At 38.1% G+C, this 72,089-nt stretch overlaps 1 protein-coding gene across 1 annotated transcript; it reads right to left on the bottom strand.

Annotated features, from left to right (window-relative positions):
- Window positions 1–13,808: 13,808 nt before the first annotated feature.
- Window positions 13,809–39,330, bottom strand: LOC101891125 (uncharacterized). The gene is made up of 6 exons (XM_005185760.4): window positions 39,266–39,330; window positions 20,068–21,304; window positions 15,034–15,248; window positions 14,630–14,817; window positions 14,276–14,552; window positions 13,809–14,207 (listed from the first exon to the last, which is right to left on the bottom strand). Exons 1-6 carry the CDS (start codon window positions 39,300–39,302, stop codon window positions 13,930–13,932), a joined length of 2,232 nt encoding a protein of 743 aa, XP_005185817.2. The 5' UTR covers window positions 39,303–39,330; the 3' UTR covers window positions 13,809–13,929.
- Window positions 39,331–72,089: the final 32,759 nt, after the last annotated feature.

The raw sequence follows: 72,089 nt of genomic DNA, 5'->3' as shown, positions 1-72,089 counted from the left end.
CAACTTCAGACTGCTGTCATTTCTAAGCCACTCGTACGACAGCTGTTAAAATTGTTCTAGTGACAGCTCATTATATTGTTTACAAGCGTTCAAAAGCATTTTGGTTAGAATTTTCCAGAAAAAAATTATTCGTGATGGAATTCAAGCGCGATAGTGTGATTTCTTTATATTTGGCTGGAAAATCACAAGTAGCCAACGTAGTGCACTCCAGCATTTAAATGTGAATAAATCTTTTGTGTCTCGTACCATCGCTCGTTACCGTGATACTGGTGGCGTAGCCCGACGTCAATGAAGTGGACGGAAGAAAACAGCAACATTAGCAGAAATGGTTAGAAAAGTAAAGAAGCGACTTGAGCGAAACCCGCGTCGCAGTGGCCGAAAAATGACCGGTGAGCTGAACACATCGCAATATTCAATTTGCTTCTCTTTGCCGAATATGGGTTTCTCCGATGAGAAAACATTCGTAGTTCTGCAGTTTGTAAACAAACAAAATTATCGTGTTTACTTGCCAAAGAGGTCAGGTGAAAATGTGCACCTTCGGTTGGCAACCAGAACTGATGCACCGGCCATGGTGAAGGTGTGGGCCGCCATAGCAGCCGATGGTCGTTCTCTGTCTGCATTAATCGACCGTGGCATGAGAATAAATTCCGAATATTATCGCGAAAATATTCTGGAGGGTGTATTAAAGCCTTGGGCACGCAAACATTTTGGCCGCAGACCTTGGACATTCCAACAGGACGCGCCACCCAAGAATGGTTACAAAATGAGGTTCCTCGCTCCATTTCCAGCGCACAATGGCCACCAAAATCTCCGGATGCCAATCCGTTGGACTATTGTGTCTGGTGAATTTTGGAAAGCAAGATTGGCACTAAAAAAATACAAAAATGTCGATCACCTCAAGCAAGCGCTTCGCCGGGAATGGGCCAAAATACCGCAGAACAACATTCGGGCAGCGTGTGACGCTTTCATTGGCCATTTGAAGGCCATAATTCGTGCCATCGCACTCAGCACGCGCCACCCAAGAATGGTTGCAAAATGAGGTTCCTCGCTTCATTTTCAGCGCACAATGGCCACCAAAATCTCCGGATACCAATCCAATTGTGTTCGGATTATTTTGGGAAGCAAGGTTGGCATTATAAAATATCAAAGTGTCGAATACCTCAAACAAGCGATTCGCCGGGAATGGGCCAAAATACCGCAGAGCAACATCCGGGCAGCGTGTGATTGCTTCATTGGCCGTTTGAAGGTCATAATTAGTGCCAAAGGTGACCAATTCGAAGAAATCTAAACTTATTCTAAATTTTGATGCTATTTCCGACTTTTTTTTGCATTCATTCAATAAAATAAAAAAATGTTAAAATTATGGCGTTTGACTTTTTTACATTTTTTATCTCGCCCTGTACACTTTGTTGGGTCTACGACGAATATTTAGGGATGTTACAAACGGAATGACAAATTTAATATACGCAATTTCTCGATAAAAAAAGTATGTCTTCGGCCAACTTTACAAGAGCCCATTAAGCAAAAATTCTGACTTGCTCTTGTTCGCTCGGCTTCAATTCTTGAACGAACTGAATTTTTAAGGTTTTACACCTAAATCCTTCCACAGTATTTCCCACATTGTTGAGTAACAGAAGCCTAATTGCTGAGAACGGCAATGAATCGATCATTGATGGCCATTCTTAACACTGGCCGATATAGTTGGGATATGTTCTGCAGTTCGCAATTTACGTAAGCGTGTTGGTGGTTTAATGTCCAATTGTGTAATTTTGTTGTAAAATTTAGCCACAATACCTCTTATAGCCGTTTCAGCGGATTGATTTAACTGACCATAAGCCGGAAGAGCCTCGCGATTAATTTTCTCAAGAGAGCAAGCTTTTTGATAGCAAAGTTCAATGATTTGCAATAGTTATTTAACGGAACTGAAGGTGATTGATAGTGATACAAAACACGAAACGTGCGTGAACTGTTTAAACCAGTGTTGCCAACAATAATAGCGAAAAGAATCACCTATTATTTTTTATACATATAAATAACCTATTATTTTTTATACATATAAGAGGTCCCCTATAGAAAATATACATTTTAATGATTGTTTAGAGATTCTGATAGAATATCTTCTACAAGTGCTATATGAGTGGATGACATGCTACCGAGGAGCGTTTGCCTCTTGGATTTTGGCAGTACAGAACGAGACATAATCAATTTCACTTTCAATTTCAAATGCGGATTTTAAATGTAAATTTTATGCAAAACAAATAATGACCTTGTAATTTCGCCTTCAACCCTCTGTGAGTCACTTCCCAAAAAAGTTATAAAATCAGGACTACCGCATAAATTGACAATAATTGACATCAATAAAAAGACAATAACCATAACTCAACTAAAAACCACGTGTTTCCTTTCAGAGACTGGAAAAGGGACACCACAGTTCTATTGTACACAAGGCCCAGAATATTTTAAGAATTTACATCCCCTGTGTGGACCGATATCACACTGCAGTGACATTTCCGTCAAGTCTTTGAATTTTTTCGGGGGATGAATTAGCACACACTGACTAAAGTGATGTCCTTGCGGAGTCATTTGTCTAACCAAACAAAGAGAATAACACAACCATACGTCAGCAGCCTAACAAAATGGTAATTAATTACAAACTCACACACATACATGTCCATATACTTGGTTTTACTCTGTACGGTCCTCTGTCGCACAAACGAAACAATAACAAGTCTTGTTAAAAAACGGGATGCAAAAAAGGATACAAAAAAGTATTCCAAGGCGTCACAGTGGGAGTGGATCTTCACTCAACAAAGAATGTACTCATTCATCACTTGACACGCAAAACTATAACAAAAATGCATTACGAATAGCTTAAAAGAAAGCAACATAAAATGTGCGGAATTAAAACAGCAACAATTGTTATTTTTTTGTTTGCACAATAATTGAATGTAAATGTAATTAGTGTGCTTTTCAAAGGATCAACGTTTGTCGGAATGTTGAGCAATAATTAGTAGTATAATATTGTGGTAAGATACGCTCTTAAACAAGGCTCTTGGCCTTTTGTTGTTGAAGAGATAAAAACAAAGAAAATGTTAAGTACCATTAATTGTGGTCAGTTGCGAATGAAAATAAAAACATATGAAATTTACATGGGACTGAGACGCAAGGATATGTGCAAAATATGTAGAAGGTTGTAACATAATGAAATATTTTGTTCAGAATCTTTGATCTTTTGAAAAAGATAAACTGGTCTTCGATGGAACACGAAATTCCAATAGGCTTTCAAATAAAAGACCAGAGGCTGGATTATTGTTCAATAAAAATATGAAATTAGGTCTTTTCAGAGAAGACCTTGAGGTAAAAGACCATGAGGAGAGCTTGAGGGCCTTGAGGTCTCTAGAAGAGCTTGAGGTCTTCTCATTGAAGAGCTTGGGGTCTTCTCATAGAAGAGCTTGAGGTCTTCTCATAGAAGAGCTTGGGGTCTTCTCATAGAAGAGCTTGAGGTCTTCTCATAGAAGAGCTTGAGGTCTTCTCATAGAAGAGCTTGAGGTCTTCTCATAGAAGAGCTTGAGGTCTTCTCATAGAAGAGCTTGAGGTCTTCTCATAGAAGAGCTTGAGGTCTTCTCATAGAAGAGCTTGAGGTCTTCTCATAGAAGAGCTTGAGGTCTTCTCATAGAAGAGCTTGAGGTTTTCTCATAGAAGAGCTTGAGGTCTTCTCATAGAAGAGCTTGAGGTCTTCTCATAGAAGACCATGAGGTCTTCTCATAGAAGACCATGAGGTCTTCTCATAGAAGACCATGAGGTCTTCTCATAGAAGACCATGAAGTTTTCTCACAAAAGACCACGAAGTCTTCTCATAGAAGACCATGAGGTCTTCTCATAGAAGATCATGAGGTCTTCTCACAGAAGACCACGAAGGCTTCTCAGAGAAGACCTTCAGGTTTTCTCACAAAAGACCATGAGGTCTTCTCATAGAAGACCATGAGGTCTTCTCATAGAAGACCATGAGGTCTTCTCATAGAAGACCATGAGGTCTTCTCATAGGAGCCATTGAGGTTTTCTCATAGGAGCCCATGTGAATTTCTCATAGGAGACCATGAGGTTTTCTCATAGGAGACCATGAGATCTTCTATGAGAAGACCCATGGTTCTTCTAGGAGACCATGAGGTCTTCCCATAGAATACCATGAGGCCTTCTCATAGAAGACCATGAGGTGTTCTCATAGAAAATCTTGAGGTCTTCACATAGAAGAGCTTGAGGTCTTCTCATAGAAGAGCTTGAGGTCTTCCCATAGAATACCATGAGGCCTTCTCATAGAAGACCATGAGGTGTTCTCATAGAAAATCTTGAGGTCTTCACATAGAAGAGCTTGAGGTCTTCTCATAGAAGAGCTTGAGGTCTTCTAATAGAAGACCATGAGGTCTTCTCATAGAAGACCATGAGGTCTTCTCATAGAAGACCATGAGGTCTTCTCATAGAAGACCATGAGGTCTTCTCATAGAAGACCATGAGGTCTTCTCATAGAAGACCATGAGGTCTTCTCATAGAAGACCATGAGGTCTTCTCATAGAAGACCATGAGGTCTTCTCATAGAAGACCATGAGGTCTTCTCATAGAAGACCATGAGGTCTTCTCATAGGAGCCAATGAGGTTTTCTCATAGGAGCCCATGTGAATTTCTCATAGGAGACCATGAGGTTTTCTCATAGGAGACCATGAGATCTTCTATGAGAAGACCCATGGTTCTTCTAGGAGACCATGAGGTCTTCCCATAGAATACCATGAGGCCTTCTCATAGAAGACCATGAGGTGTTCTCATAGAAAATCTTGAGGTCTTCACATAGAAGACCTCGAGGTCTTTACAAAAATGATCTTAAGGTCTTCACAAAGAAGACTTCGAGGTCTTCACATAGAAGACCTTGAGGCCTTCACATAGAAGACCCTGAGGTCTTCACATAGAAGTCCCTGAGGTCTTCACATAGAAGTCCCTGAGGTCTTCACATAGAAGACCCTGAGGTCTTCACATAGAAGACCCTGAGGTCTTCTCATAGAAGACCTTGAGATCTTCACAAAGAAGACCTTGAGGTCTTCACAAAGAAGACCTTGAGGTTTTCACAAAGAAGACCTTGAGGTCTTCACAAAGAAGACCTTGAGGTCTTCACAAAGAAGACCTTGACCTCAAAGTCTTTACATAGAAGACTTTAAGGTCTTCACATAGAAGACCCTGAGGTCTTCTCATAGAAGACCAGAAGGTCTTCTCATATAAGACCTCGTCTATGATGTCTATGAGGTCTTCTCATAGAAGACCATGATGTCTTCCCATAGAAAATCTTGACCTCTTCTGAAAGAAGACGCAGTCGCGGTCAATATTTCATACAAATAAAGATTTCATACACTTTCCTTCATACATCTGGGGTTGATAGAAATATTGGGATATGCGAAATTTGTATTACCTTTCATATTTGATAAGAGTTACGATTAATAAAAATATTAGACCCTTTGTTTGGGAGGTACCAGAAGGTGTGGTCCTGTCTATCCCGTCTGCATATCGGACCTTTAGTTCATAGAAATATTAGGATGTGCAACCTGTGGATGCAATCGGACCCGTATTTCAAATTTCATGTGGAGAATTATCAAAAGAAGCCGATATTGCCTATCTATGAACTTGGACGAGGTCTTTCTGGACGAAATCTATGAGGATACATACCCTCTGTAGCCAAATGGCTGAGGATGTAAAAACAACGTTTGATGTTCAGAGAGAAGATCCACGTTCATGGCACTAATAGCAATGGGAAATAAATAAAGATGGCATTTATAGCCCAGATAGTTCTTAATAAAATATTCGCATTTCAGGCTTCGGCAGTACTTTAATATATGTTTTTGATATAATCGTGAATATTTCATAAAACATATTCATCAATCACTAGTCTTTAATGACTTTTAAATCTGAGAAAAATATTTTTTTTAAATCTAGTTAAACGGTCTAACAAAAGCCTGATTCTCATAAAGGCCAATAGATGTCACAATAGAATATTAAATCATCTCTCTTCCTCTTAAAACCGAAGGTCTTTTTACGGAAGGCCTAAAACTTCCTTCCAATAGAATTCCTCTCCTCAAACTGCTTGAAATGTAGTTAGAAACAAAACATCCCCACCATCGCCCTCCTGGACCTCTTAATGTCTTTAACAAATCAGTATTTATTTCAATTTTCTTCAGTCTCCAGCTATCCGTCCAGTACAGCCCAAGTGTTAAGTTTCGTGTCATTCATTCAGCCAGCCACTAGGGCGGGGGCGACGCCTTATAATACCGTTAAGAATTGCACAATTGCTGTAGCTAATGTGACACATATTGTGACAAATCACCCTTGGTAAATTTTTGAAAATTGTTTTTGTTGCCTGCACTGTTTGAGGGGTGGCTAAACATGTGTCGTGACAAGGTTGTTTTGAATGGCCAAAATCACGGAGGGTGGGGGACGGGGGAGAAGAATTGTTATGTTAGGGCAGTATTTATGTTTGTTTGTTGTTGAGAGCAATAAAACAAGTGAAAGTTAAGGGGAAAAACGTGTAAAAGTTTAAAGTTACGTAAAGGTTAGTGGGATATATTAAGCATTTATTTTATTTTTACGGTAAATATGTCCTTTAATTTTGGATTTTGGTAACCCCAAAAAATTCCGAGGACATTAGAAACGTTTCAATACAAATTCGGAGGATGTTCCGAAACAAGGTTTGTTGGGGAAATATATATACAGGGTGAGATGAGAAAACTGCAACCAACTTTAGACTGCTGTCATTCCTATGCCACTCGTCCGACAGCTGTTAAAATTATTCCAGTGACAGCTTGTTATATTGTAAACAAGCGTACAAAAGCATTTTTGTGAGAATTTTCCAAAAAAAAAAAATTATTCGTAATGGAATTCAATCGTGATAGTGTGATTTCTTTGTATTTGGCTGGAAAACCACAAGTGGCTATGGTTAGAGCACTCCAGTATTTTAATGTGAACAAATCTTTTGTGTCTGTATTTCTGAGCTGTATTTGATATATTTCCCCAAATATTGTTGTTACAGAGTACATAATACGGCTGACGGCGGAGGACAAAAATAACAAATCGGATGAACAAAATATATGGGAGCTATAGCTATATCTGAACCGATTTCGATCAAATTTGGCATACTTATTTTCAGGTCCAATCCGATCGTACGAGCAAAATTCCAAACTATTCGGACTGATATTACACGTTTGGTGCACAATAAAAGGCAAATCGAACGAAGATATATATGGGAGCTATATCTAAATTTTAACCGATTATCTCCAATATCAATAGGGTTTGTGCTTGGGCCAAAGAAATGATCTGTGCAAAATTTCATCTGTATAGGGCAATAAATGCGAACTGTACTTTGTTTACAAAAATACATAGACAGACGGACAGACGGACGGACGGACAGACGGACGAACGGACGGACATACGGACATGTATAAATCGACTCAGAAAGTGATTCTATGCAGATCATCAAAAGGAACTATGGGTCTATCTCGTTTCCTTTTGCCTGTTACAAACAAATGCACAAAGACATAATACCCTGACCACCTTGTGGCGTAGGGTATAATGATCGTATTTTCATTCCAAAGAGGTCAGTTGAAAATGTGCACCTTCGGTTGTCCAACAGAACTCAAGCGCCGGTCATGGGATGGTATGGACCGCTCTCCGCTCGTATTAATCGACCGTGGCATCAGCATTAATGCCGAATATCATCGCGAAAATATTCTGGAGGGTGTATTAAAGCCTTGGGCAAACATTTTGTCTGCAGACCTTGGACATTCCAAAAGGAGTCAGCACCATCGCACTCAGCACGCGCCACCCAAGAACGGTTACAAAATGAGGTTCCGTTGGACTATTGTGTCTGGAGTATTTTGGAAATCAAGGTTGGCACTAAAAAATACCAAAGTGTCCATCACCTCAAGCAAGTGCTTTGCCGGGAATGGGCCAAAATACCGCAGAGCAACATTGGGGCAGCGTGTGACGGTTTCATTGGCCGTTTGAAGGCCATAATTCGTGCCAAGGGTGACCAATTTGAACAAATCTGAACTTATTCTAAAATTTGATTTTATTTCCGAAATTTTTTGCTTTCTTTCAAAAAAATTAAAAAAAAAAAAATTATAAATTATGGCGTTTGGCTTTGTTGCAGCTTTTTTTATCTCGCCCTGTATAGATGTGCCTAAGGAAACTGTAATTTTCTTCTTCAATTTTTGTTCTTCTCAATTTCCAGGGCCTGCAAGAGTCCATTTATTTTTGTAACTTCTACCATTTATATCCTTTTATTTTTGTTTTTTTTTTCAATTTTTTTCACAATATTTGCAAGAATATATTTAAAAATCGTATCGCGGATTTTTTGTCATATGTATTTTTTGATATCATACAACAAAATCATTCTTGATGGTACGATTTCAGTTTAATAATTATATTTGAAAATTTCAACATATCTAAATAATCAATCTTCTCCATTGGTTTTGCCAACATTTTGCTTCGAGTGTATTTCCATTCCCAACTACAACCTGCTTCGCGTTGCAAGTGACGCAAGTGTTGCTTATGTTACTTCAAAGCTTTTTATTTCGCATACAGTTCCACAGATACAGCAACAATTCGACACCTTCCATCACGACATTGTCCTGCCAACAACAACAACACAAACACAAAGGACAATTGACGCAAGGGCCAACCGACTCCATCTATCGAACAATGCATGACGAAATACGATTTTACGGATTTTTAAGTAAAACGTTTTATGCCTTTTTTCGACAAAGTTTTCCGTTTTGAGTTTTTGCGTGAAAATATGTTTCAGCCAGTCAGTCAGCCAACGAGTGGTTGTTAAGGTTTAGCCAAGTTATTTCTTGGTTGGAGAGGGGAGGGATAGGACAAAACACCTATAAAGCCACCCTGGGTGACATTGCATAGCATCCAGTCTAGCTACACATAGAAACACGTAACAGGACGATTAGGCAAATGATTTCTAATTTTATGTCATCTCGCATTGTTGTTGTGTGTGTGTTTGTATTCCAACTGGAACTGATGCTGTTTAACACAGCATGGATAAGAAGAACAACAAAAACAGCGACGATAATCCGAATTGCGATGTGTGACACGAAGATGACGTGGAAAATATTTGCCCTTGTTTATGTCAACTGAGTGGAACAAATTTTCCTTTGACTGCACCTGCAAACTTGTTTTCCAACAAATTTTGTGGAGAGTGTTTGTTCCATTTGTTGTTGTTTTGGCCGAAACTTGAATTTTGGTAAGAGGGTTGGTGGGAGATTGTAGGTAGTATTTTCTTGAGCTGCATGAAATTCAATACCAATATGGAGAATAGAGAACGTGGTGTTCACTGAAATTTTGTATTAGTGAATTAAAGTAAAAAATTAAATAAAACTTTTAAAAAGTATACAATTTCCCATTTGCAGAAATGTTATGGCTCTTTATTTGACGATTTCAATTCGATTTGTTCCAAATACGAGTAAAATGTGCAAATTATTTACAATAAATATATTTTACAAAAGAAAAATACATTAAAAATAACGGTTGATTGGAATAAATGGAAAAATTGATTGGTTCTTGAAAAAAAATAGGATTTTTAGTTGAGAGGTTCTCGGGAAAAGTCCAAGGTATTTTTAAATACAATTTATGGAGAAAATGCTTATGTTTTATTCTACCTCCCTGTGGCCCTGTAATAACGTTGATTTTTTTTTAAAAGCAGTCCTTAAAAAATGTTTTTAAAATTCCCTAGGCCATAGAAAAAATATGTAATAATTTACGACTCTTGGTTCAGGATCACAAATTTTTAAAGAAATGTCCTTTGGAGTTAGAAAATCATTGAAAAATCATCAATCCATATACTATTTAAAATACAAGGAGACCTTGCAATATTGTTAAACGTTCATGATTTTCGGTAAGATGGTATCTAAAAAAAGTTTTCCCAAAAATAAACGATTTTCGGTTAGAAAATGCTAGAAAATAATCTTAAAAATCACGATTTTTGTAGATCCTTGAATTCCTTAAAATTTATAAAAATTCCGCGTTTATGGGACATGGGGTACTTGAAAAAAAAATTAAAAATTAAGGATGAGCTTGAAAAAAAGTGAAAAAAGTTTCAAAAAAATCATTCTTTTTGGACAGTGGAATCTGAATTTTTTGTAGAAAATGTCCTATTGCGGTCCGAATATCATTGAATAATCCAAGATTTCTATAAGAAAATCCTTAAAAAATTCATAAATTGTTTAAATAATTTTCAATAAGGAGACCTTACAATATTATTAAATATCCACGATTTTAGGTAAGGAGGTTTTCTTAAAAATACCCAAAAAATCAGAAGGAGCTGGAAAAATTAAAAAAAATGAAGATTTTTGTAGATCCTTGAATAAATAATTCGTAAAACAAATTCTTATCCATCCATGATTTTAATGAAAGAGGACGATTTTTGGTCAGAAGATCAGAAAAACACTTTTATAAAAATCCGCGGTTTTCGGACAGGATTCCCGACAAAACCGGTAGTCGGTTTTCGATAGTCTATGAAAGAAAGTTTTCTGGAAAATACCCGATTCTTGGTCAGAGGGTGCTGGAAAAAATCTAAAAAAATCATGGTTTTCGTAGATTTTAGAATAAATAATTCTTAACCCATCAATGATTATTTGTCAGAAGGACAATTTTTGGTCAGAAGATGAGAAAAATATTTTATTAAAATCCATGGTTTTCTGTCAGTGTATTTCCTTTCCTCGGTCGATTGGTCCTTGCCTTTTTCTGTAAGGAAATGCTTGAAAATGTCCTCATAAAATTGAAATTATTGGTCTGGGGTATTTGGAAATAATTTCTAAACACACAAAGACATTTCTTAAGGAGGCGCTTGAAAATTTTTTTCAAACAGAATTCATTCGTTTGGACAGAAGATTCTCAATATTTTGCTTCTTATACTTCGTATTTTAAGGCAAATGGTTCCTAAAAAAATAATAAATAAATAAAGTATCTATGTTTTTTGTCTGAAGTCCATTAAAAAAACAAGAAATGAAAACTGTCTAAATTTTGTTTCGGGGTATTTGAATGTATTTCCTTAAAAAAGTTCTTTCAAAGTTGATATATTTTTTCTGTCAAAAGACTATGAAAAGTACCTACATATATATTTTCCGATCACAAAACCTTAATTTTTTTCTTAAAAACTGTCAACTTTTTATATTCTACAACACATAGTGTTAAGGTATTATATCTCTGTGCGTTTATAACAGGGAGAGGAAAGCGGGATAGACCCATAGTTACTTCTGAGGATAAAAAAAAACTTTCTGAGATTTATACATATCAGTCCGTCATTTATGCATATCAGTCCGTCCATCTGTCAGATTTAGATAAAACTCCCATATATCTTAAACCGATTTTGGGTTAATTGTGAACCAAATGGCCAATATCAGTCCAAATTACCTGAATTTTGACACATCCAGCCGAATCCAGTCTAGAAGCAAGTACATCAAATTTTGAAAAAAAATCAGTTCAGATATAGCTATAGCTCCCATATACAGGGATATATAAAAATACAATAAATTCAATAATTTTTCCATTTTTTTAATATTATTGAATGAAAGCAAAAATAATCGGAAATAGCATCAAATTTAAGAATAAGTTTAGATTTGTTCGAATTGGTCACCTTTTGGCACGAATTATGGCCTTCAAACTGCCAATGAAACCGTCACACTCTGCCCGAATGTTGCACTGCTGTATTTTGGCCCATTCCCGGCGAAGCGCTTGCTTGAGGTGATCGACACTTTGGTATTTTTTAGTGCCAACCTTGCTTTCTAAAATACTCCAAACACAATAGTCCAACGGATTGTTATCCGGAGATTTTGGCGGCCATTGTGCGCTGGAAACGGTACGAGGAACCTCATTTTGTAACCATTTTTGGGTGGCGCGTGCTGAGTGCGATGGTGTTGAGTCCTGTTGGAATATCCAAGGTCTGCGGCCAAAATGTTTGCGTGCCCCAAGCTTTAATACACCCTGAAGAATATTTTCGCGATAATATTCGGCATTTATTCGGATGCCACAGTCAATTAATCCGAGCGGAGAGCGACCATCGGCTGTTATGACGGTTTGGTTTGTTTACAAACTTCAGGACAACGAATGTTTTCATCGGAGACAAAGAAAACCAAATTCGGCAGTTCACCACTTTCGCCTAAGCGAAGCAACTTTTAAGCTCTTTTGAGTCTATTTTCTTTCTGTTGCTGTTAAAGTTCTTGAACTTTTTGGAATTTCAATGGTTTTACCCCGAGCTCATTTTTCAGTATTTGCCGAATGGAATATTGCGATGTGTTCAGCTCACGAGCCATTTTTCGGCCACTGCGACGTGGGTTTCGATCAAGTCGGTTCTTTACTTTTCGAACCATTTCTGCTGATGTTGCTGATTCTTCCGTCCATTTCCTTGGCGTCGGGCTACGCTACCAGTATCACGGTAACGAACGATGGTACGAGACACAAAAGATTTATAAATGCTAGAGTGCTCTAACGATAGCCACTTGTGGTTTTCCAGCCAAATATAAAGAAATCACACTATCACGCTTGAATTCCATGACGAATAACTGTTTTTATGGATAGTTCTCACCAAAATGTAAACAATATAATGAGCTGTCACTAGAATGATTTTAACAGCTGTCGGACGAGTGGCTTAGAAATGATAGCAGTCTGAACTTGGTTGGAGTATAGTCATCTCACCCTGTACAAGGAATCAAGATCAGCTCCTTGCATGAAAGACATTTAAAACGTATTCTGTCTCTAAATGACTCAAAAAGAAATTCTCTATATAATATTCTCAAAATTTCTTTGTCTGTAGAAGATCTTGGGTTTACAAATGATCCTTATAAGACCTTCTTTCATTAGAGAACTTTTCTCTATATTGAAGACTTCAGGCTTCTCCTCTTTAATAATCTTCTCTATATTCAAGCCTTCAGAAGGTCTTTTCTCTATAAAACACCTATGACAATTTTCTGTCATGGGCTGAAGTATCCATTACGAACTTCACATGCGAAATTTGAAACAATCCCGGTAAATAATGCCGCTAAAATCATCAAAATACCGAATATCGGGGGGTACGGTATATTAGGGCTATATGAAGACGTTGACCTATATGGCCCATTTTCTGTTTTCTGCTGCAGTATCTATTACGAACTTCAAATACCAAATTTGGAACGGTTCCGTTAAATAATGTCGCTAAAATCATCAAAATACCCAATATCGGGGGGTACCGTTATATGGGGGCTACACGAAGACGTGGACCTGCACAGATAGTTTTCTGTCTTAGGCTGTAGTATCCATTACTAACTTCAAATGCCAAATTTGAAACAATTCCGGTGATTAATGTCGCTAAAATCATCAAAATACCGAATATCGGGAGGTACCGTTATATGGGGGCTCTATGATAACATGGACCTACATGGTAAATTTTCGAACTTAACCTGCCTACTGGCAAAATATACATGTTTGCAAAATTTTAGCCTTCTATCTCAATTTGTTCGAAAGATAGCGTGATTACAACAGACAGACACACAGACGGACATGGCTAAATCGTCTTAGAATTTTACGCTGATCAAGCATATGTATTCTTTGTTGGGTCTGACATGAGATTTCGAGGAGTTACAAACGGAATGACAAAATTAATATACCCTCCATAGTATGGTGGATAGTATAAAAATGCTTAAAAAAATATGTTTATATCAATATTTCTTTTATTTTCAATTTATATTTTCTAAATTTTCAACATTTAAATTTTATTGCCAACATAAAATTATTTTCATTATTTTTTTTACAAATTTTAGATTTTTATGTCTATTCTTATATTTTTTTACCACACATTTTCTTTAAGATAATCTTAAAAAGCTACTTAAAATCTACATAATATAAAAATCTCATTTAATCACTAATATCTTTTTGACCTAGACTACTACTCATGGCCATGGGGTTCGGCCCATTGCCGACACCACCCCCACCGCCACCACTCAATGGTCCAGCACTTGGCTCGCCATAACCCAGCTCATCTGGACGAAAATAGGAATTCTGCATGCTGTACAAACGATCTATGGGATTAATCATAGATGTCTGTGTAAAAGGCCCCATTAATTGTTGGAATGTGGAATAGCTCAAACCCAGTATTGTATTGAGGATGGGTTCGTTGGTTTTATTGCAATTTTCTGCAAAAGAATTTTTTTATTTATTTATTAATCTCATATTTTGTTGCGAACAAACATTTTCAATTTACCTTTATTGGTTTCTATACAACTGAAGGGTGTGCCATCGTTCTCATCCTTGATGCATGACCTCAGCTTGGCCATGGCCTCTGATGATGATGCCGTGCCATAAGGAGCATCCATTAGCGATTCTGTGTCGCTGTGTGCCTCATCTTTGATTTTGGTCATATTGCTATTATCCGACTCTTGTGAATCTGGAGAGTCACTGTTGCCCTTGGCATGGCTGCCATCCAATTTGGCTTTCTTTTGAATCTTCTTTACCTTGGCTCGTTGATTTTGAAACCATACCTGGAGAGCCAAAGGAAAAATTAAAATAATTCGATTAATCAAATTTTGTTATTAAACTCCAGCGGCACTGTGGTTACCTGTACAATCCTTAAACTTAAGCCTGTCTCCTTGGCCAGATTCTCGCGCACTTTACGGCAGGGTTTGGGTGATACTTCAAAGGACGCCTTAAAGGCTCTTCGTTGTTGGGTATTGAGTATGGTGCGTGGCCTCTTGGGGCCGCGTCGACCATCCAGCTTTGGGGCAAACAAGTCATCGCCATAGAAATCTGTTCGCAAAAACACAAGAGAATAAAATTTAAAATATTCTTTTTTTCTCTGAGATTTCTGCTCTACAAGCAACAGCAACAAATAAATTACTTTCCATATCGCATTCCTCAAGTGAATGTATTCTGTTTTTTGTTAGCTTTTAACATTTTGCTGATTTATTTATTGTGGCTTGTATTGGCTTTGCTTGGCAGCTGGCTAACATCTTCCATACTCACCGTATCCTTGTAGCATTTCCACTTCCTTTTCGTAGTCGAAACGACAAAACAATTGGCCCTGTTTCACGACATACTGCTCACCCTTCTTGAGAATGGCACCGCATACCACACAGGCGAAGCACTTCAAATGGAAAACATTTTCGAGTGTCCTCATCACCAGTTCATCGGCGGCAATTTTGTGACCGCATCCAAGGCAACGATTACGCAGAAAAAGTCTGGGTGTGGGTGTGTGGGAGGAGTAAATATATTAATTTAAATTGAGATTATTCCGTTTATTATAATAAATAAATGTTTAAAGAAAATTGTATTTATCCCAATGCATTGGGGTGAAAGATGGAGAAGAAGTAAAAATGTAGATCTAGGTATTAACGAGTATTGAATGCAAAAATAGACATTTTAGATCCATTAACGGCAAAAACTTTACATTTTGCAAAAATATTGTTAATGTCGAACCATCATAGTTTGGGGATTCGAAAGATCAGGAAGACCTTTTATCAGTGGGATAGATGAGGTTTCGTGAAATCGATGCATAAAGGTGTAGTAACTTTAAAAATAACTGACATATGTTAGTCCCGCCGTATTGAAACAACTGGAAGAGGATCTAATAATTTTGCAAAATTCTAAATTTTACCTTGAGATTCTTTGTTATCCTGTTAAAACTCTGGCCTTTTAATTGGTTGGACCCTTAAATTTACATGAAGTGAATTTATCCGCATGCGCGAATATCGACCATCTTTGGGATTTTACTTTGCTGACCTTTTACTCACACTCACCCGTTGTATGGTTATATAAGGAGAAGTGTATATTCAAAATACTACATTCAAAAAATTTGGGAGGAAAATGTGTATCTTTGACAATTCCTTATAGCGGATATAAATATTAAAATTGCTTCGTGTTTGGCGATTTGGAAGAAATTATATACCGATAATGATTTAATAAATTCCCGTAGAGAGTTATCGTTTGTTGAAGATAGCTGGATTCTAGATTCTACTCACATCCGAGTTCTTCCAAGAAGACATACTTTCTGCAAGTCACCCTTGGAGAAAAAACGTTTTAGCTTAGAACCTTCTGGAGATTTTCTATGGATTCACTACACTCTATTATTTTTTTTTGAAAGAAATTATACCTACTGTAGTTAAATATACCTTTAAGGGGCTCTTTGAAAATAATATCTTCTAGAGATACCAGGCTCTTAAAAAGTCTTCTATATGCAGAATACCACCTGAGTCTTCCAAAAAAAGTAAACTTTTCTAATGTATGAAGAGCTTCCTGAGGTTTTCTTTTGTCAGACGTGTCCTAGAGGTCCTTAATATACCTTTCAGAGGTCTTGCAAATACTTTTTTAGATGTTTTTAATGACAGAAAATTTTTCCAGAAAAAAGTTATTCGTGATGGAATTCAAGCGTGATAGTGTGATTTCTTTACATTTGGCTGGAATACCACCGTGATACTCGTAGCGTAGTCAAGGAAGTGGACGGAAGAAAACAGCAACATCAGCAGAAATGGTTTGCAAAGTAAAGAAGCGACTGGATCGAAACCCGCGTGGCAGTGGCCGAAAAATAGCTCGTGAGCTGAATATATCGCAATGTTCCAATCGGCAAATATTGAAAAATGAGCTAGGGGTAAAGTCATTGAAATTCCAAAAAGTGTAAGAACTTATACCGAAACAGAAAGAAAATATACTCAAAACTAGTGAACTACCGAATTTGGTTTTCTCCGATGAGAAAACATTCTTTGTCCAGCAGTTTGTAAACAAACAAAATGATCGTGTTTACTTGCCAAAGAGGTAAGCGGAAAATGTGCACTTTCGGTTGCGAAAATATTCTGGAGGTTGTATTAAAGCCTTGGGCACGCAAACGGCACCTTCGCTCTCAGCACGCGCCACCCAAAAATGGTTACTAAATGAGGTTCCTCGCTTCATTTCCAGCGCACAATAGCCACCAAAATCTCCGGATACCAATCCGTTGGATTATTGTGTCTGGAGTATTTTGGAATGCAGGGTTGGCATTAAAAAATACCGAAGTGTCGTGTCGATCACCTCAAGCAAGCGCTTCGCCGGGAATGATCCAAAATACCTCAGAGCAGGGAATGATCCAAAATACCTCAGGGCAAAAATTTAAAAATTATTTTGTTTGATTTTGTTGCAGTTTTTTTCTCATCCTGTGTGCAGTAGCAATTCTAGAAGTCTTTCATAGACATCAAATCATTAAGACCTTTAAAAGAGGTGGAGGTTTTTTCCTTAGAAATCCTTAAAGATTTTTTCTACCTCCAGAAGACAAAAAAATGGTCTTTAATCCTGAGTATAGTTTAAGACAGTCTTCTGTTCGATGAAGATTTTCTATCGATGGAAGGCTTTAAGTAGTTATTCTCTTGATGGTAGACCTAAACCAGGCTTCTTCCAATAGAGGGAGACCTTGAAAGGGTTGTCTTTCCTGGGGGTATCTTCGATAATCTTTTTCCTTTGAAGACCCTAATAAGGTCTTTTCGTCATCGAATAAAGTAAAATGGATTCTTATCCACAGAAACATTGAGGGCGTTTTCCATTCGTAGATGGCCTTGATAAGGTTTTTTCTCCTCAGAAAACAGCTTACAATCTTCTGTGAATCTTGAGAAGGTCTCCTATCACAATATATGACACAGAAGTGTTTCAATTCATAGAAGATCTTCAGAAGGCCTTCCATCAGTGAAGTGGAAGACTTTGTAGAGGTGTTTTCTATATAGAAGACCTTACGAAGTAGTTTATCGTCTTCCAGAGAAACATTGAGAAAGTGTACTATCTATAAAGCAAATACTTTTCTTTTGTCCATGGAAGACCCTGAGAAAGCATTCGGTTGATAGATAATTTATAAATATTTTTCATAAAAATGCTTAAGAATGTCATTTATCAACAAAAACCCATGGTTGGTCCTTCAAACATAGAAAACCTCGAGAAGACCTTGAATCTATAGAAGAGCTTAAGTAGATATTTTGTCCACAGGTGGACCTAATCAATATATAATTCGATCCATCGAAGACCATAGAGACGATTTTCCACCTAACAGAATATCTTTAAAGGGACTTCTGTCCTTCTCAAGTTTTTTCATCGATATACATAGAAAACCTCGAGAAGACCTTGAATCTATAGAAGAGCTTAAGTAGATATTTTGTCCACAGGTGGACCTAATCAATATATAATTCGATCCATCGAAGACCATAGAGACGATTTTCCACCTAACAGAATATCTTTAAAGGGACTTCTGTCCTTCTCAAGTTTCAACACATTTTTAGGATGGAAGAACATCTTAAGATACTCATCTGCTACTCGAACCCTTCTGAGACTCAATTCCTTCTCATTTATACCAAGACTATTCTTTGGCCAGACGAGATACAACTACAACAACCGGATATCATTTATTTGATCACAAAACTGGCGCCCGGACATAATCCCCATTGCAATTATGGGGATTATGAATGGTTTTTTTCGGTCATAACAATAAAGTTGGGATTATGTCCGTTGTGGAAGAGGACATGGGGAGTACGACCGTTTGCTGTGGGGACTACTTAAAAAATTATTAAATGTAGTACACTTAGGTTCGTGTTAGCTGATGCGGTACATACTCAGAGGAGAAAACCTCAATCCCTGGCCGAAGGTCTCCTATTTACAAAAAATGTAAAATTTAGAAAGTTTTGGTTTGCGTTAGCCGGTGCCGGACATACCCAGACAAGGAAATCTCAATTTTTTCGCCCACCCGTTTTTGTCCGATTATTGTAATGGGGATTATAAACCGTCCATTAAACTGCGAGACAAAATACAACGCAAAGTTACCTAAATAGATCGGACAAATTCCATTCCGCGATATAGCGTTTTCAACAATTTTATTAATAAAAATACGAGGATTATTTGGTTGAAAATTTTAACTCTCAAAAACAACCTTTTGTGATTCTCTTAAGGGTTAAAACTGCGCGTACTGATATTCCAAATTTTAAAGATTTCAATAAATCTTAATCCGAAAATTTATAAAAAAGCTTTAAAGAGTGGTGAATTTGTCCCCTCTCATACGATAAGCTCTATTATTAGCTCTACTTTCATAATTTCCTGTAATTCTTGAAAAAAATAATAATTTTGTCGCACAGTGTTACTAAGACGAGAACATGAAACCGAGAGTAATAGAACCAACCGCTAGGGTCATCTACATTGGCGTGAACACTATACAGTCGACTGCTATAGCACTAACGCCATTCCCAGGACATCTAAAAGGTTACACAAAAAATGGAAATTTTACACCTCCCATTAAGGTTTGTTGACCGTGAATTGGCCCTGGCTGACCCAGGGCTTACTTGAGCCTAAGATAAAACCACTCGTGATTCCTTTATAAGAACGTTTCTGCGCAGAATATCCTGGATTAGACCTTCAATCTATAGAACAATTTTAGAAGTTTTAATATGCATATAAGTTTTCTTTTATTATTTCGGGACCTCCTTAAGGCTCATAGAGTACCTTTGAAAGATCTTCAATGTTTAGAAGACCTTTGGAGGTCGCTCAGATGATCTTCTAGCTATTAAACACCCTTTAATCAAAAAGGTTATTAAATTAAGCTATTAAATAGCTGTAGAAGTTCTTTTAGCTTTATAACCTATTTTCTCATTCCTGGTCTAATAGACACTTCATTTTATGAGAAAAAAAAACTTTTGTTTTCCTTTTTATCCAAAATGCACTATTTTAGATTTTATGACACCTAGCTCAATACACGATTTAAATTTAAACTTCAAATCCAAAATTTGTTTCGAACAAAGAGTTTTACAAAACTCCACTGCATTAGCAGATGTCAATGGCCTTAGCATTTCACGGTAATATCTAAAGAATCCTTTTGCAATGGAATTTCAGTTCAATGTATCCAAGAGGCATCTTCAACAATTTGCAAAGGACATTCATTCATTTGTGTGGGTGAGAGAGTGTGTGTGTGTATGTATGTATGAATGTATTTCGCCCATGGGCATGGGCAACATACATTCCTATTTTACAAATTCATTCATTCATTGGTTCGTTCGTTCATACCTTTCATAGTCGATGCGACAGTAGAGTTTGCCCTCGCGACTGTAACAGGAATGCACCAAATGCAGCGAGCATGTTGCACATTTAAGGCAGCTTTCGTGGAATGAAGTGTCGACGACACGCATTATGTAACGATCACAAATTGGTTGGCAACAATAGCCGCAGGCCAGAGGCGACAATGAATTGGAATTCGGGGTAGAGCACGAGACGGTTGCCGAGGAGGAGGCATTTGACGAGAGCAATGGCAAGGATACGGCCGGACACAGGGCATCAATTACGCTCAAAGCCGAGGAGGTGGAAGAGGAGGAGCAGGAATGGTTTAATGGGCCACCATTGTTCAATTGATGTTGATGCTGATGATGGTGCTGGTGATGCTGTAACAAGTGCTGTTGTAGAGCGAGAGCCGTTTCAATGTTGTTGTGATTGCTGTTACAATGCATGGTGTTGTTGTGATTGTTGCTGTTGAGACTATTCAAATTGCATTCGCTTAATGTTAAACGGTTGGCTGAACACTGAAGAATATTTAAGGCCTGTTGGTGTTGTTGCTGCTGCTGCTGTTGCAAGGATAGCTGCTGTAGCTGCTGTTGTATGGCTGGTGGTCCTGGGCCACAGGGATTTGTTGAGGATTTGTTATCATTTGTCCGTGCATGGCCATTGATGTTTGTCGTTGTTGCTGATGTTTGACAAGTACCAACATTGCCATTGTGGTTGCTACAACTTCCGTTGACAAGTGTGGAACACGATGTCATTGTCTGCTGTTCAAGCGTCGCATCCCCACAGTTTGTTGTACCACTTGTTGTTGCTGTAGGATTGCTGCCATTGTCGTTGTTACTATTTGTCATGTTGTCATTAAGTGTTTCCTGGCCGCCGATACTGTTGCCGTTGTGACCACAACCTCCTCCTCCGCCACCATTTTGTAGCTGTGCACCCGAAGATGAGGAGATGGAGGACGTTGCGGAGCAGGAGGAGGCACATTGTTGATGGCGTTGATGATGAGACGAAGAATTCCCAGTTGTTGGTGCCGAATTTGCTGGTGAGGCGGAAGTATTTGCTGTTACTGTTGTTGTTAACATTCTTTCATTTCCGTTCATGGCCATTAAAGAGTTGCTGAGCTGTTGAGGATTTTGCGAATGACTCGGGTGTTGTTGCTGTTGGGTCTGAGTATGCTGGCCATTTGCTTGTAGCAATAGTTGATGCTGTGTGATTGCTGCCGCCTGACATGGTTTAATATCCAATGGAACTGCAATGGAATGAGAGAGAAGGAGAGAAAGAGATAGATAGAGAGGGAGAAAAAGAACACAAAGACACAAATCAAATGCCGGAATAAAAGTTTTTGAACAATTTCGGGATTATTTTTGTTTGTAGTGACACTATTTACAAGTTTTGCCCCTGCACAGTGGGATGAATGTACACAAATTATTATAATTTAGTTTTTAAACATTAAATATTTTATAAACAACAGAAAAATAAAAAAGAGGTCTTTAGGCCCTGGAATAAATTTTCCAAGTCTTTGCGGTATGGACTAATTTTGAATAGACCTTTTGGTAGAGATTTTTAATTCTTTCAATCGAATTCCAGCGAATGTAAAGAATGCTACAGAATGCGTTTTTAATAACCTCGGTCTGCATAAGGTTTTTTTAAGGGGTTATATTATATAAAGTACTCTAGAGACTTCGAGATTTCTTCAGGGTTCGTTCTATAGCAATGTTTTTGAGGGTCCTCAGTATAAAAAAGACTTTCTGAAGGTATTCGGCGTTCAGAAGCCATTTTTATAGCCTATAGAAGATCTCCTACCTTTAAAAGATTCTTTAAAGGTGTCTCTCCAGAGGTGAGCGTTGGAAGATATCACTTTTATTGCATTCTGAGACCTATAGAAGAATTTTGCTACAAAATATTTAATAGAATAATTTGACTTGCTTCGATCCCGTCTAAAGGGTGTTCTTGACCATATTTTGTAAAGTAGTATTTGTTATATTACCGAAAACACTATATACCTAAAATACAAGAGTTCCAATGAATCTTTATCCGAAATTGTCAATTAATTATGAGGGGGAGAGGGGAGGACTTACCCCATATTTAGAATATATTTGAAGATTTTCTGTCTAAATAACATATGTTCTTCTTACATTAGACCGCCTGCTTCTGGAAATATTCCGTTGGTCTCTTGTCTATGGAAGACCTTTAGGGGCATTCAAGGTATGGACCTTTTCTAAAGGGGTTTCTATCCAAAAATGGCCAATTTAGGTCTTCTGCTTAAACAACGTCGATAAAGGTCCTCTGTTTGTAGAGACTGTAGAATACCCTTTGATGATCTTTGGTCTATAGAAGAAGAAACGTCATCGATCTATAGAAGGGTTTCTGTCTACAGACGACCTTTTGAAGATATTCACCAAAAAAACACCTTCCAAAGTCTTCGGTTAATTGAAAGCCTTTGGTCTATAGCAAACCTTGTGAATGTCTTCCGTCTAAAAAAGATTGTTTTGCGTTTACAGAGAACCTTTTGAAGGCCTTCCGCCTATAGAGACCCACGAAAGAACCAATGAAAGTCTTCGGTTAAAAATTCTTTGAATTTCCCTTTTGCTCGTCTATGGTAGGAGATACTCCCTTCTGTTCGTCTTTGGAGGACAGACTCCCTTCTGCTCGTTCTTCGAAGTCAGGCTCCATTCTGCTCGTCTATGAAAGGAGAGACTTCCTTTCACTCGTCTATGGAAGGAGAAATTCCCATCTGCTCATCTTTGGTAGGATAGACTTCCCTCTATTCGTCTATGGAAGGATAAACTTCCATTTGCTCCCTATTTTAGGCTCTTCTATGGTAGGAGAGACTTCCTTCTGTTCGTCTGTGATAGAAGATGCTCCCTTCTACTCGACTATGGAAAAAGAGACTCCCTTCTGCTCGTCTTTGGAGGACAGACTCCATTCTGCTCATCTATGAAAGGAAAGACGTCCTTCTACCTGGTGTTTTCTATCTATAGAAACTCGTTTGAAGGAAGGAATACCTTTTAAAGTCTTGGGTTTATAAAATATCCATTGCAAGCTGTTAATCTATGGAGAACCTTGTGAATGTCTTCCGCCAAGAGACCCACCTCAACCCTTATGAAAGTCATCTGTTAAAAATCCTTTGAATATCTTTGATTTATAAAACTCCTCATAAGGGTAAGTATCAATAGAAGATCCTATCGCCTGAAGGTCATCTTTCTTGGGAAGGTCTTCTTTACTTTTAAAATCTCTTTAGAAGATCTGTGGAGGTATTCTACATATAAAATATCTTGTGACCTTTCTACATATAGGGGACCCTGCAAATATTGTCTGTATTTAGAAGTCCTTGTGAAGGATGTGTCTTTAAAAAAGATCATATGCATGTCTTCTGATATCTTTTGAAGGTCCTCGGTTTTCAGAAGACTTTGTGTAGGGATTCTGTCTAAAAAACACCTACCGTCTCTAAAAGATTTTTGATTTTGTGAAGGTAGTCTCTTTTTAGAAGATCATGTGAATGTCTTTTGATATCATGTCTATAGAAGACTTGTTTTCGGATTCTGTTTAAAAAATACGTACCGTCTTTAAAATATATTTGATAGGCCTTCGACAGTGCAACCTATCAAAATAACCAGAAAAAGGTCTTTTTGCCCATATAAAACCCCTATGCGGCCTTTTCTTGTAGATGTCTTTTAGATAAGCTTCTGTCTAGAGAGTACCTTTGAAATGTTCTCTTGATATAGAAGACCTTTTGGAGGCCTTTTGCCATAAAAGAAAGTCTTTTCTTAGCAAAAGACCTTTTTTCCGGGACCAGTCATTTAAAGAAGACCTTACAAATATCTACTGTCTATATAAAGCATTTTGAAGGTAGTTTTCTAAACTTTTTCTAAATTACACTTCAATTTTTGAACACCTTATTTCCATAAGAGGATTTCGGAAGGTCTTATCTGTCTTTGAAGAAGTTTTAAATGTCCTGTTTATAAAATACGTTGTGTATTTCAAGTTGTCTTTTGTATAGATCCCGTTTTTCTATGTATATATCTATATAAGTCCTTCTGAGGGGTCTTATTTCTAAATTCTTTTCCACTTTTGGAAGGTTTTTTTGCTATAGAATATATTTTGAAGGTCCTTTGCCTTCATTTAAACCTTTCGAAGGGGTCTGTATGCCAAAAATAATTTTTAAAGTTCATAAAAAAATCATTTGTGGCATTATATGTCTGTAAGCTCTAAAGACGGTCCTATGTGGACAGAACCAATCCCAACAATTTTTTCACTCATCCTACTGTATTCATTGAAAATTGTCTCATTCTCTCCCCCCCTTTGAACCTCCGGTTGTAATAAAGTTTTATGCAATTCTGTTTGTTTGCGGTTTCGAACAGGATTTGTTTTTGTGGCATTGTTATTATATTTTGTTCGTCCTTTGATTTACAACAAATGGTCGCTGTTACCGTTACTCCAACCACTGCTCTTCGTGGAGTAGTAGTTGGCTAGTTGGCAATGTTGTTGTTGTCGTTGTCGTTGTCGATGTTGTTGGAAAGTCCAATGGTCAGTGGTTGGCAGTTGTTATTGGTCGGACAGTTGCCTGTTTGACTGGTCGGTCGGTTGATACTTTAGTAAATTTGTGGTTTTGTAATTATTGAAATAACTGTTGAAAACGAATACACAAACACAACCAGCTGTCTGTTTTTTTTCTTTTGGATAGTGTCATGAAATTTGTGTAAGTGTGTTGGATTTGTATATGACGAGCCAATCTTTTTATGGGGAATGGAATCAAAAGTGGGGATTTGAATAAAAATTTAATGAAGTTTATAGAATATTTAGAAACAACATTTTCCAAATGCTCAACTCAAATGGCAATGTGACAATTGTTGCAGTTTTCATCGATAGAGGAAGGATATTAATGGAAACGCTGTAGGGATTTACCGTAGGATTGCCGATGGATGGATGACTGTGGGTGTATAGAAAATGAGAATTTATTTACATATTTCTTAACAGGAAGACCTTTAACAACATCATTATCACATTTTTGTGACAGTAAAAAAGACCTCTTTAAAAACTCTTTAAAATCCACGATTTTTCAGGAAGTCCATAATAATCGAAATCCACGATTTTTTATGCTTTTTAAAAAATCATGACTTTTTTAACCTGGAAGTACTTGAAATAAAACGAACTTTTTTTTAACAATAATGGGTATGATATTTTTTGAAAGTTTTGCATTTTTGGTGAACGAATTGCAAAGAGGGGTGAATCGATATATGATGACAGTTTCAATAACTTATATGACACTTTTTTGTATATGTGAACATTTTGTGGGGGATATAACAAAAGTTGTTTATAGGTATTAGTCCGTCCAAAATTAAACAGAAATTCCAAGGACCAAATCTTATATTCTAATCTAGAGTGATATTGAATTGTTCCAAATTGAAAGTGTTCCAAAACAGGATATAGATGAGAAAACCTTTTTACAGCATTAAATGGTATATACCATTTTAAACCATAAGGCTCATACAAGTTTTGAAGCGTGATAGAGGACGAACCTGCCAATTGGAGTCATTTTTGAAACAATTCCGACTACGGAGCTACTTTTGGAAAGTATCTGTAGTTGAGTTCCTATCCATGAAATAGAAACACACTATTTCCCTTCATAACTACTCATTCTGGTCGTAATTTTTTTGTTCGTCTATGAGAACATCTTTCTGATAGTTTGTGTTCTACGCCTACGAGAGTATTCTACTAAGAATCAGTGGTCGTCTGTGTGATCGTCTACAATTAGACCAATCGCAATATTCCATTCGGCAAATGTTGAAAAAATTCCAAAAAGTGCAAGAACTTACACCGCAATAGAAAGAAAATAGGCTCAAAAGAGCTAAAGAGTTGCTGCGCTTTGTCGAAAGTGGTGAACTGCCGAATTTAGAATTTGGTTTTCTCCAATGAGAAAACAGTCATTGTCCAGCAGTTTGTAAACAAACAAAAAATCGTAGTCAGCTGAAAATGTGCACCTTCGGTTGGCCACCAGAAATAACTCAAGCGCCGGCCATGGTGATGGTGTGGGCCGCCTTTACAGCCGATGGTCACTCTCCGCTCGTATAAATCTACCGAATGCCGAATATTATCGCGAAAATATTCTGGAGGGTGTATTAAAGCTTTGGGCACTTAAACATTTTGTCGGCAGATCTTGGACATTCCAACAGGACTCAGCACCATCGCACTTAGCACGCGCCAACCAAGAACGGTTACAAAATGAGGTTCCTCGCTTCAATTTCAGCGCACAATGGCCACCAAAATCTCCGGATACCAATCCATGGGACTATTGTGTCTGGAGTATTTTGAAAAGCAAGGTTGGCACTAAAAAATACCAAAGTGTCGATCACCTCAAGCAAGCGCTACGCCGGGAATGGGCCAAAATACCGCAGAGCAACATTCGGGCAGCGGTTGATGGTTTCATTGGCCGTTTGAAGGCCATGATTCGTGCCAAAGGTGACCAATTCGAACAAATCTAAACTTATTTTAAAATTTAATGGTATTTCCGACCTTTTTTGCTTTCATTCAATAAAATTAAAAAAAGTGAAAATTATGGCGTTTGACTTTGTTGCAGTTTTTTAATCTCACCCTGTACATAGAGATTTATTCATCTCTGCTATTCAATAGCTTTCTTCATGAAGGAGAGGCTCCCTTCTGCTCGTCTATGGTAGAAGAGACTTCCATCTGCTCATCTATGGAGAGTGACTGCCTTCTGTCGTCTATAGAAATATAGGCTTCCTTCTGCTTGTATATAGAGAGGTACATTCGTTTCCGCTCCTCTACAGCTTTGCTTATCTATAGAGACACCATTGAGGGATTCCCTTATGTTCGTCCATAGAGGGACTCCTTTAAGTTCGTCTATAGAGAGACTCCCTTATGTTTGTCTATAGAGAGACTCCCTTAAGTTTGTCTATAGAGAGACTCCCTTAAGTTCGTCTATAAAGAGACTCCCTTACGTTATATGAGTATCTTTTCCCTTTTGCCTGTCTTTAGAGACACTCATCTGCTCATCTATGGAGAGACTCCGTTCTAGTTTCTGTAGGTGTATGAGTCTCCCCTCAGCTTCTACTAAGACAACCTTTATAATTTTACGATTTGAGAAACCCACAGTAACACTAAGATTTCATGATTTTCGTCAATCTTTCACGAGATCTAACTTGAAGAAAACAATGTTACTAAAAGAACCGACCCCACCTGTTTCTTTTAAGGCCATATAAGATTATTTCACCAACTTTTAATATTGGATATAGAAAATATTGATAATAATGGGAATAGGTATATTTAAAAAAATATATTAATTTTTCTGAAATTTAAGTTAAATTTTCTTAACCCCGAAACCAGTAAAATTCCCGGCATTCATTTCCGGTTTCGTGGCCCTGAATGAAATACCACATAATGGACATCTATTGATAAAAGATTTCTAAACATCGAAGAAAGAGGAAGATTGAAGGACCTTCAGTTGATGACAACCCACCCAAGAATCTTCTAGAGAGAAAATTACTTTTCAATGTTTTTTATAGGTCTTCATATAGGGAAGCCCATTAAAAAATATCGAAACACTACACCTCTACACTTTCCCCTATTTTATATAGAATATCTTAGGAAAAACCTGTTGGAAATTGTATACAGCTTTTATTTATTTTATCTCTGTTCATTGAACATTCATCGTATTTGCCATCCACAGACTTACCAGCTGGTATACAGATAGGTATATAGACCCGTTCATTTTTATGGTCTACATGAAAAAAAAGCACCCACAACTTGGACCCCACAGAATTGTCCTCCTTATGACCACTACAGTACATGTCGGTGTAGCTCTCATGTTGTTTGTGGTGGTAAAGAGTGGTTTTCAGTTTATGTATGTATATGTGTGCAATGACATTATTATCCTTTGTACATGAATGTGTGCGTATGTGCACAGTTGCTGGTGTGGATAATGTTGTCTCAATTTATTGGTTAAAACGAAATAATTTAACCACATTTTCATGGTGTTTTGCAAGAATTTGTTGTTACATTTGTTGCTGTTTTCGCTTTGGTTTCCATCGTTTTTTGTTGCTGGTTTTGCATGAAATCAAATGCTCCTCGGATAGCCAACAAATATTTTTTGTACGCAAATATTTAAAGAGTTACAGACATTGTTGCATATTTGCTTTTACATACATTTATATGTACATACATATATAATTTTATATATAAAATATTAATGTAGGTTTTACATTTTATTTAATTTTTTTTTATTTAAACATTACAGCGAATATAGGTTTCAACTTTTATCGCTGAGTTTGATCATTTAACACATTAAATGAAAACTTAGAACATAGTCAGATTAGTCTGGAACAATACGAAATTGATTGAACATAGATTTTTTTCTAAGAATAAAATCACTCATTTCAAAAGTATATATTTGAGGCAAAGACAAATACGAAATTTAAAATTATTTCTTTGTTTTTTATCAAATATTTTTTCAATATTTTTAGTTTTGTAGTGACTTGATCCACTGTAAATAATACTGTTATTTATTTTAATATATTTACAGATTGTGTGTGTTTTCGATATATTATCATGTGGTAATTCGAAATATGCAACGTTGGCCATAAATATCATCGACAGCATCAATCAGGTATGTGAAATATTTCAATGATAATTTCAATTATTTTAAAACGGATTTTTCGTTGTTAATGCGGTCAAAATATGATGTGAAATGTGTGTGAGAAGAATTAATGCGGTAATGGGACGGTACAATTGGAGCAAATATACTCAGCTCTTAAAATTGATAATTTTGGTAAATTTTGTCATTGACCCAACTAGGAGGAAGGGTGAGATATTCTATAAATAAAACACAAAAACCTTTTCTTCCTTAAAGGTGACACTTGGGAGAGGTTATACACACAGATGACTTTTAAGAAGAGTTGTAAGACATACAAATCCTTTAAAAGGCCTTATTTATTCTTAAAATGCCTTTTTATACTCTACACCACAAAGTGATCAGGGTATTATGTCTTTGTGCATTTGTTTGTAACAGGCAAAAGGAAACGAGATAGATCCATAGTTCCTTTTGAATCACTTTCTGAGTTGATTTATGCATATCAGTCCTTCTGTCCGTCCGTCCGTCTGTCCATATATTCTTGTGAACAAAATGCAGGTCGCATTTATTATCGGATTGAGATGAAATTTTCCATACAACATTTGTTTGGCCCAAGGACGAACCATATTGAAATTGGAGATAATCGATAAAAAATTAGATATAGCTCCCATATATATCTTCGTCCGATTTGCTTTTTATTGTGCACCAAACGTGTAGTATCAGCCCGAATAGTATGGAATTTTGCACATACAACCAAATTAGGCCTAAAAATAAGTATGCCAAATTTGATCGAAATCGGTTCAGCTATATCTTAACTCCCAAATATATTGTTCATCCGATTTGTTATTTTTGTCCTCCGCAGCCGTAATATGCACTCTGTAACAACAATATTTGAGGAAATATATCAAATACAGCTCAGAAAAACATTTGCTAAATTTTATCGAGATCGATTCGGATTTGGATAAATCTCCCATATATAACTTCGTCCGATTTACCTTTTATTGTGCACCAAACGTCTAATATTTGTACAAATGGGATAGAATTTGGCACTTACGACCGAATTGAAGCTAGTATGTCAAATTTGGTGAAGATCGGTTCAGATATAGCTAGAGATCCCATATATATTGTTTATCCGATTTGTTATATTTGTTACCCACAACCGTAATATGCACTCCGTAACAACGATATTCAGGGAAATATATGAAATACAGTTCAGAAATATCCTTGCCAAATTTTATCGAGATCGGTTCAGATTTGGATATATCTCCCATATATATCTTTATCCGATTTCAAATTAATTGTGCACCAAATGGGCAATACAAGTACGAATTTAAAAGATACAAATGCTTCGGCATAATTAGTCCTTTGAACTTTAAATTATAATTACAATCATAGCGTATATTGTTGAATTCTCCCATAAAATCTTTTAATTGTTATGTGGAGCTCTACTAAATTAGCAAAGTAGTGTAGGGTATCATAAAGTCGGCCCCGCCCGACTTTAAGACTTTCTTTACTGGTTTACATATGTTTTTTTTAATAGATTTTCAAGGACTAATATTTTATTTTTTTTGCCAAGATAAGTCCAAGTTGGGCGCTCGTCTACGATCTTAAGGTAAGAATACATAAAACGCTTTTTTTGGCTGGCTTTTTCTGAAAAGAACAAAGGAGCGTATGACCAAAATCGAACTGAGTCAACCTAAAACTCCTGTACGATGAAGTCATCCGATGTCTAAAACCAGTTAAAAACGCTTTTATGTACTCTCACACATTTAACATTTATGGAAATAACGTTGATTTTCTTCGGATATTGTTAATATAGAGAGTATGTATCTGCCGTTATTCTTAGGATGCTATCGATTGCCGTTGCAAGTAATGATGAATTTTAGCAGTATATTGCGCCCATACTTCTGACGATATTGCGGTTATTTGACCAGATTTTTGCAAATTATTTTTTTCTTTGATTTACCCTGTAGTAAAATTCGTCAAACTAACGGGAGGACACACAAGGTAATTTTGAAGGGATTTCCCTATGGAAAACCAAAATTCACTCGTAGCGACATATCTACCAAACCTTTTTTGAAAAGACGAACAAATTGGTCGACTTCGTTACGTTTCATTCCCACAAAGGGTTAAAATAGGTCAATTTTTAATATAGAATTCAAATTCCTTTCCACAAATTGTTATGGTATATGAATTATTATACCTTATACATGCCAAAAAATCACCGAAAATGACTGATGCGGTCAAGAAATAATGTTGTTTGTTAAAAATCATTTCTATATACATACATATCCACAGTAATATCCACAGTCTGTATATACTAATGACCAGCGAAAAATTCTTTTATCGAATTAGTCATATCCGTCTGTTCACCTGTTTTTCGGACATTGATGCCAAATCCTCAATACGTTTGCTTCCGCGTTATGTATAATCTGTATATAATTCCACCTTCTGCTTTTCGTTATTTTTAAAGTTTAGGTCCTAATTTCCAACAAATTCGCTACGATTTGACATTTCGGAATCTCAATTTTCATACAGCCCTTGCATAACAATACCTTTTGATTTGAGGTATGAGATATTATCTGATATTTCGGACACTTTACGGTTAGGTTAACTCTTCTCAAAAAAAAGTAAAAAAAAAACAGAAAGTTCAGCCGGGCCGAACTTTGAATACCCTCCACCATTTAGAACGAATTTGAAAATTTTCGAAAAAGATAACATTCGCCAAAAAATTCCGTTATATTAGGGTCTGTACGACGTTCACCTACATAGGCATTGTTTGTCACAAGCCATTACCATATTCAAATTCGAAACTTGAAATAAACGGTGAATAATGTAGTCAAAATCATCAAAATACCGTACTTAGGGAGGTACCGTTATATATAAGTTATACGAAGACCTGGACCTGCATAGACAATTTTCTGTCACAGGCTGTAGCTTCCATTACGAACTTCAAATACAACATGGTGGAGGGTATAAAAACACTTAGTTCATTAAGCGATATAGGAAATCGTGCACCTAAATAGTCAATGTTCTGCCGCCGGAGCCAGAACCCATTATGAACTACAAATACCAATTTTAGATAAATCCGTGGAAAAATGTGGCAAAAACTATCGAAATACCGAATATCGGGTGTACTGTTATATGGCTATACAAAAACATGGACCTGTGCATAGAATGTTGAGCCACCGGAGCTAGAACCCATTATGACCTACAAATACCATTTGATAGACACATCTGTGAAAAAGTGTGGCCAAAATCATCAAAATAGCGAATATCGGTAGGTACCGTTATCGGTGGCTATACCAAAATGTGGACCCATATATATTTCATTTTCTATACCAACCATCTGAATATAATGAAGCTTTACGTCAAATAATGTAGGCTGTATCGTGATTTCAACAGACAGACGGACAGATAGATAGACGTACATCGTTAAATCAACTTAGAATTTATGGGGTCTACGACGAATATTAAGGGATGTTCCAAACGGAATGACAAAGTTAATATACCCTCCTTTTCAAGGTAGAGGGTATAAAAATACCTAACATAGAGAGTTATCATTACATTGGGGTCTATACGAAGACGTCGCAAAATCATCAAACGAATAGGAATGAGGAAGTGCAGTTATATGGGGCTATACGTAGACGTGGACCTGCATACGAAATTTTCTGTCACAGGCCGTAGTACCTGTTACGGCCTGGAATTACGAAATTTGAAACAATTCCTGTTAATAATGTTGCAAAAATTATCAAAATGCCGAATATAGGGAAGTGCCGTTATACGTATGGCTGCTATTCGATGGATGGACCAGTATAGACAATTTTTAGAGAAAAACCAACATTTAGAGAAAAATCAAATAGTTTGTCAGAGAAATGAACTATCAAATGTAGATATCAAAGGATTTTTATCAATCCAATATCAAAGGATTTTTGTCGAATCTCAATTCCATTTCCCAACACCAATTTTTTGTTTTTTTAAAGACTTTCTGACAAGAGTCTTTAATTTTTATACAATCTACCTTAAAAAGGAGGGTTTATTAACTTTGTCTTAATGTTTGTAACATCCCTAAATATTCGTCGTGGATCCAATAAAGTTAAATATTCATAATCAGCATAAAATTCGATTTAAGTCGATTTAGCTATGTCCGTCTGTCTGTTGACATCACGATACAGCCCACATTATTTGACGTAGAGCTTCAAAATTTGGCACAATATTTTTGTATTTTGTCTAGGGCGGTTAGTATTGAAAATGAGATATATCGGTCCATGTTTTGGTATAGCCGCCTTATATCTGTACCTCCCAATTTGTCAAAAAGTGGCATTTGGTTCTAGCTATATGTCCTCTTTTTCGTATAGCTCCCATATAATGGTACCCACTGATTTTGCGAATTATAATAATCCAATTTTCTGTCACAGACTGTACCTAAAACGAACTGTAAATACGAAATTTGAAACAGTTCCTGTTAAAAATGGGCAAAAATTTTAAAAATATCGAATATATGATAATAACGGTGATACCGTTATATGGGTGCTATACCAAATGTCTGAGTAACATTTTATCAACCTGCTTCCACTTGTTCGGAAGCTAGAGTGATTTCACCAGACGGACGGATATCGTTAAATCGACTTTGGGTTTAAAATTTATATTTCGAGGTGTAACAATCTGAAGGACAAACTTAATAAATCCTCCATACTATGGTGAAAGGTATAAAAACTATTCATAATTTCACTTTCAGAGGACTTCCAATTCATAAATCAACTTATGGTAGCTTTTACTTATTTTTGTTTTATTTGAAATTGGCTCTCTATAAAAAAATCTTTAGAAGAAATTGCTTTTCAAATACTGATCCTAAATGCGAAAAATGCCCAACTCTTGGTAAATCACTTACATTGTCAGGACTCAACATTTACATCAAGTAGGTCACTCTCCACAACTATTTTTCCACAAAATTTGACCATATTGCCTAATTTGTTTATCAACAACAAATCCCATTGATTCCATTGACTTTTCAGAGGATTTATGTCCAAATCTTGATGCCATAGTTTTTGGTGTTGCTGTTGTTGTTGCTCCTGTCAGCGTTGTTGTTATGAAATAAATCCGATTAAAGTGAAATCGATATGACAACACACGTCAGACACTACTGACGCACAGTTAGTGCTGGAACGAAGCTACGAACAATGTGAATGCACAATGAATTCCAACTCACAACTCAAAATTCTGTTCTTTTCAAATCCAACAAAATCTGGCGGCATATGTTTTTGTTGTTGTTATGTATTTTTTCGTTTCCTTAAACATTGGCTCTTTGGCATTTCAAGCATCCCCTTTTAGCCAGCCGTAAAGGAAAGGCGAATGGAAGAGGGTTTGCCCGACTAAATCATTCAATGATTTAATTTTATTTCAATCGAGCATTGAATTCAATTCAACGCTCAAACAGAATTGTTGGTAATTTGCCATTAAGTGGAAGGGATGATGATGATGAGGATATTTCCATATGGGAAAATCTCCCCTATTCACCCCCTTGTCCTTTGGCATGCTTGGAAGAGCACATTTCGGTTGCTTGCGCGTTTGCCATGCCAGACGTTTATTGTCCGTCCTTCGGGCGTTCATTTCTTCGTTCATTCATCCCATATCATTTGATTTGGATCGTTGTTGTATTTGTATTCGTCTGCCCTTGGCACATTAGTTTCTAATTAGTAAACAAAACGTTTTATCATTATCCTCGTGGCATAGAAGAAACGGAGAGAGAGAAAAAAGGCAGCAACAGCATTAATGTTTGGTCTTTCGCATGTGGTTGTCCGTCCTAACAAGGGTGGCCTTTGTGAGTTCCTTTTTATGGCGTTTAAAATATATTTCGTTTTTTTTTTCTGTTGTTGCATTGAACAAGTGTAAATCTTTGCTTATCATGCAAAGTCATGTTTTAAAGGCATATGCGGAATTTCTCTGGTCATGCTATGCCATACATACGGAAGAAGGGCATAACTGCCGTCCATGGTGGCAGCGTAACAGGTGTACTATCCGTGTGATTGCCAACTCTAATCAGATTAGAGAGTAGCCGGGGATATAAAATCAAATCACCGAACAATGACTCTGCGTGACATTTTAGAGCAGCTTAATGTATTATTTCATTGTCTGGCAAAAAAATATTTTGGAGCTATTGAAGGATTGACTTCTGTTTAGATTTTTGTTGGCTCGTCCTTTGTTGGAAAAGTGATGAAAGTAACACCTTCTAATAAAAAAGAGCTCTGCCTTACAAAAATGTCCTAGCAACAGAATTTTAATAAAGAAAATTATTTTTGCTTTGTTGAACATATGTTATATTAATAATCCTAGTTGTATGGGGAAAAACGCTTGAAACCGATCTACCGTTGTCTGACCATCTGCGTTTTGATAGATGGGCATGATATCTCTCGAAGGGTGTATGAGATCATCAGTCTCTCGAAGAGTGTATGAGATCATCAGTCCTTTGTCTGCTTGGGCGTACGAAAAAGTTGAACATTTAACAAGTAAATAAGCAACTAAAATCGGCCGGGCCGAACATTTTATACCCTCCACTATTTGGAAGGAAGTTGCAAAATGTTAAGAAAATTTCGACGAAAAATACCGTTTAAATGAAAAAAAAAAAAATGACTATGCGAAGACGACCACCTGCATTCGCATTTTTTTATCATAGGCTGTAGTACCCATTAGGACCTTCAAATACGAAATTTAAAAACAATGCCGACGAATAATGTCGTTAAATCATAAAAATACCGAATATCGAGAAGTACCGTTATGTATGGACCTGCACGTACAATTTTCTGTCATAGATTGAGGTATCCATTGCAAAGTTCAAATATGAAGTTTGAAACGGTGAATTTAAAATCATTATCGTCATATACATAGGCTTTAGTACGCATTTCGAATTATTAAATACGAAATTTGAAACAATTCCACTCTATAATGTCTCTAATACCATAAAAATACCGAATATTGAGAGGTAAGAAAATCGAAACAATTTCAATCTTTAATGTCGCTAAAATCATCAAAACACCGAATGTTGAGAGGTACCGTTATATGGAGTCTATACCAAAACGTTGACCCGACATGACCCATTTTCGGAAAATTTGTGTGCAAGATTTAAGCCTTCTATCTCAATTCTTTCGAAAGATGACGTGATTACAACAGATAGACGAACATCGCTAAATCGACTTAGAAATTTACGAAAATTATTAAAGACGAGAAATTTACGTTGTGCCTGACATGAGAATTTCGAGGAGTTACAAACCGAATGACGAAGTTAATATACCCTCCATAGTACGGAGTACATAGTACATTTTCGCCAATATTACATCTTGTGTCCACTCTCCCCAGTATTTTCCTCAAAAATTGATTAAAGTTCAAAAAATTAATTTGTCACAATAAATAAAGTCACATAAATCAAGACCATGAAGAAGGGTTAGATGAGAAAATCAAAATGTCGTCCAATAAGAATAAAACTTAAAATACGTGAAATCAGTCTCTGAGTTTCTTCAACTTCGTGCATGCAAATATTTTTGCACACATTTGAGTAAGTGTGAAAACTATCCACTTTATTTTATTCCTTCACACAAATAGCCAACATTTCGAATATCAGAAGATTTCTATCAAATCTCCATTCCATTTTCTAACCCAAAATTTCTTTTTTTTTTGTAATATTTTGTATTTTTGTAATATTATTAAAAGGCTTTCTACGTGGTCAAAAGTATTGGATTTTATTAATTTTTTACAGGGTATTGCTGACCATTTTTTTTTTTTTGAAAATGTTATTAAATAGCTTTCTGAAAAATAATAATGGGGTTTCAAAAATAAAAAAAATTAAAGTTTTTTGAGAAACTATGATGTTTAAATAAATGTTGTAAAAGAGCACCTGAAAGAGTGTCCGGTGTTTTTTTAATAAATTTTACAATTTCCTAGCCGAAAAGAAAAAAAAAAATAGAATAATTTGTAAGGTATTTTCTGATGAAAAATAATAGATTTTTTTGTAATATATTTTCATTGAATTCTCTGCAAAATATCGTAGAGTTCAAATTATTCTCGTGAATTGTAAAGAGACTTTTCACTCCTTCTGTTAAGTGTCCCACAAAGGACCAAAATTGTTTTTATTCATAACTCTCATAAAATGCAAATTTATTCTCTGGCAGTTCCACACAGCATTATATCTATAAACATTCGATCTAGTATAAAGAGGGAATGTGGAGAGGGAATGAGAGATTCATGGTACGTCCCCCAAAAAAGGTTTATATTAATATATGGACACATGCTGAGGATATATATCTTTCGGAAAACGGGCTGAAACTTTTAAACTTATTACTAAGTAAATGCAACTGATATGTTGATTTTTAGGATATCCATCTAGTTTTGAAATTTTGTCTTTGTGGAAAAAGCTGTTCTCTCAGAGCGAATTTAGAAATGCAATCTTTTACTTTTCCTTACAAAAATATGGGACTATACACAATATTTTTTATATCCTCAGCAATATGACTACAACCATATGTCATATGGCATTTCATGCGTGCATGGTCTTTTTAGACCAAATCCGTTTCAGGACATTTGGATTCGATCTAGGGGTGTCTCTCCGTCCGAGGAGCGTCTATCTCGAATCCGATTTGGTCCTTAGTTGGCACATCGTAATATTATTACCAAACTTAGATCGAGTTCGGTGATGGGCAATAGCGTTCCACTCCATTTGGAATGAAGATTCTGTCAATTTTTTTTTTCGAATATTAAAATCGTCACTTCTTGGCCGAGTGCTAATATTTTTAAGATTGTATTTCAAAACAATTCTGGCTAACAAAGGTGGATTTTCAAATACCTTTTTGGCCAGAATTGTATAGAATATTGTTAACAAAGTTATACCCTCTGCATTTTGGCTGCCATGCCTTATCGAAATAACGGGTTTACACCCAAGTTCTCTTTGGGCAAAATCCATTCCAGGATATGAAATGAAGTCGATCTAGCGATGTCCGTCCCTCCATCTGTCTGTGTGTCTGGCTGGTACGCACGATAACTCTCGAAGGAAGCAACCGATTTGGTCCAAACTTCGTACATGGAAATTTTAGTAATATCGTTCTACTGTCAATTTTTTTTTCGAATATTAAAATCTTTGAAACATCTTCATCGGGTGCTATATAGAGGATTTTTAAAGCCAGTATTGTATAGAATATAATTAACAAGGTCTTCATGGATTTTTATACCCTAAGTCACATGGCTACAGAGGGTATATATCATTTGATAGGTCCAAGACACGCCTTATAGAAATAACGGTTTTATGCCCCTGGTATCTTTGGACCAAATCCGATATTCGTCCCTACTAATGTTTGCGCACGATAACTCTCCAAGGGAGTATCCAATTTCGTAATTTATTTTTATTAGCATATTATTGTCAATCTTAGTTCGACTTCGGAGATGGACAAACCACCCCCATAAAAGGTCAACATTTTTAAAGAGAATAATGTACTTCAAGAAAGAGAAAGGATCATTACATTTTGTTTAAACTTTGCATATCCTAATATTTTATCTGTTCTAGGTCCGGTGTGAAACGAAATTTTGAATAACCAAAACCAAAGTAAACATTCGATTCTTTCTATTTCTACCAATACAAGATCTAGTGTAAGGATGGGGGATAGGTCGGATCAAGTGCTATCATTTTAAATATAGCTTCTTAAAATCTTTTTGTCCAAAAATTATGGATTTTTTGAATCCGTCATTGTCAGTTTTGGGTAGAATTTTTCTAGCAAAATCTATATGAACAAAAATTGTGGATTTTTTGAAAATTTAGAATTTCATCAAGGACTTCTTTTCAAAAATATTTTTAAGGTTCTTTATCCAAAAATTAAGTTAAGGCTGTTTACGGGTTTAGAAAGATTTCTTCACAACATTTAGAATATTTTTTATTGAACTCCTTCTCAAAAATCGGGGATTTAAAAACAAATTTTCAATGGCTTCATAAGAATATTTTTTAAATAATTTTTGCAGAAGTTTTCTTAAAAAGCAAAGGCCTCTCCTAAAAAATTGTTAATTTGGCACATGAAGTTATTGAGAGAGTGTTTTTCCAAAATAATTTTTTTTTTGGTATGAAACCATTGAAATGTCTTTAAAATCCAAAATTTTTGAAATGAGTCCATAAACAATTTTCTTTAAAATCTTTGTTTATTTATGGGGAATAATAATACAAATCCACAGTTTTTCGTCGAATATCTTTAATATAAATAAACGTATGTGAATATTGGCGACAAAACGACTGATACTTTCTAAGATCAAGAAAGCAGCCTCAGAAATAGACTTTAAAAGAAGCATTTATAGTCTGTCCAGAGAACTTTTGTTCATGTCAAACAAGCAATTGCTACCCAGACAATTAAGTTTTTATTTGATTTAATTTACATTTTTTTTACAAAAACAAAAAAATTGACTTGCAAAATAAGTTTGTTGAACAGGTTCTTAATGTTGAAAGGACCGCCGGCGTGGGCATAAACTTAGCCGTCGGAATTCATGTATATATAATTTTTGTGTAAGAAGTTTAGCATTCCGACGGTTAAGTTCAAATATTCTCGGTGACAAAAAAGGACTGTGGCGTTTCAAACACAATTTTTATGACATACTTACACATTCCCATTTGCATGGGATGGTGTTCCTCAATCATGATTACGGTTGGCGAACTCTTTAATGTATTCCAAATTCAATAGTTAATGCTGTTATTTATGATCTGGTGACACTCATTTTTTAAAGATAATATTTTTGGGGTCTGCTCTCAAAAGTCCTTCAAGTGTTTGAATTTTTCAGAAATATTTATTGCAGTTTTTGAAGGCGTTTATTTTTTTTGTGTCCAATTACTTAAATGTTGTTAAACCCACGCACACATCCACATCAATCGCAATCTTATCAGGATTTTACAAAAAAGGTTTTTATAAGAAGTTCATTAAAGCTTTAATTGCTGGTTATGTAGCTTTCACTATTAAACACTTCGGCTGGTTGGTTGATTGTTCGGCAAGGATTTTCTGGTCGATTTCTTAAGGTTTTAAATAAACCGTCCATTGTTTTTCCAACCACCTAAACACATAGACACCACGAACTCACACACAGACACACACGCAAACACATATACACTCAGAAATACACTCTTATGCCTCGGAACGGTTCACAAAGGACAATTGTAGAACGTGCGTTGTAAAAATGGCGTTTTGTGGCGTGTTTGGACGCAACGCAATGCTTGAATGATTACAGACCTCTGGCATTAATAAAATTTGTAAAGTTCAGCTATTCCTCGGAGTTGGAAATTGAGACAGAAAGGATATTTGTATAGACCACGGCGACGCACAGACAAACACACCAGGAAACAATGAGGGGAAATCCTGTTGAAAATATTTTTGATAATTGGCCGATATGGGAAAAAAAAGAGGAAAAGCCAAACGAAGAGTTGGTGAAATCATTTCCCGTGGGGCCATGTTGGCTTTGTGTGCTTTCCTACGCCATGGCATTTGGAAGAGAAAACAGATAACTTCCCCTGTTTTTGGGCCATTGAGTGAAATTTCGAAATGGGGAGTTTCCTTTGCCGCCGCCAAACACACACACGAACTGTGGATTATTCAATCAAAAAAGGGCACATGCGCAGTATTTACTTTGAAAAACAGAAGTAAAATAAGGGAGCTTTTTTTTGGACTCCCCGAATATTTTTGTTTATTTGTCAATGGAGTGAAAACAACAAAAACAAAGAGTAAAAAAACAACGAATCTTTACAAAAGATTTTACATTGAAAGGAAACGCGAAGTGGTATTCTATTTCACATTGGTTGTCTATTAAATTCCAAAACAAATTTAGATAAATTTTAAATTTCCGTTTAAAAGGAGAATATACGTTCTTTTTCCTCTTTACAAAATAAAAATAAACATGTTCAATCATGTTAGGGCACATGTAACTGACATAATTTACTGGCTGTAGACATCTACCAAAGATTTCGTTGTCGTTGTAGTAGAGCAAATGAATTCTTTTAATCCTTTATTTTATTTACACGTTCCTGTGGTCCGGATTGTGTTTGTCTGCCATGCCAGCAATACCATGCCGTTTCCGTTTCCCCTTTTAAATTTCTGACAACAAAAATATAACTCACGTATTTATTTAAAAGAACAGCTGATAATAGTCTTCGCCTTTTGCCAGCAAATGTGTGTTGGATATTTGTGTGTGTGTGTGTGGTTGTCTATAGGTGGGTGAGTGTGTGTGTAGTAAATGTTAATGACTTCGTTGAAACACGTTTTACAACACGTTTTCTCATCGTCGCCGCCCGGAAAACCCCTTTAATGTTCCTCTTCCGCCTTGGCCTGAAAAGTGCTGCAAAGTCCTTGTTTCGGATTCTCTGCGTATCTCCTTCTCGAGGCAGTCATCGTTTTTTATTTAATATTTATTTATATGAATGTCTTTAAAGCTTCATTTGTTATCAATTTAATTTCACCTCCCTCCCTCCCTCCCTTATAATTGTCACATTAAAGTTTTATGGCAGAGAGATGGGGCTAGAAAAAAAGGGAAATTCTTTTAAAGTGATTTTTTTCGCAAGAACAGTGGTTTGAGTGGGATAGAGAAAATAAGGAGAAACAGCTATAGGGGTCAGGGCTCTTCTATTGCTGGAATAGCTTTCACTGACTTTTTACAACTTCAAGACTTTTTACAGTTCGTCTAAAGATCGAAGAACTTCTACTATTTAGTTGAAGTTAGGAGATCAGATAGAAGAATTCTCACAGTAAACTACAGATAAATAGTCTTCTATAAACTATAAGAAGACCTTCTGATGTTCTATAAGAAGACGACCTTCTGGTCTTCTATAAGAAGACGACCTTCTGGTCTTCTATAAGTCGAACTTCGGGTCTTCTATAAAAAGACCTTTGGGTCTTCTTTGTAAGAGACCTTCGGCTTTTCTATGTGAGAGGCCTTCGGGTCTTCTTTGTAAGAGGCCTTCGGGTAATCTATGTAAGATGACCTTCGGGTCTTCTATGAGCGAAGAGCTTCTGGTCACATATTACCGAAGATCTTCTGGTCACATATTACCGAAGATCTTCTGGTCTTCTATAAGGAGACCTTATGGTCTTCTATGAGCGAAGGCCTTCTGGCCTTCTATGAGCGAAGACCTTTTGGTCTGCTACAAGAAGACCTTTTGATCTTCTATAAGAAGAACTTATGGTCTTTTATTAGAGAAGAAGAAAAAAGGACTTATTGGTCTTCAATCAGAGAAGACTTACTGGTCTGACTTGGGAGAAGAGCTATTGGTCTGCTATGAGATAAGACCTTCGGGTCTTCTTTGGCAGAAAACCTGAAGGGCTTCTATGAGTGAAGAGAAGAACGCCTTCTGGTCTTTCAACGGAAGAGAAAAAGGGAAGACTGGTCTGCTATGCGAGAAGGCCTGTTCTGGTCTTCAATGAGAGAAGACTGTCTTTTTTTATGAGAGATGATGACTTTGTGTTTTTTTATGCATGACTTAATGTTTTATTTTCTTCTGGTCTTCTATTAGATGACCTTCTTATCTTTTATGAGATGACCTTCTAGTCGTCTGGCCATCTGGTCTTCTATAAAAATGCTTCTGAAGCAACTTTAAATTTTTCGTGTATTTTGAAATTTTTGTTACAGAGGTTCTATAGATAAAAGTCTTTTCACAGCCCTTCAAATTGTTAAAGGGGATTTTAGGCGCCCTTAAAATATACGAGCTTTACGCCTTCTTCTGTATCGAAAAAAGCGAAGGGATTTTTTTTGGAAAATCGACAATATTAAGGTACTTCTTCTCGAACACTCGTTTCGCAAAATAAGAACTAGTAAACAAATGTTCGATTACGGAAGACTTTCTGTAGCTCTTCTACAGAAGACTCTCTACAGATATTGAACATATAAAAACTTTTTACGGTACATTGAAGCTAATTCGTTGGCCTTTAAAGACCTTTAAAGACTTTTTAATGGATCTACAATCTAGAGAACATCTTTCAAAAGTCTTCCATAGATATAAGACATTTTATACGTCATTACTAGCTTGAGGAGCTATCTCAACCTTGCAATAGCTAGAATGCCTCTCGCATACCTTCCAAAAGTAGAAGTACCTGTTCAATACCTCAATACCTTGTAAAGCTTTCACAGGTCTTATATTAGCTAGAAAACTTCTAAGGGGTCTTATACACCTAGAGAACGTTCGGTAGATCTGTGAAGGTTATAAGGGCTTTTATAGATCTTCTATACCTATAATAGCTGGAAGAGATTTCAAAGGAGACCTTTGGTGCTAGAGAAGCTATTTTTAGTTAAGAAACCTTCTTCAGGTTCCCTATGGCAAGAAAATTCTTTACATGTGTTCTATGGCCTGACATCCTCCTTTCAAATTCACGAGCTAAGAAATGCGGATTTACAAGGATATTTTTTAAAGATTACGTGGTTATAATAAATAAATGTTGGGCTGACAAAGGAACTTCCTGGCAGAGTATTGAAAATAGTTAAAAAAACGCTATCCATTTTTAAAAGTGTTTTCAAACAATTCATGGATATTTTTTTTAATAATAGATTTCAAAATCTTTAACCCTCAGCCGTAAGGCTACGGAGGGAATGTATTATTCGATACAGCCAAAACGTACCTCATCGAAATCTCGGTTTTAGACCCTATGTATCTTTGGAAGAAAAGTGTTTCAGGACATTCGGAGTCAATCAAGGGTTGTCCCTTCGTCTGTCTAGTACGCGCGATAACTCTCGAAGGGAGTATACTATTACCTTCAAACATGGTACATAGTTGTCTCAATTCGTATTGGCCACGAATTGACGTCTGCCTGGCGTGTGATACAGGCCCACACAATACGCTGCGCCTCTTTAATTGCACCGCCAAACCGACTCAACTCACTCCAGAAGATCTCTGGTTGCAGCCCATTAAGGTAGCCGAATTTTTTAACCTGGAGCTCGAACCAGATTGGTAGAAACTAATCATCTGCTTGTATTGCTGCTACAACAACAACAATCGAGGCCCACAAATTGTCAATATTTGGAATAAAATTAATTCTTATAAAATGTTAAAAAATAGTTCAATTTTCTTCAAATTTCGTGGAACACTAGATCTGGTATGAAGAACGGATAGAAATGATCTTCTTGTGCTTTCACCGTAACAGGTCAACATTTTTAATAACTACGAAGCTGATAAGACTAATCAAAATGAGCATCCGAAGCATCTGCAAATCCCAATATGTTTACCAACACAAGATGTGGTGTGAAGGTGATATACATCGGATATATACTGTTGGTACTTCCCCCTCAAAGATAAATATCTTTGAGGCGAAAAAAACATCTGAATCTTTCTAAACTTCACACAACCAAATATTTCTGTCAACATCTGTTGTGAAGATGGTAGATTTATCTTCTAAATTTTTCATATTGGAGTTTATTAGCAAAACCATTAGTTTATTAGTAAAACCACAATAGACCCACATCCAATTTTTCTAACCTATTTCAACGTCTTCATATGCCCGCCTTAGAAACCAACAGTGACCTCGATACCAAATTTGAGAATTCCATCTCTATCCCAACACCCACTTATTTTGTTTCATTTTGCACTTTTATTACGTTCAAAGTACGCATTTCCAAAAACATCTCCCTCTCTCAACTCCAGATACTAACAGAGACCTCAATATCGAATTCGAGGATTCTAGCTCTTCACCTAATACCAAATTTAGTACTTTTCGTACAAACATATACAAATATTTCCAAACCAGCACCAAATCTTAAACCCAGTTATCTAAATATCAAATTTCCCAATTTTATATCCATCCCTTCACCCAATACCAAATATAGTATCATTCAGTACTTTTCGCACATGTCCAGGCTACACATGAACAGCCTCAATACCAAATAGTGCCAAGGATAGTACTATTTAGTACTTTTCGTGGACTTGCTAGCACACATTTCCAAAATTACCTTTTTATCACAAACCAGCCACCAACAGGGACCCCAATATAAAATTCCAAAACTCCAGCTTCATCTGTTCACCCTAAACCAACCTGTTCCAAATTTAGTACGGTCAATACATGTCAGTACCTTTTATACCCTTTTAGTGGGAATGTTTAAAAATCACAGCATTATCAAACGTCTATGCACCAAGACTTACCTTCGGGCAATGTTCTAGCTTCAACCGTTTCGTCTGGGCGTTGATTGCCCGTCAGTTGTTTTATTACCCTTTATTACCAAAAATTATCACATAATAATGAAGAAGTTATCGGTATAGACCAAATCCGGCAGGCTGTAATCTTTATATGAAACTTATGTCAAATACGAAAAGGAAAATATTGACCCATTTATTGACAGTTTACGAAAGTCGGCAAATATTTAAATAAACGAACTTTTACTGAGGGTATACATCCGGTACAACCGGTTCATAACTTTTTCGTTACTTTTTACCAAAAAAAAAAAAAAAAAAACAAAAAAAAATTAACTTTTTACATTTAACATTTCCCAAAATAATTCTCCAAAACACTGTCCATAGTGGCTGAATAAATTTTTATGAATTTTTTTTTGTGCGGATTCGGTCTTCATATCTTAATGTCTAACGAAAGTCTAGTAGAAATTTAAACATCACATCTAAAAACCCACACTCACACACACAAACACCCATACACATTCTCATACGCGTCTACATATTCGGTCAGCAATTTCTCTCTCGTCCGAGCATTGTTGGCCGTCGTTGTTGCTGTAGATTTTTCAGACACATACCTAGCTACCTTTTCCTTGAGATGTCTACGTTTGCCTGTCTGTCTGCCGAAAGTGTCTTTCGCAATAATGGCCAAGGCGGCTGAGATGGGCAGTGGAGTCAGTTGTAAAAGTAAAATTCCTTTTAGCGGCGATTTCAGTTCGTAGGACAAACAGCAATGACGCTTTGGTACCTTGTCCATTTTAAAGGCAAAACGTTAAATTTAAAAGGAGCCACGGATAGAACATTTTGCAAAACCGTTTGCTTGGGTGGGTGTGTATGTATGTGTGCTCTCATTTGTGTGGAGTTTTCCTCGATTGTGTTACACATTTCCTTTAACTTTTGAACTTCTGTCTACATTAAACTTTCCTTTGCCGGCATCCTTAAAGGCTGCTGCTTTCGTGGCTGCCCGTCTTCGTGCCTTGCTGTCTATTGATAATGATGTTGTTATTAATAATTACGTTAATTATAATGCATTTGCGAGTGTATGTGTGTGGATGAGTGTTTGCGTGTGTGATGGAGGTTTCCTCGCCTTGTACATTTGGCCAGGGTTTCACTGCCAGTTCTCTTGGCTTAATTTACGCTTCATCTTTTGTTCGTATTCACTAATTTACGGGTCATACTTCCTGGCCACACCATTAACAAATGCCCGGCACTTCGACATCTCCTCCGCGAAGGAGGCGGAGGCAACTTCGTTAAAGTGTTAAAATTCATTACGATTTAAAGCAGTTTATCTAACTTGGAATAGTTGAAATAGTTATCGTAACATTTTACGCTTTGGGTTGCGCTTGGCATTCGGAAGATATGTTTTGGATAGGATTTCGAGAAAATTGATTTTCATTTGGGGATTTTGAGAATAAGATTAAAATTTATAAGATGAAAATGAATTTGAAAATATAAAGAAATACAAAGAATAAACCAATTTCTAGGCGATCCAAAGGAGTGATATCGGAAACTAAAAATATATTTTGATAGATAGATTAATATATATATATATTGTATAGAAGAACAGCAGAAGGGCAAGCATTCTACTAATAGAGGACCCAAAGAGGTTCTTCAGCCTAAATAATTCCTGTAAAAGGTAGACGACCTTTCTCAGGTATAATTTTGTTATAGGAGAGCTGAAGAAGGTCTTGTGTCTATAAAAAATCGGCATTTTGTAATAGGATACCTCAAGAAATGCTTCTGTCGTTCAAAATCCTGAAAAGGTATTATTTTTATCTTAATGAAGATCTTCTACTTTTCGAAGACGTAAGGAAGAAGTTTTTCCATCTACGGAAAGAAAATCATCTCATTATAAACTACCTGCAGAGGCTTTAATTTCTTTAGAAGGCCCGTAGCAAATACTATACTTATAAAAAGATCTGCCAAAAATCTTGTTCCTTCAGCAGATTTGTAGAAGATCTTCCTTTCAAGGAAGACTTACATTGGATCTTTTTTCCATCCAAAAGGACCTATTTTTTTCTTTAGAAAATTTGCATATAACTTTTTTATATAGAGAATCTGGAAAAAGCGTTCGATCAGTAGAGGACTTGTAGTTGGTCTTTCTCCTAAGAAAGTCCTGCAGAAGATGGAAGACTTTTGCAATTATTCTCTCTATAGAATAACTATAGAAGGATTTTTACTTAAAAGAGGACAGGTGATAATCTCTTTACCAGGTCCGTACAAGCTCTTCTTTTCCTTGACAACGCATATTCGATTCGTTCATTAAAATACAAGACAATTTTCTTACCATAACATAATTCTTCTTGTCTTTTCTGCTTTCTCTAGAAGAGAGATTTTTCAAGAACTCCTTCCGAAGTTCTACTTTCTATAGAATACAGTTTGTAGTAGGGATTATATTAATAGATGACCTGAAGGTGTTTTTTTTATAAAAGATTTGACTGAGGTTTTCTATCTATTGAAGGCCGGATGGTCAGCAAGTTTTTTTACAGTATTAGGTGGAATAACTTTTTGCAGATCCGTTAGATCGATGATATTTTACGTGAAAGTAGAGCTAACAAGTAAAAAAAGCAGCCGGGCCTAACTTTAATAACCTTCACCATTCGGAAGGAACTTGAAAAATAAAAAAATTCTAAAAAAAATACCGTTTCAATATTTTGTCATAGGCTGTAGTACCTATTACGAACTTCAAATGCGAAATTTAAAACAATTCCGGCGAATAATATTGCAAATGGGAGCTATACGAAGCTGCATACCGTTTCAATGCATATGGGGATATACGAAGATGAGGACCTGTAAATAATTTTTTGGCATAGGCTGTAGTTCCCATTACGAACTTCAAATACGAAATTTAAAATAATTCCGGCGAAAAATGTTGCTAATGTCATCAAAATACCGAATATCGGGAGGTATCGTTAAATGCATGTTCATTTTTTTTGTCATAGGCTGTATTACCCATTACGAACTTTGAATACGAAATTTGAAACAATTCCACTCGATTATGTCGCTAGAATCATAGAAATGCCGAATATGGGAGGGTATCTTTTTATAGGGGCTATACGAAGACGTGGATCTGCATTTTGTCATAGGTTGTAGTATTCATTAATGCCGTCTTTCGTTCGGATTCATATTCGTATCGTTAGACAACAAAGGCCGGTATCTCACGAATAAATGCTTCAATGTTATCTTCCTATGCGCCGATTGAAGCGGGCTCGTCTGTATAGACATGAGCTTTAACATAGCCCCATAAAAAATAGTCTAAAGGCGTTAAATCGTAGAATGTAGGCGGGCAAAAAAAAATGTTCACCGAACTCGTCTCTCAATAAGTCCATTAGTACGCGTGCTGCGTGGCATCTGTGTTGTGACCACAAGCCGAGCTCTTGCATTGCAGAAAAAAAAATTGGATATTATCTCACGATAGCGCTCACCATTCACAGTTACATTACGATTCGCAGAATCTTTGAAAAATTGAGGCTTCGTTGCTGACCACAAATTTTCTTTTTCTTTGACCATTTTTCCAAGAGCCGATTCACCAAAAATATTTTTTGCGGTAGGTAAATGTACATTTGCTTGAAAATTTAGGCACATAACCACTTCAGTTGGTCGATTAAACTGACCATAAAATGGAGCATATTTTCTTATCGATTTGTCCGAAAATTTGTATTTGGGTTTCTTCTGGAGTTGGAATGTAACGACAGACATGTCCATTAAAGGTCTAAAAATTGTGAACAAATTGAATAACCTTCTGAAGGTCATCTGTAGATATAAGTCATTCTGTAAGTCTTCCGTGAAAATGGAGGACCCTATGAGACAAGCTTTCGCTCTTTTTCTGGCCTTCTATAAGAAGACCTTCTCCGGTCATCTATGAGAAGACCTACTCCGGTCATCTATGAGAAGACCTTCTCCTGTCATTTATGAGAAGACCTTCTCCGGTCATCTATGAGAAGACCTTGGATAACACTTTTGCTGGTCTTCTATAGACTTTTTTTCTCTATAATAGAATTGCAGCTGCAGTTCTTCCGGAGAAAAAAAAACGTTCTGCAATTATTTTATAGATAAAACTCCTTCTTCAAAAATTCCGCATATAGAGAGTAACATCCTTAGATTTAATATGCCTTTAAACAAAACCCTGTCAACATTATTTTCAGTTATGCATACGATTTAACACAGTCTTAACCGATTAACGAATAAATACGCAAGGAATTTGCTTTGGTAGTAACGTTTTGTTTCGGCCCTTTTCTGTGACCATAAACTTTTATTATGGCTTAAGGTGAATAATTTTATTTATTCGAGCCTTAAGCCAAAAGGTCCTGTGAATCAATTTTGGTCGAAGGGGAAATACATATTTTCCCATTTTCCTTTTTTTTGTGGCACTTACAACAACATTCATCTCTGGAAAAAAGAAGGATACTTCTGTAGCAACAAATTTGTATGCACGTGGTGTGTGTGTGTGATTGTTACAATGTCCTTGGGCCATGTATGGCATGGCATGCCTTAACAGATTGTAAGGCTTAGCGAGGAATATAAAAAATGACCCCCACAAAAACAAACAGTAAGCATATGTGCGTGCCTCAAGGATCAAGAATTCGACCACCAAGGGAGAGGATGTGTTGTTGGGCAAGAAAAAAAAAGCGAAATGGGAACACACGTATTATTTAGAAACCAAGAAATCATGGCAATGTAAAAACAAGTCTTTCAAAAGCTGTCCTGCAAATTGTTACAAATATTTGAATAAATATTGAAATACATTTATTTTGGTTGCCATATACCCCTCCACCCTCCCCCATTATAAATCAATCAACAACAACAGCAGCAACAAAATAATAAATTAATAAACTCTTCGATTGAAAAATCATTGACTGTAAAATTATTGATTTGACCTTCCTAATGAAGATGCGTTGAAGACTGCTTGCCACCTACTCCGACTGCATATGTTGTGGCACGCATTCCTACTTTGAACATGTCTGGCGGGCTGGCTGGCTGGCTGGCTGACTGACTGGCCGGGGCAAGTATGTGCCACTGTAAGTAAGTAAATTACTTAATGCCACATGTTGCACTTCATTAACACATTTACCCTCCCTCCCTCACCATCGGCATCAACAAGCCATCGCTAGCGCCTACAACATCGCTGATGGCACAAATAGACAGCCAGCAGACAAACAGACTGACAGAAAGGCACCGAAATTGTTGTGTCGAACGAACAGCAAGCCCAACACTTTTCCTTCGTTTAGCCCAATGACCCAAATTAATCTTCTTCCTTGGCAGTCGAACGAATTGGGGGGAAAAAAAACTTTCTTTAAAACTCATTCAAATCAGGCAGTTGAAAAGTGTGCGGATGGGTGCACGAGCAAGGAAATGTGTCCGAAAAAACGAATATATAACCCATTTATATATCTTTATTACATCGAAGTTTTTGAAAAAATCAATGCCAGGTACGCAGCAAAATAAATAAGAGTTAAATTTAAACTCCGCATCCTTAGCTCTTAGTGGCTGATTTTTTGTCCCCTCAGTATGGGACAGAACGTGTGGAGCTGTAGATGAAAAAATACTGGTGTTTTAGAAGGACACTTTATGGACTCCTAGGAGAAGACGGTCTGACCTTCTAGAAAGTGAATTTTCGGACTTCTAAAGAAATACCTTTTGGTCTCTTTTATGTGAAGATTTTTTAATTTATTATGAGAAGTCCTTTAACTTAAAGACTTCTTGTCTCCTTGGAGAAGACCTTCTCCGGTTAGAATTCCTACTCCGGTCTTTTATGAGGAAACCTTCCCAGTCTTCTGTTAAGAAGACCTTCTCTGGTCTTCTATGAAGAAGACCTTCATTGGTCGTCTGTGAGAAAACCTTCTTTGATCATCTCATCATATGAAGAAGACCTTCTCTGTTCTTCTATGAAGAAGACCTTCTCTGGTTTTCTATGAAGAAGTCCTTCTCTTGTTTTCTATGAAGAAGACCTTCTCTTGTTTTCTATGAAGAAAACCTTCTTCTCTTTTGATCTTCTATGGAAAGAAGGCTGTCTGCTCTTCTATGAAGAGAAGACATTCTGCTCTTCTATGTAGAGAAGATCTTCTGCTCTTCAATGGAGAGAAGATCTTCTGCTCTTCAATGGAGAGAAGATCTTCTGCTCTTCCATGGAGTGAAGATCTTCTGCTTTTCCATGGAGAGAAGATCTTCTGCTCTTCTATGGAGAGAAGATTTTCTGCTCTTCTATTAAGAGAATACCTTCTGCTCTTCTATGGAGAGATGACCTTCTGCTCTTCTATGGAGAGATGACCTTCTTCTCTTCTATGAAGAGAAGACCTTCTTCTCTTCTATGAAGATAAGACCTTCTGCTCTTCTATGGAGAGAAGACCTTCTGCTCTTCTGTGGAGAGAAGATCTTCTGCTCTTCTATGGAGAGAAGACTTTCTGCTCTTCTATGGAGAGAAGACTTTCTGCTCTTCTATGGAGAGAAGACTTTCTGCTCTTCTATGGAGAGAAGACTTTCTGCTCTTCTATGGAAAGAAGACCTTCTGCTCTTCTATAAAGAGAAGACCTTCTGCTCTTCTATGGAGAGAAGACCTTCTGCTCTTCTATGAGCAGGAGACCTTCTGCTCTTCCATGAGCAGGAGACCTTCTGCTCTTCCATGAGCAGGAGACCTTCTGCTCTTCCATGAGCAGGAGACATTCTGCTCTTCTATGACCAGGAGATCTTCTGCTCTTCTATGACCAGGAGACCTTCTGCTCTTCTATGACCAGGAGACCTTCTGCTCTTCTATGACCAGGAAACTTTCTGCTCTTCCATGAGCAGGAGACCTTCTGCTCTTCCATGAGCAGGAGACCTTCTGCTCTTCCATGAGCAGGAGACCTTCTGCTCTTCCATGAGCAGGAGACCTTCTGCTCTTCTATGAGCAGGAGACCTTATGCTCTTCTATGAGCAGGAGACCTTCTGCTCTTCTATGACCAGGAGATCTTCTGCTCTTCTATGGCCAGGAGATCTTCTGCTCTTCTATGACTAGGAGACCTTCTGCTCTTCTATGACCAGGAAACTTTCTGCTCTTCCATGAGCAGGAGATCTTCTGCTCTTCCATGAGCAGGAGACCTTCTGCTCTTCCATGAGCAGGAGACCTTCTGCTCTTCCATGAGCAGGAGACCTTCTGCTCTTCCATGAGCAGGAGACCTTCTGCTCTTCCATGAGCAGGAGACCTTCTGCTCTTCTATGAGCAGGAGACCTTCTGCTCTTCTATGACCAGGAGATCTTCTGCTCTTCTATGACCAGGAGATCTTCTGCTCTTCTATGACCAGGAGACCTTCTGCTCTTCTATGACCAGGAAACTTTCTGCTCTTCCATGAGCAGGAGATCTTCTGCTCTTCCATGAGCAGGAGACCTTCTGCTCTTCCATGAGCAGGAGAACTTCTGCTCTTCCATGAGCAGGAGACCTTCTGCTCTTCTATGACCAGGAGATCTTCTGCTCTTCTATGACCAGGAGATCTTCTGCTCTTCTATGACCAGGAGATCTTCTGCTCTTCTATGACCAGGAGACCTTCTGCTCTTCTATGACCAGGAAACTTTCTGCTCTTCCATGAGCAGGAGATCTTCTGCTCTTCCATGAGCAGGAGACCTTCTGCTCTTCCATGAGCAGGAGACCTTCTGCTCTTCCATGAGCAGGAGACCTTCTGCTCTTCTATGAGCAGGAGACCTTCTGCTCTTCTATGACCAGGAGATCTTCTGCTCTTCTATGACCAGGAGATCTTCTGCTCTTCTATGACCAGGAGACCTTCTGCTCTTCTATGACCAGGAAACTTTCTGCTCTTCCATGAGCAGGAGACCTTCTGCTCTTCTATGACCAGGAAACTTTCTGCTCTTCTATGAGCAGGAGACCTTCTGCTTTTCTATGAGCAGGAGACCTTCTGCTCTTCTATGGGTAGGAGACCTTCTGCTCTTCTATGACCAGGAGATCTTCTGCTCTTCTATGGCCAGGAGATCTTCTGTTCTTCTATGACCAGGAGACCTTCTGCTCTTCTATGACCAGGAAACTTTCTGCTCTTCCATGAGCAGGAGATCTTCTGCTCTTCCATGAGCAGGAGACCTTCTGCTCTTCCATGAGCAGGAGACCTTGTGCTCTTCCATGAGCAGGAGACCTTCTGCTCTTCCATGAGCAGGAGACCTTCTGCTCTTCCATGAGCAGGAGACCTTCTGCTCTTCTATGAGCAGGAGACCTTCTGCTCTTCTATGACCAGGAGATCTTCTGCTCTTCTATGACCAGGAGATCTTCTGCTCTTCTATGACCAGGAGACCTTCTGCTCTTCTATGACCAGGAAACTTTCTGCTCTTCCATGAGCAGGAGATCTTCTGCTCTTCTATGACCAGGAAACTTTCTGCTCTTCCATGAGCAGGAGATCTTCTGCTCTTCCATGAGCAGGAGACCTTCTGCTCTTCCATGAGCAGGAGAACTTCTGCTCTTCCATGAGCAGGAGACCTTCTGCTCTTCTATGACCAGGAAACTTTCTGCTCTTCTATGAGCAGGAGACCTTCTGCTCTTCTATGACCAGGAGATCTTCTGCTCTTCTATGACCAGGAGACCTTCTGCTCTTCTATGACCAGGAAACTTTCTGCTCTTCCATGAGCAGGAGATTTTCTGCTCTTCCATGAGCAGGAGACCTTCTGCTCTTCCATGAGCAGGAGACCTTCTGCTCTTCCATGAGCAGGAGACCTTCTGCTCTTCCATGAGCAGGAGACCTTCTGCTCTTCTATGAGCAGGAGACCTTCTGCTCTTCTATGACCAGGAGATCTTCTGCTCTTCTATGACCAGGAGATCTTCTGCTCTTCTATGACCAGGAGATCTTCTGCTCTTCTATGACCAGGAGACCTTCTGCTCTTCTATGACCAGGAAACTTTCTGCTCTTCCATGAGCAGGAGACCTTCTGCTCTTCTATGACCAGGAAACTTTCTGCTCTTCTATGAGCAGGAGACCTTCTGCTTTTCTATGAGCAGGAGACCTTCTGCTCTTCTATGGGTAGGAGACCTTCTGCTCTTCTATGACCAGGAGATCTTCTGCTCTTCTATGGCCAGGAGATCTTCTGCTCTTCTATGACCAGGAGACCTTCTGCTCTTCTATGACCAGGAAACTTTCTGCTCTTCCATGAGCAGGAGATCTTCTGCTCTTCCATGAGCAGGAGACCTTCTGCTCTTCCATGAGCAGGAGACCTTCTGCTCTTCCATGAGCAGGAGACCTTCTGCTCTTCCATGAGCAGGAGACCTTCTGCTCTTCTATGACCAGGAGATCTTCTGCTCTTCTATGACCAGGAGATCTTCTGCTCTTCTATGACCAGGAGACCTTCTGCTCTTCTATGACCAGGAAACTTTCTGCTCTTCCATGAGCAGGAGATCTTCTGCTCTTCCATGAGCAGGAGACCTTCTGTTCTTCCATGAGCAGGAGAACTTCTGCTCTTCCATGAGCAGGAGACCTTCTGCTCTTCTATGACCAGGAAACTTTCTGCTCTTCTATGAGCAGGAGACCTTCTGCTCTTCTATGACCAGGAAACTTTCTGCTCTTCTATGAGCAGGAGACCTTCTGCTTTTCTATGAGCAGGAGACCTTCTGCTCTTCTATGGGTAGGAGACCTTCTGCTCTTCTATGACCAGGAGATCTTCTGCTCTTCTATGGCCAGGAGATCTTCTGCTCTTCTATGACCAGGAGACCTTCTGCTCTTCTATGACCAGGAAACTTTCTGCTCTTCCATGAGCAGGAGATCTTCTGCTCTTCCATGAGCAGGAGACCTTCTGCTCTTCCATGAGCAGGAGACCTTCTGCTCTTCCATGAGCAGGAGACCTTCTGCTCTTCCATGAGCAGGAGACCTTCTGCTCTTCCATGAGCAGGAGACCTTCTGCTCTTCCATGAGCAGGAGTCCTTCTGCTCTTCTATGAGCAGGAGACCTTCTGCTCTTCTATGACCAGGAGATCTTCTGCTCTTCTATGACCAGGAGATCTTCTGCTCTTCTATGACCAGGAGACCTTCTGCTCTTCTATGACCAGGAAACTTTCTGCTCTTCCATGAGCAGGAGATCTTCTGCTCTTCCATGAGCAGGAGACCTTCTGCTCTTCCATGAGCAGGAGACCTTCTGCTCTTCCATGAGCAGGAGACCTTCTGCTCTTCTATGACCAGGAGACCTTCTGCTCTTCTATGACCAGGAAACTTTCTGCTCTTCCATGAGCAGGAGACCTTCTGCTCTTCTATGACCAGGAAACTTTCTGCTCTTCTATGAGCAGGAGACCTTCTGCTTTTCTATGACCAGGAAACTTTCTGCTCTTCTATGAGCAGGAGACCTTCTGCTTTTCTATGAGCAGGAGACCTTCTGCTCTTCTATGGGTAGGAGACCTTCTGCTCTTCTATGACCAGGAAACTTTCTGCTCTTCCATGAGCAGGAGATCTTCTGCTCTTCCATGAGCAGGAGACCTTCTGCTCTTCCATGAGCAGGAGACCTTCTGCTCTTCCATGAGCAGGAGACCTTCTGCTCTTCCATGAGCAGGAGACCTTCTGCTCTTCCATGAGCAGGAGACCTTCTGCTCTTCTATGAGCAGGAGACCTTCTGCTCTTCTATGACCAGGAGATCTTCTGCTCTTCTATGACCAGGAGATCTTCTGCTCTTCTATGACCAGGAGACCTTCTGCTCTTCTATGACCAGGAAACTTTCTGCTCTTCCATGAGCAGGAGACCTTCTGCTCTTCTATGACCAGGAAACTTTCTGCTCTTCTATGAGCAGGAGACCTTCTGCTTTTCTATGAGCAGGAGACCTTCTGCTCTTCTATGGGTAGGAGACCTTCTGCTCTTCTATGACCAGGAGATCTTCTGCTCTTCTATGGCCAGGAGATCTTCTGCTCTTCTATGACCAGGAGACCTTCTGCTCTTCTATGACCAGGAAACTTTCTGCTCTTCCATGAGCAGGAGATCTTCTGCTCTTCCATGAGCAGGAGACCTTCTGCTCTTCCATGAGCAGGAGACCTTCTGCTCTTCCATGAGCAGGAGACCTTCTGCTCTTCCATGAGCAGGAGACCTTCTGCTCTTCCATGAGCAGGAGACCTTCTGCTCTTCTATGACCAGGAGATCTTCTGCTCTTCTATGACCAGGAGATCTTCTGCTCTTCTATGACCAGGAGACCTTCTGCTCTTCTATGACCAGGAAACTTTCTGCTCTTCCATGAGCAGGAGATCTTCTGCTCTTCCATGAGCAGGAGACCTTCTGTTCTTCCATGAGCAGGAGAACTTCTGCTCTTCCATGAGCAGGAGACCTTCTGCTCTTCTATGACCAGGAAACTTTCTGCTCTTCTATGAGCAGGAGACCTTCTGCTCTTCTATGACCAGGAAACTTTCTGCTCTTCTATGAGCAGGAGACCTTCTGCTTTTCTATGAGCAGGAGACCTTCTGCTCTTCTATGGGTAGGAGACCTTCTGCTCTTCTATGACCAGGAGATCTTCTGCTCTTCTATGGCCAGGAGATCTTCTGCTCTTCTATGACCAGGAGACCTTCTGCTCTTCTATGACCAGGAAACTTTCTGCTCTTCCATGAGCAGGAGATCTTCTGCTCTTCCATGAGCAGGAGACCTTCTGCTCTTCATGAGCAGGAGACCTTCTGCTCTTCCATGAGCAGGAGACCTTCTGCTCTTCCATGAGCAGGAGACCTTCTGCTCTTCCATGAGCAGGAGACCTTCTGCTCTTCCATGAGCAGGAGACCTTCCTTTCCTGCTCTTCTATGAGCAGGAGACCTTCTGCTCTTCTATGACCAGGAGATCTTCTGCTCTTCTATGACCAGGAGATCTTCTGCTCTTCTATGACCAGGAGACCTTCTGCTCTTCTATGACCAGGAGATCTTCTGCTCTTCTATGACCAGGAGACCTTCTGCTCTTCTATGACCAGGAAACTTTCTGCTCTTCCATGAGCAGGAGACCTTCTGCTCTTCTATGACCAGGAAACTTTCTGCTCTTCTATGAGCAGGAGACCTTCTGCTTTTCTATGAGCAGGAGACTTCTGCTCTTCTATGGGTAGGAGACCTTCTGCTCTTCTATGACCAGGAGATCTTCTGCTCTTCTATGGCCAGGAGATCTTCTGCTCTTCTATGACCAGGAGACCTTCTGCTCTTCTATGACCAGGAAACTTTCTGCTCTTCCATGAGCAGGAGATCTTCTGCTCTTCCATGAGCAGGAGACCTTCTGCTCTTCCATGAGCAGGAGACCTTCTGCTCTTCCATGAGCAGGAGACCTTCTGCTCTTCCATGAGCAGGAGACCTTCTGCTCTTCTATGACCAGGAGATCTTCTGCTCTTCTATGACCAGGAGATCTTCTGCTCTTCTATGACCAGGAGACCTTCTGCTCTTCTATGACCAGGAAACTTTCTGCTCTTCCATGAGCAGGAGATCTTCTGCTCTTCCATGAGCAGGAGACCTTCTGTTCTTCCATGAGCAGGAGAACTTCTGCTCTTCCATGAGCAGGAGACCTTCTGCTCTTCTATGACCAGGAAACTTTCTGCTCTTCTATGAGCAGGAGACCTTCTGCTCTTCTATGACCAGGAAACTTTCTGCTCTTCTATGAGCAGGAGACCTTCTGCTTTTCTATGAGCAGGAGACCTTCTGCTCTTCTATGGGTAGGAGACCTTCTGCTCTTCTATGACCAGGAGATCTTCTGCTCTTCTATGGCCAGGAGATCTTCTGCTCTTCTATGACCAGGAGACCTTCTGCTCTTCTATGACCAGGAAACTTTCTGCTCTTCCATGAGCAGGAGATCTTCTGCTCTTCCATGAGCAGGAGACCTTCTGCTCTTCCATGAGCAGGAGACCTTCTGCTCTTCCATGAGCAGGAGACCTTCTGCTCTTCCATGAGCAGGAGACCTTCTGCTCTTCCATGAGCAGGAGACCTTCTGCTCTTCCATGAGCAGGAGACCTTCTGCTCTTCTATGAGCAGGAGACCTTCTGCTCTTCTATGACCAGGAGATCTTCTGCTCTTCTATGACCAGGAGATCTTCTGCTCTTCTATGACCAGGAGACCTTCTGCTCTTCTATGACCAGGAAACTTTCTGCTCTTCCATGAGCAGGAGATCTTCTGCTCTTCCATGAGCAGGAGACCTTCTGCTCTTCCATGAGCAGGAGAACTTCTGCTCTTCCATGAGCAGGAGACCTTCTGCTCTTCCATGAGCAGGAGACCTTCTGCTCTTCCATGAGCAGGAGACCTTCTGCTCTTCTATGAGCAGGAGACCTTCTGCTCTTCTATGACCAGGAGATCTTCTGCTCTTCTATGACCAGGAGATCTTCTGCTCTTCTATGACCAGGAGACCTTCTGCTCTTCTATGACCAGGAAACTTTCTGCTCTTCCATGAGCAGGAGATCTTCTGCTCTTCCATGAGCAGGAGACCTTCTGCTCTTCCATGAGCAGGAGACCTTCTGCTCTTCCATGAGCAGGAGACCTTCTGCTCTTCTATGAGCAGGAGACCTTCTGCTCTTCTATGACCAGGAGATCTTCTGCTCTTCTATGACCAGGAGATCTTCTGCTCTTCTATGACCAGGAGACCTTCTGCTCTTCTATGACCAGGAAACTTTCTGCTCTTCCATGAGCAGGAGACCTTCTGCTCTTCTATGACCAGGAAACTTTCTGCTCTTCTATGAGCAGGAGACCTTCTGCTTTTCTATGACCAGGAAACTTTCTGCTCTTCTATGAGCAGGAGACCTTCTGCTTTTCTATGAGCAGGAGACCTTCTGCTCTTCTATGGGTAGGAGACCTTCTGCTCTTCTATGACCAGGAAACTTTCTGCTCTTCCATGAGCAGGAGATCTTCTGCTCTTCCATGAGCAGGAGACCTTCTGCTCTTCCATGAGCAGGAGACCTTCTGCTCTTCCATGAGCAGGAGACCTTCTGCTCTTCCATGAGCAGGAGACCTTCTGCTCTTCCATGAGCAGGAGACCTTCTGCTCTTCTATGAGCAGGAGACCTTCTGCTCTTCTATGACCAGGAGATCTTCTGCTCTTCTATGACCAGGAGACCTTCTGCTCTTCTATGACCAGGAAACTTTCTGCTCTTCCATGAGCAGGAGACCTTCTGCTCTTCTATGACCAGGAAACTTTCTGCTCTTCTATGAGCAGGAGACCTTCTGCTTTTCTATGAGCAGGAGACCTTCTGCTCTTCTATGGGTAGGAGACCTTCTGCTCTTCTATGACCAGGAGATCTTCTGCTCTTCTATGGCCAGGAGATCTTCTGCTCTTCTATGACCAGGAGACCTTCTGCTCTTCTATGACCAGGAAACTTTCTGCTCTTCCATGAGCAGGAGATCTTCTGCTCTTCCATGAGCAGGAGACCTTCTGCTCTTCCATGAGCAGGAGACCTTCTGCTCTTCCATGAGCAGGAGACCTTCTGCTCTTCCATGAGCAGGAGACCTTCTGCTCTTCCATGAGCAGGAGACCTTCTGCTCTTCTATGACCAGGAGATCTTCTGCTCTTCTATGACCAGGAGATCTTCTGCTCTTCTATGACCAGGAGACCTTCTGCTCTTCTATGACCAGGAAACTTTCTGCTCTTCCATGAGCAGGAGATCTTCTGCTCTTCCATGAGCAGGAGACCTTCTGTTCTTCCATGAGCAGGAGAACTTCTGCTCTTCCATGAGCAGGAGACCTTCTGCTCTTCTATGACCAGGAAACTTTCTGCTCTTCTATGAGCAGGAGACCTTCTGCTCTTCTATGACCAGGAAACTTTCTGCTCTTCTATGAGCAGGAGACCTTCTGCTTTTCTATGAGCAGGAGACCTTCTGCTCTTCTATGGGTAGGAGACCTTCTGCTCTTCTATGACCAGGAGATCTTCTGCTCTTCTATGGCCAGGAGATCTTCTGCTCTTCTATGACCAGGAGACCTTCTGCTCTTCTATGACCAGGAAACTTTCTGCTCTTCCATGAGCAGGAGATCTTCTGCTCTTCCATGAGCAGGAGACCTTCTGCTCTTCCATGAGCAGGAGACCTTCTGCTCTTCCATGAGCAGGAGACCTTCTGCTCTTCCATGAGCAGGAGACCTTCTGCTCTTCCATGAGCAGGAGACCTTCTGCTCTTCCATGAGCAGGAGACCTTCTGCTCTTCTATGAGCAGGAGACCTTCTGCTCTTCTATGACCAGGAGATCTTCTGCTCTTCTATGACCAGGAGATCTTCTGCTCTTCTATGACCAGGAGACCTTCTGCTCTTCTATGACCAGGAAACTTTCTGCTCTTCCATGAGCAGGAGACCTTCTGCTCTTCCATGAGCAGGAGAACTTCTGCTCTTCCATGAGCAGGAGACCTTCTGCTCTTCCATGAGCAGGAGACCTTCTGCTCTTCCATGAGCAGGAGACCTTCTGCTCTTCTATGAGCAGGAGACCTTCTGCTCTTCTATGACCAGGAGATCTTCTGCTCTTCTATGACCAGGAGATCTTCTGCTCTTCTATGACCAGGAGACCTTCTGCTCTTCTATGACCAGGAAACTTTCTGCTCTTCCATGAGCAGGAGATCTTCTGCTCTTCCATGAGCAGGAGACCTTCTGCTCTTCCATGAGCAGGAGACCTTCTGCTCTTCCATGAGCAGGAGACCTTCTGCTCTTCTATGAGCAGGAGACCTTCTGCTCTTCTATGACCAGGAGATCTTCTGCTCTTCTATGACCAGGAGATCTTCTGCTCTTCTATGACCAGGAGACCTTCTGCTCTTCTATGACCAGGAAACTTTCTGCTCTTCCATGAGCAGGAGACCTTCTGCTCTTCTATGACCAGGAAACTTTCTGCTCTTCTATGAGCAGGAGACCTTCTGCTTTTCTATGAGCAGGAGACCTTCTGCTCTTCTATGGGTAGGAGACCTTCTGCTCTTCTATGAATAATACCTTCTGTTCTTCTATGGAGAAGACCTCCTCGCCTTCTCTATATTTTGTAGTTCTTTACCTTAAAATCCCTACACATGAATTCTGTAAGTAGAAAACTTGAGCAAGCTCAAAAAATCCTTCATGGCTCTATAATATCTGCATGACCGTTTACTGGATTTCAATTTCAGGATCCGACCTCCCACTGGTCTTCTATGAATGAAAATCCCTTCAGAGGTTTTTCGTTGTTAGGTTGAAACCCAATATGACATTTGTCAAAGGACAATATGTATTTCCCAGATAATTCTGAAACATCTTCTTTCAGTCCCTCTTTTAAATTCCTTCCTTTTAACTCCTTTGTGTCATTTCCCATGAAATACGTTCGCCATTCGCTTCCCCATTGAATTGCAAACACTTTCATTGCTGCCTATACTGCCACAAAGGCATAATCCAATTTCTAGCAAAAATTTCCTCAAACCCACGAGAAGGCACATTACTCAACGTCGTCTGCTATCAAATGATAAATAACAAAGGCGAAAAGATGAAATCCTTTCGATTTCTTTTGAAGAATTTATGCCTTAACACGTCTATCAATCTCAATGTAGGGAAATTCAAAGAGTCAAAGGCAATAACGAAATGCAAAGCGCACCCGGCCTTCTTGAAGCAAAATAAAATGGGAGATAACAAAGACTTGAGGCATTCTTGGAAGGAAACACACAAGTACATGCATATATCAATACGGACGATCTGAAAGTTCAAATGTCTGTCAGAAGGCAAATCATAAATATAATTTGTAAATAATTTTGATATTTTTCCATTCACACAATTCTTGGTAAACACTTTGAATTCATGCAATGACTTTGATTGCTTGGTAAATGGATTACAAGGAATTGCAATGCAAAGAAATTGAAACCAGTATTTTTCATAATGATAGTTAACACTTTTGGAAAAAATATTTAAAAATTTATGGTAATAAAAAAAATATTTTTTTTTAATTTTTTTATTTTGAAAAAACTAATCAAATTTGGGAAACAAATTTGATGATTTGAAATGCTTTAGTTGGGTGTTTTGTGAATCAAATTCGTATATTTGTTACTTGTGAGAATTGCACCCAAAAAACTCTATTCTAGAAGACCTCAGGGGCGTCTCCATAGGAGACCACAGGTCTGTTTTTAAAGAAGACCACAAAGTCCTCTTAAGTAACTATAAGAGCTATAAGAGCTTCTCCAAAAAAAAAATAAATAAATAAATAAAATAAAAAACGCAGGGTTTCTTATAGAAGGCTGTAAGTTATTTTTTTGGACGCCTGAAGATTTTTTTCTTAGAAGTTTGGAAAGTCCACTTGAAGACTACAATGTCCTCTTAAAGAAGACCAAAATGACCCATATGTCTTTTTCAGGGTGAGATAAAAAACTGGAACAAAGTCAAATCCCATAATTTTTAAATTTTTATTGAATGAAAACAAAAAATATCGGAAATATCATCAAATTTAAGAATAAGTTATAGATTTGTTCGAATTGGTCAACTTTGGCACGAATGATGGCCTTCAAACGGTCAATGAAACCATCAAAGGCTGTCCGAATGTTGCTCTGCGGCATTTTGGCCCATTTCCGGCGAAACGCTTGCTTGAGGCGATCGACACTTTCTTATTTTTTAGTGCCAACCTTGCTTTCCAAAATACTCCAGACACAATAGTCCAACGGATTGGTATCCGGAGATTTTGGTGGTCATTGTGCGGTGGAAATGAAGCTAGGAACCTTATTTTGTAACCATTATAAGTCCAAGGTCTACGGCTTTAATACACCCTCCAGAATATTTTCGCGAAAATATTCGGCATTTATTCTGATGCCACGGCAAGTAAACACTATCATTTTGTTTGTTGTCGAAGACGGAGAAAACCAAATTCGGCAGTTCACCACTTTCGGCCAAGTGAAGCTACTCTTTAGCTCTTTTGAATCTACTTTCTTTTTGTAGCGGTGTAAGTTCTTGCACTTTTTTGGAATTTCAATAGCTTTACCCCGAGCTCCTTTCTCAATATTTGCCGAATGGAATATTGCGATATGCTCAACTCACGAGCCATTTTTCGGCCACTGCGACGCGGGTTTCGATCAATTCGCTTCTTTACTTTTCGAACCAGTTTTGCTGATGTTGCTGTTTTCTTCCGTCCAATTCCTTGACGTCGGGCTACGCTACCAGTATCACGGTAACGAGCGATGGTACGAGACACAAATATTTGTTCACATTTAAATGCTGAAGTTCTCTAACGATAGCCAATTGTGGTTTTCCAGCCAAATATAAAGAAATCACATTATCACGCTTGAATTCCATCACGAGTAACTTTTTTTTTCTGGAAAATTCTCACCAAAATGCTTTGGTACTCTAGTAAACAATATAATGAGCTTTTTTCTTCTCACCCTGTATAGGCCAGAATATCACATAATGCAGAATATCTTCATGGTATAAGACCAATACATTTTTTTCTATTTCTAGAAGTCCTATGGAGGGTGTCACCCTAACCTAAATTGCCCGTGCAGACACCAAGCTGTTTCTCTGTCATTACAGACAGTTATTGTCCTATAATTCTCTTTTTCACTCTTTAGTATTATCCATTAAAGTGTGATGATGTTCATTTTGTCCTTAATAGTCGAACGACATGTGTATTTTACGCTTACTTTAATTGCCAGGACTTCAGGTTTATCGCTGCGACACTAAATTGCGGCAACTTTGTTGTCTCAGTTTTTACACCATTGCTTGTTAACTAACTCAGAGAGGACATTTAGTAGAAATAGATAATAACGTTGGAGAATACTTAAAAATCAATAAAGTCTTTAATAGACCAAAATGCAGGGTAAATGGTCTGTAATAGCGACGTAAAGGGGGGGAAGGAAAAGGAAATGAGCAAAACGGCGTCACAATATTGATTCACAACAGCATAAGTGATACGAAATATAAATAAAAATCAATTTACGATTACCTATAACCTGGTAAGGGCCACAGATCAAAACACTGTCAGTTGGGGTCATCAAACACTGGCCACAGCCACAACAGCATACACAGACAAACATATATTAACACCTACTCCCATTGTATGTAAGGACATCTTGCGAGAACAGTAGTGTCAGAAGTATCAGTTGATACAGACAAAGAGACGTTTTTTTGGAAAAGAACGCTCTTTGAACAAATATTTTTCAAAACTTTTTTTTCAATAAAAAGTCTGTTTCAGAGATCTACGACTAAGACTCGGATATTCACGAAAAATAATTATTAAAAAGTCTAAATTATAAATTTGAAATTTTTAAAAATCTACGATTCAACTCTGATAATCCTTGAAGAAATTTGTTTAAAAAATCCAACACTCTATATAAGATAGCCCTTGAAAATTGTGCTTAAAAAAAGTCCTTGAAAAATTTGTTTGAAAAAGTCCTTGAAAAATTTTGTTTAAAAATCCACGATCCTATATAAGATAGTCCTTAAATTTTTTTTTTAAAAAGTTCTTAAACAATTGTTTAAAAAATCCACGATTCTAGCTTTGATAGTCCTTAATTTTTTTTAAAAAGTTCTTAAACAATTGTTTAAAAAATCAACGATTCTAGCTTTGATAGTCCTTAAATTTTTTTTAAAAAGTCCTTAAAAATTGTTTAAAAAATCCACGATTCTAACTTTGATAGTCCTTGAAAAATTATTTAAAAAATCCACGATGTTAATTCTGATAGCCTTGCAAAAAATCTGTTTAAAAAATCCATGATCTAACTTTGATGGTCCTTGAAAAAAATTGTTTAAAAAATCCACGATTCTAAATTTTGTAGTTCTTGAAAAAAATGTTTAAAAATCCACGATTCTAACTTTGATAGTCCTTGAAAAAAATTTGTTTAAAAAATCCACGATTCTAACTTTGATAGTCCTTGAAAAAAAATCCACGATTCTAAATTTTGTAGTTCTTGAAAAAAATGTTTAAAAATCCACGATTCTAACTTTGATAGTCCTTGAACAATTTTTTTAAAAAGTCCACGATTCTAAATTTTGTAGTTCTTGAAAAAATTGTTTAAAAATCCACGATTCTAACTTTGATAGTCCTTGAAAAAAATGTTTAAAAATCCACGATTCTAACTTTGATAGTCCTTGAACAATTTTTTTAAAAAGTCCACGATTCTAAATTTTGTAGTTCTTGAAAAAATTGTTTAAAAATCCACGATTCTAACTTTGATAGTCCTTGAAAAAAATTGTTTAAAAAATCCACGATTCTAACTTTGATAGTCCTTGAAAAAATTTGTTTAAAAAATCCACTATTCTAAGTTTGATAGTCCTTCAAATTGTTGTTTTTAAATCCACGATTCTAACATTGGTAGTCCTTAAAAAATTCTTTAAAAAATCCACGACTTTGACTTTGGTAGTCCTTGAAGAATTTTGTTTAGAAAACCAAGATTCTAACTTTGGTAGTACTTGAAAAAAATTGTTTAAAAAATCCACGGTTCTAACTTTGATAGTCCTTGAAAAAAAAAAAATTGTTTAAAAAATCCACGATTCTAACTTTGATAGTCCTTGAAAAATTGTAACTTCGATTATTTTCTAACTACTTGTAATGCGCAAGGTAGGATTTTATACCCTCAGCACTATGGGTAGATAGGATATATATAATTTAATATGGCCAAGACGTGCCTAATCGAAATTACGGTTTCAGACCCTAAGTCCCTTTGGACCAAATCCGTTTCAGGACATTTGGAGTCAATATAGCGATGTCCGTCCGTCGGTCTGTTCGGTGCGCCATGATAAATCTCGAAAACTTGGTGCATCGTAATATTATTGTCAAACTTAGATCGAAATCGGAGATGGGCAATATCGGTCCACTCCTTCTGGTTCATACCACACAAAATGTTAACACTTTCAAAGAAAATAATTTACTGCAAGAAAGAAGAAACCTTACAAATCCTAATATTTGCATTAGTGATGGACAATATCGGTCAACTTCATCGAGTACCTTCCCCACAAAGGGTCACATTTTTGAATAATTATAACTCTTATAAAATGTAATGTAATTGTCCGATTGTCATTAAATTACGCACATCACTATATCTTTAATAACCCAAGGTCTGTCGTGAAGATGGAATATTTCGGTCCACTCCTTTTAGTACCTCCCCCACAAAAGATCAACATTTCGAATATTCATGAAGCTCACAGAACACGAAATTAAAATCCGATTCCATTCAGACTAGTTAAATCGCAATATTTGCATAAAACAAGATTTGTTATGGAAAAGATCGGACCATTTCTGCTGGTACCTCCTCCACAAGGGGTCAAAGTTTTGAATAACCAAAGCGATCATAAAAACTGAAATAAACCTCCGGTTCTCTTAAAATTACACAAATACACACAGAAACTTAAGGATCTCAAGACAATATTTTTATTAACCCAAGGTCTGGTGTGAAATTGACATGTATCGATCCACTTTTTCTTGTATCTCTCCCACAAAGGGTCAAAATTTTGAGTATCCATGAAGCTCATACAACACGAAATTAACATCCGATTCCATTCAGACTAGGCAAATCTCAATATTTGCATAAAAACGAGATTTGTTATGGAAAAGATCGGACCATTTCTTCCTCCCCTACTAGGGGTCGAAGTTATGACCAAAACGATCATAAAATCTGAAATAAGCATCCGGTTCTCTTTATATTACACACATCTAAGATCCTTAATTGCAAGACAATATTTTTATAAACCCAAGGTCTGTCGCTCCACTCCTTCTTATATCTCCCCCTCAAGGATTAAAATTTTGAATATCCATGAAACTCATAAGACATTAAATTAAAATCCGATTCTATTCAGACTTGGTACATCTCAATATTTTCATCAACAAAAGATCTGCTATAAAAATGGTACAGATCTGCCGATTTTTTCTGGTACCTACCCCACACAGGGTTTAAGATTTTTGACAAACACAACGCTCAAAGAATGTGTGATAACCAACCAACTCTCTTCAAATTTCACACGCCCAAATATTTTTGCTAACGCAAGATCTGTTGTGAAAATGATATATATCTGCCAATCCCTTCTCGTACCTTATCTGCAAAGAGTCGCAATTTCCAATACTTATATCTGTCATAATATTGATATGTTTCTTGCAACATATTACGGTAGTCTTAAAAAACAATAATTATCTTGCAATTATGGATATTTTTGGATTATATTTTCAAAATTTGCCATTTTAAATGGATATTTAGGAAAAATATAAAAAAATATTTTTCCCCAATCGTGGAGGGTATTAAAAGTTCAGTCCCGCCGAACTTCAATGCTATTTTACTTGTTACATTACCTTCTAATGGGTTATTCAGCTCATACAGTTTTCCAGTCTTTGCTGTATACATTTCAACCACTTACTAAATTGCCTCCGTTGTCGATGATGGCCCAGATAGACACAACATCGTCCGGTGAAATGTCTATCAAATGATGAACATTTAAGTTAAAGCATTCATCAAAGTCTACTTTTAAAGAATCACCTAAATATGTGTGTGTGAGCATTCTCATGTAATGTGCGTAAATGTGCCTGAGTGTGGGTGTGTGTGTGTGCGCGCCCACTGCTCTGTTTTAGAGGATTTGCCAAAACACCACAGGAGACGGATTATTTCGAAGAGTAAACAGAAGACAAAAAATGTGCTCACACACACACACGCACATCCATGTGGGAGCCTGATGCCTCCCCATTGTTACACAGCAAATAACACCAACCCATCGTGGCAAGCTCAAGTCTGTCAAGTCAACCAAAACCAAACCAACATCGTTCCGTTCTGTTCGTTCGTTCGTTCAGTCACTCGCCATCATTCAATATGGCGTCAAAACGTCATACAATCCACAATATCCTCAAACGGTATATGTGGGTGCAAACATTGGGGGCGGGTGTGGGTGTTGGTCTGTGTGTGTGTGTCTCGGTTTGGGGGAATGTTATGTGTCTCATTGTGCGATTGTATGTGTGTATGTGCGTCTGTGCATTTAAAGAACAACATGTGTTGCTGTTTGCCAGAAATAGACCAGCAAAAGAAACAACAGCCAGTAAAGACACTAAAATGAATGAATGTCTATATGTGCGAATGTGTGGGTGTGTGTGTGTGTGTTGGAAGCTTGTTCTAGCTTTGGCTGCATGGCGTCAATGACTTTCGCCGGTAGGAAAGGGAATTGTGCGACTAAAACCAAAAACCTTCAACCCCAATCTGGTGTGCCAACATACTGAGCATTTTATCGTTGTCGTACATCACAAGTCTGTTAGGATCACACATTTTAGCTAAAAGATATTACAGTGGGACCAAGGGGTCCGTAATAGAATTTGAATACGTTTTAAGCTAGGAAAATATTTGTTTGTATATAATTCCGATTTTATATCAATTTGTCAATAAATTATTCCAAAACAAATTTTCCGATTTTTAATTGTTGGCTATTTCTATAGGGTGAGATAAAAAAATGAAAGAATTTTTAATTGTTGGCTATTTCTACAGGGTGAGATAAAAAAATGAAAGAAAATCAAACGCCATATTTTTTACATATTTTTTAATTTTTATTGAATGAAAGCAAAAAATGACGGAAATAGCATCAAATTTTAGAATAAGATTAGATTTGTTCTAATTTGTCACCTTTGGCACGAATTATGGCCGTCAAACGGCCAATGAAACCGTCACACGCTGCCTGAATTTTGCTCTGCGGTATTTTGGCCTATTCCCGGAGATGCATTTGCTTGAGGTGATCGACTCTTTGGTATTTTTTAGCGCTTACCTTGCTTTCCAAAATACTCCAGACATAACGGATGGTCTCCGGAGATTTTGGTGGCCATTGTGCGCTGGAAATGAAGCGAGGAACCTTTGAATGCGATGGTGCTGAGTCCTGTTGGAATGTCCAAGGTCTGCGGCCAAAATGTTTGCGTGCCCAAGGCTTTAATACACCCTCTAGAATATTTTCCCGATAATATTCAGCATTTATTCTGATGACACGCTCGATTAATATGAGCGGAGAGATACTATCGGTTGTTATGGCGGCCCACACCATCATCATGGCCGGCGCTTGAGTTTTGGTGGCCAACCGAAGGTGCTCATTTTCAACTGACCTCTTTGGCAAGTAAACACGATAATTTTGTTTGTTTACAATCTGCTGGACAACGAATGTTTTCTCATCGGAGAAAACCAAATTCAACAGTTCACAACTTTCGGCCAAGCGAAGCAACTCGTTAGCTCTTTTGAGTCTATTTTCTTTCTGCTGCGGTGTTCTGGAACTTTTTTGAATTTCAATGGCTTTACCCCGAGCTCTTTTTTAATATTTGCCGAATGGAATACTACGATATGTTCAGCTCACGAGCCATTTCCAGAAAAAAAGTTATTCCTGATGGAATTCAGGCGTGATAGTGTGATTTGTTTATATTTGGCTGGAAAACCACAAGTGGCCATCGTTAGAGCACTCCAGCATTTAAATGTGAATAAATCTTTTGTGTCTCGTACCATCGCTCGTTACCGTGATACTAATAGCGTAGTCCGACGTCAAGGATGTGGACGAAAAAAAAAAACAGCAACATCAGCAGAAATGTTTCGAAAAGTAAAGAAGCGACTTGATCGAAACCCGCGTCGCAGTGGCAAAAGTGCAGAGCTTATACCGCAACAGAAAAAAAATAGACTCAAAAGAGCTAAAGAGTTGCTTCGCTTCGCCTTGCCGAATGTGGTGAACTGCCGAATTTGATTTTCTCCGATAAGAAATTAATTGTTGTCCAGCAGTTTTCAAACAAACAAAATGATCGTGTTTACTTGCCAAAGAGGTCAGCTGAAAATGTGTACCTTCGGTTGGACACCAGAACTCAAGCGGCGGCCATGGTGATGGTTTGGGCCGCCATAATCGACCGTGGCATTAGAATAAATGCCGAATATCATCGCGAAAATATTCTGGAGGGTGTATTAAACCTTGGGCACGCAAACATTTTGTCCGCAGACCTTGGACATTCCAGCACGACTCAGCTCCATCGCACTCAGCACGCGCCACCCAACAATGGTTACAAAATGAGGTTCCTCGCTTTATTTCCCGCGCCAATTGGCCACCAAAAGCTCCGGATACCAATTCGTGAGCTATTGTGTCTGGTGTATTTTTTAAAACAAGGTTGGCACTAAAAAATATCAGTGAAGATCAACTTAAGCAAGCGCTTCGCCGGGAATGGACCAAAATACCGCAGAGCAACATTCGGGTAAAATGTGACGGTTTCATTGGCCGTTTGAAGGCCATAATTCGTGCCAAACGAGACCAATTCGAACAAATCTAAACTTATTCTAAAATTTGATGTTAGTTACGACATTTTTAACTTTCATTTAATCAAATTTAAAAAAAAATGTAAAATTTATGGCGTTTAACTTTGTTGCAATTTTTTTTCTCACCCTGTAACTTCAAGGTTTTTCCATCTACCAACCCTTTTTAAATATCAAATTTGAAACAATTCCGTCTTTAAATGTGACTAGGATTATCAAAATGCCGAATATCGGTGGGTACGATTTTTATGTGCGCTGTAGGAAAACGTGGACCTCAATGTTCTACCGTCGGAGCTAGAACCCATTATGACCTACAAATACACATTTTTAGACAAATTCGTAAAAAAATATGGCGAAAATCATCAAAATATCGAATATCTAGACGTACAGGCGACTATACCATAGCTTATTTTCAATACCAACCATCCTAGACACAACACAAATTGTTCTGCCAAATTTTTAAGCTGTACGTCAAATAATATGGACTGTATCTGGATAGGGATTTTACAAACTGAATGAGAAAGTTTATATACTCTCTTTTCAAGGTGGAGGGCATAACTATTGTTAGGCCGTAAATTTGGGTCTCTTACAGTTCTATGAATGGTTACATGCTCAAGGAATATACCTGTCGGCAAATCGACTGGGACTTTTAACCTTTTTCATTGGTATATTTCCTCTGACCTGAGCATCTCCACTGTCACTTCTTATTACGTATATACATGTGTGCGTGTGTGTACATGAAGTTCCTATCCTTTTGTGTATACGTCTTGTAGTTATTTCTCCTCCTGCTGCTACCGTTCTTTTGCCGTTGCGGAAGGGCATGATGGAATGATGGGGTTTATGGTTAAAAGACTCATAATCTTTAAAGCTTAATGTCCTGATGACTTGCTGTGCTAAATTTAGAAGGAGGATTTTCAACGGATTCAGACTCAATTCTTTTGCACTTGTTGTTGTTCGAAGGAAATCTTGTTATATGGCTTGGCGGTGCTATGTGTTGGATCTTGTAGTTGGAGGTGTTGTTCATTTTCATTTTTACGGAATTACAGCGCGTTCTTCTTGTTGGTTCTGTTGGCATTGGTCGCCTGTTGTTGTTGTTGTCATTTGTGTTCTTGTCGCCATTTCAGCTGAAAGCTCCACAATGTGCTGAGTTGGGGTTTTATGCTTGGCTGGATTTTCTACACTTGGTTTGGTTGTTGCTCACCCACACTTTGATGCCATTGTAAATGTTCATTGTTCCCACTGGCTTCGTTCATTCATTCAGTCAGTGTTGGGATTTCATCATTATGTAGTGCAACAAAAATGATGGAAGTGGAAGGGAGAGGACGAGAAGGAAAATAATTGTTTGACAATATTTGTAGCTTGAATGCTTGTATGTTTCTCCGAACATGCAATCACATTTTCTGGGAATCCTTTTTGGAAAGTTTCATCATCGTTGCAGTTACCAACAGCAGCAGCATCATTATCTCTATTCTTGTGAAAGGTTTCTGGAGAAACAGTAGCGATGTTGGGAGTCTATAATTCTTGGCTTATTGTGATTTTGATAGCTTGTTGTGTCCTTGGGGTTTCCTTAACAGTACCAACCAAATGAATTGATGTCCAATACCAAACACAAAAGGAAAGACCGAAATTGTTCCTAGTAAGAGAGTGCTGCTAACAATGACGAATGCTTCAATGTAGGTTTCGTTGTAAATGAATTTTGGTTATGAACCTTCACAGCCAACATTACATTAGTTTTTACTCAATTTTGGCTTCAATTGAGGTTGATATTTTACAAGATTTTTCTTTTCATTTCCCAATAGTTTCCACAGTTACAACAGATTTGAAATTAAATATGGTTCTAGGAAACTGGGTCAAATAATTGAACAGTTAATACTTTTCATGAAAGCAAAGGATTACTGCATTAACTTTCACATTCGATACAGAAAATAGTAAAAAAGCAATAAGTTCGACCTGGTCAAACTTTGAATACCCTCCGATTTGGAACGAATTTAACAATTTCAAAAAAATAAAATCCGTTAAAAAAATAAATAAATAAAATCCGCAAAAATATCTGTTAAAATCTAAAAAATACCGAATTTATCCGTTATATTAGGGTCTATACGACGACGTGGACCTGCATAGGCAAGTTTTTTCATAAGCCATTGCAATATGCAAATGCAAAACTTGGAAAAAATCGGTGATCATCAGAATACCGAATATCGGGAGGTACCGATATATGGA

Source organism: Musca domestica, unplaced genomic scaffold (genome assembly GCF_030504385.1).
Source record: "Musca domestica strain aabys unplaced genomic scaffold, Musca_domestica.polishedcontigs.V.1.1 15, whole genome shotgun sequence".
NCBI classification, from domain to species: domain Eukaryota; kingdom Metazoa; phylum Arthropoda; class Insecta; order Diptera; family Muscidae; genus Musca; species Musca domestica.
The sequence above is the reverse complement of the archived record's forward strand: the minus strand, read 5'-3'. Positions and strand labels throughout refer to the sequence as shown.

Excerpts from the sequence above, each read along its gene's own strand:
- LOC101891125 (XM_005185760.4), bottom strand. The coding sequence starts at position 39,302 with ATGATTGAGGAACACCATCCCATGCAAATGGGAATGT. Across the intron at positions 14,818-15,033 it reads GGAAATGCTACAAGGATACG|ATTTCTATGGCGATGACTTG; the intron begins GTGAGTATGGAA and ends TTTTGCGAACAG. Across the intron at positions 14,553-14,629 it reads TAAGTTTAAGGATTGTACAG|GTATGGTTTCAAAATCAACG; the intron begins GTAACCACAGTG and ends TTGGCTCTCCAG.